At 44.0% G+C, this 64,209-nt stretch overlaps 2 protein-coding genes across 27 annotated transcripts in view; one reads left to right on the plus strand and one right to left on the minus strand.

Annotated features, from left to right (window-relative positions):
- acaa1 (acetyl-CoA acyltransferase 1) overlaps positions 1-16,658 on the minus strand; it is a 35,448-nt gene extending 18,790 nt beyond the window's left edge. For 24 of the 25 annotated variants that reach the window (XR_008132369.1, XR_008132362.1, XR_008132372.1 and 21 more), the window contains exons 1-6: positions 11,279-11,732; positions 1,679-1,772; positions 1,520-1,577; positions 1,354-1,433; positions 1,157-1,199; positions 621-719 (exon numbers count right to left, since the gene is read on the minus strand). Coding sequence is in view for 2 of the 25 variants with exons in the window: in XM_052516234.1 (XP_052372194.1) it covers positions 621-719; positions 1,157-1,199; positions 1,354-1,433; positions 1,520-1,577; positions 1,679-1,772; positions 11,279-11,455 (551 nt within the window). In the remaining 23 variants the exon portion in view is untranslated. Of the gene's footprint in view, positions 1-620; positions 720-1,156; positions 1,200-1,353; positions 1,434-1,519; positions 1,578-1,678; positions 1,773-11,278; positions 11,733-16,516 lie in introns of those variants that run through there. The other variant, XM_052516236.1, reaches the window with a different exon arrangement.
- Positions 16,659-22,755: 6,097 nt separating this feature from the next.
- Positions 22,756-52,973, plus strand: cry-dash (cryptochrome DASH). 2 transcript variants are annotated; one of them, XM_052516237.1, is made up of 13 exons: positions 22,756-22,930; positions 28,022-28,194; positions 34,151-34,244; positions 36,516-36,646; positions 36,877-37,120; positions 39,775-39,848; positions 40,694-40,783; positions 41,284-41,363; positions 41,446-41,505; positions 41,703-41,860; positions 45,862-45,981; positions 51,070-51,246; positions 52,456-52,973. In XM_052516237.1, exons 1-13 carry the CDS (start codon positions 22,868-22,870, stop codon positions 52,561-52,563), a joined length of 1,572 nt encoding a protein of 523 aa, XP_052372197.1. In that variant the 5' UTR covers positions 22,756-22,867; the 3' UTR covers positions 52,564-52,973. The 2 variants fall into 2 exon arrangements, with proteins under 2 accessions (XP_052372197.1, XP_052372199.1); XM_052516239.1 differs by lacking the exon at positions 28,022-28,194 and having other exon boundaries at positions 22,806-22,930.
- Positions 52,974-64,209: the final 11,236 nt, after the last annotated feature.

Here is a 64,209-nt window from a genome sequence, read left to right on the forward strand (position 1 = left end):
TGTGTTCAGAGGAACAGGAACACATTCTATATTCTAACTGCTGCTACTGTAATGTGTTCAGAGGAACAGGAACACATTCTATATTCTAACTGCTGCTACTGTAATGTGTTCAGAGGAACAGGAACACATTCTATATTCTAACTGCTGCTACTGTACTGTGTTCAGAGGAACTGTATAATCAGCCTTTGTCAACGACATTGTCGCTAGATTTGTAGATGCAAATCATATAGCCTAGCCACTATTCACATAGCATCATATAGCCTAGCCATTATTCACATAGCATCATATAGCCTATCCATTATTCACATAGCATCATATAGCCTAGCCATTATTCACATAGCATCATATAGCCTAGCCATTATTCACATAGCATCATATAGCCTAGCCATTATTCACATAGCATCATATAGCCTAGCCATTATTCACATAGCATCATATAGCCTAGCCATTATTCACATAGCATCATATAGCCTAGCCATTATTCACATAGCATCATATAGCCTATCCATTATTCACATAGCATCATATAGCCTAGCCATTATTCACATAGCATCATATAGCCTAGCCATAATTCATATAGCCTTGCCATAATTCATATAAATGGTTATGCACAACCTTACCCCATAGGTATGACACAGTCTCTAGCCTTCTCGTAGTCCATAAGTCTGGAGCTCACATCGCCTGGTTCCCCAGCGTCACGCAGAGACATGCTCTCCACTCTGGAGACAAGACAAAATAACTGTAGCCATTTAGGAACAGTCCAGACTGTTTCGGCAGGTTATAGGTTCAACTTCTATTCTGTTCAGGAACCTGGACTGTGTCGGCAGGTTATACAGTGGGGAGAACAAGTATTTGATACAGTGCCGCTTTTGCAGGTTTTCCCACTTACAAAGCACGTAGAGGTCTGTAATTTTTATCATAGGTACACTTCAACTGTGAGAGACGGAATCTAAAATCGAGAAAATCCCATTGTATGATTTTTAAGTAATTGCTTGTAAGTAGGAAAACCTGCAAAATTGGCAGTGTATCAAATACTTGTTCTCCCCACTGTAGGTTCAACTTCTATACTGTTCAGGAACCTGGACTTTATCTTAAGAGTGAAATAGGATCCATTCTTATTAAGGCATACAAGGTTAAAACAGGAGACTATACTAACCCACAGGCCAGACCCATATCATATGACCCACTCCTGATGGCTCCTGGGACATAGAGAGAACACATGTTAACTAAATCAACTCTATCATGGTTGTGTGATAGTTCCTAAAAATGGAGATTGTAGCCACAAAATGGGCTAAAGAGTTAATCTAGTTCCATATTCCTACACACTAACACTGTAATATGTGGGATTATTACCCGCGACGTTGAACAGAGCCTGTAGTCCAGAGGAACACATCCTGTTGACGGTGTAGACGGGAACAGTCTCTGGGAACTCACTAGGAAAGACATACATTCCTGGTTAAAACCATTCAGTGCCATTCTATTTACCTGTGAGTCATATCTAACAGTAAGGCAAACTCACCTGAGGAAGTGAGCCACTCTGGCCATGAGAGCACCTGCCCCAGGCTGTAGAACATTACCTAGAGGTCAGAAAAATATTACTGCTAAAGTATACATTAAACATGACTTACAAACCCTTATCATAGGTCTTCTATGAGGTAGGTAGCCATTGATTACTCACACACACAGATGTCCCCTAGTCTCTCAGGTGACAGTCCCACATCTACCAGGACCGCTGTCATCACACAACTCAACAGCTCGTCTGGAGTGGTGTCCTGACAGACAGACAGACAGACAGACAGACAGACAGACAGAACATTGGTCATTCCACCTCACAAAGGAGAAGAGGATTTGACACCCACCATCTCAGATTGTTCTCAAATAGTTTCGGTAGTTAGAAACAGATACGATTTGCATTTCTGAAACATTATTTTGTTGAAAGATTACACTTTGAGAAATTAAGCTAATTGATTGCACCCAAATTGTTTATAGGATTCATATAATATTCAATAACTATAGTAGCTAAAGTCTGATTTGGACTCAATTCCTGACAATGATTAAAACATGGCCACAAGCCACCAATGGACCCTCCAAACCCACATTAACCCCAATAGCCAGTACACAGTGTCAGTTCTCCATGTTTGACCAGTACTATAAAGGACGTGGAGCATTGTTTGTTCAACATACTGTTTGTATTCTCAGTGAATTTGGTGGTGTTTTTTCCCCACTGTTCAGATAAATGAGTCATTGAAGTGGTTAGGTTTATGTCCCATCACCTTGTGCTGGGGACAATAAAAGATCACAACACAATGCCACAGATGTCAAGTTTAGAGGGGAAATTGGCATGCTGACCAGATCTGTTGCCAGAGAATTGTAATGTTAATTTCTCTAGCATGAGCCGCATCCAACGTAGAATTTGGCAGTACGCTCAACCGGCCTCACAACCACAGTCCACGTGTATGGCGTTGTGTGGGCGAGCGGTTTACGGATGTCAACAGAGTGCCTCATGGTGGCGACGGCGTTATGGTATGGGTAGGTATAAACAAACACAATTGCATTTTAACAATGGCAATTTGAATGCACAGAGATCCAGTGACGAGATCCTGAGGCCCCTTTGCCGTTATATTCATCACCTCATGTTTCAGCATGATAATACAAGGCCCCATGTCACAAGGATCTGGACACAATATCTGGAAGCTGAAAACGTCCCAGTTCTCCCATGGCCTGCCACCCATTTATTTATTTTTTAACCTTTAGGCAAGTCAAAACAAAATCTTATTTTCAATGACGGCCTAGGAACAGTGGGTTAACTGCCTTGTCCAGGGGCAGATCAACAGACCTTGTCAGCTCGGGGGTTTGAACTTGCAACCTTCCGGTTACTAGTCCAACGCTCTAACCACTAGGCTACCCTGCCGCCCCGTCCTCTGAGCATGTTTGGGATGCTCTGGATCGACGTGTATGACAGCGTGTTCCAGTTCACAGCCATTGAAGAGGAGGACAACATGCCACAATCATCAGCCTGATCATGAAAAGGAGATGTGACACGGCGCATGAGGCAAATGGTGGTCACACCAGATACTGTTTTCTGATCAAAGCCTCTACTTTTTTTTTGTATTCCCAGTCATGTGAAATCCATAGATTAGTGCCTACTTCAATTTACTTCTCCTTATATGAACTGTACCTCAGTAAAATGGTTGAAATTGTTACATGTTGCGTTTATATTTGTGTTCAGTATAATATGGCTACAATGTTGTTTGGTTTATTATTTGAACAATCGCTGAGATTATTCAGTGCCTTCTTCATATGTCACACCTGCCAAGTGGATATGTTATCTTGGCAAAGGACACATGCTCACTAACAGGGATGTAAACAAATTTGTGCACAACATTTGAGGGAAATAAGCTTCTTGTGTGTGTCTATAACATTTCTGGGATCTTTCATCTCATGAAACATGGGACCAACACTTTACATGTTATATTTTGTATTTTTCTTTTGAAGTAATAACTAGTGATTCCAGATTGCTGGTAAAAACAGTTGATGGATTGTGCTTTTTCTCTGTGACCAAAACATTTTTAAGCTGATATGGGAGTGAAAACATTGAAGCGGCATATCAAACTGGAACAACGTTGTAAATTACACTGGCAAGTATAAGAACATTTGCCAGGGCATATTATTTCATTATAAATCTGATTATTTCACATGGAGATGTGTGAAGCGAAAAGGCTAGCTAGTTTGCAGTGTTAATACAAATAGCTAGCAAGGGAAGACGAGGCAAAAAGAGAAACTCCTATTTTGCTTCCACCACAAATGAGAAGACAATAAGAAAACCTCTGTCACCCCCTTGTGAATGTTGCTATATGGGAGTCTGGACCAGCAAGGTATCGCGCCACCAAAAGGTGTATTTCTAAAAATAAAATCTGACTCCACCTAGCGCACGCCCATAGATCTACGCATGTGAAGTTTGCAGCGGCTCTAAACATATTTGGTGTGCAAGAGAAGCAGAGATGAGAGACATTTTTTACAGATGTCAACACACCCATAGATCTACGCATGTGAAGTTTGCAGCGGCTCTAAACATATTTGCAAGAGAAGCAGAGATGAGAGACATTTTTTACAGATGTCAACACGCCCATAGATCTGCAAGAGAACAGAGATGAGGGCAGATGTAGAATGTGAAGTTTGCAGCGGCTCTAAACATATTTGCAAGAGAAGCAGAGATGAGGGACATTTTTTCCAGATGTCAACACACCCATAGATCTACGCATGTGAAGTTTGCAGCGGCTCTAAACATATTTGCAAGAGAAGCAGAGATGAGGGACATTTTTTCCAGATGTCAACACACCCATAGATCTACGCATGTGAAGTTTGCAGCGGCTCTAAACATATTTGCAAGAGAAGCAGAGATGAGGGACATTTTTTACAGATGTCAACACACCCATAGATCTACGCATGTGAAGTTTGCAGCGGCTCTAAACATATTTGCAAGAGAAGCAGAGATGAGGGACATTTTTTCCAGATGTCAACACACCCATAGATCTACGCATGTGAAGTTCGTAGCGGCTCTAAACATATTTGCAAGAGAAGCAGAGATGAGGGACATTTTTTCCAGATGTCAACACACCCATAGATCTACGCATGTGAAGTTTGCAGCGGCTCTAAACATATTTGCAAGAGAAGCAGAGATGAGGGACATTTTTTCCAGATGTCAACACACCCATAGATCTACGCATGTGAAGTTCGTAGCGGCTCTAAACATATTTGCAAGAGAAGCAGAGATGAGGGACTCTAAACATATTTGCAAGAGAAGCAGAGATGAGGGACATTTTTTCCAGATGTCAACACACCCATAGATCTACGCATGTGAAGTTCGTAGCGGCTCTAAACATATTTGCAAGAGAAGCAGAGATGAGGGACATTTTTTCCAGATGTCAACACACCCATAGATCTACGCATGTGAAGTTCGTAGCGGCTCTAAACATATTTGCAAGAGAAGCAGAGATGAGGGACATTTTTTCCAGATGTCAACACACCCATAAATCTACGCATGTGAAGTTTGCAGCGGCTCTAAACATATTTGCAAGAGAAGCAGAGATGAGGGACATTTTTTACAGATGTCAACACGCCCATAGATCTACGCATGTGAAGTTCGTAGCGGCTCTAAACATATTTGCAAGAGAAGCAGAGATGAGGGACATTTTTTCCAGATGTCAACACACCCATAGATCTACGCATGTGAAGTTTGCAGCGGCTCTAAACATATTTGCAAGAGAAGCAGAGATGAGGGACATTTTTTACAGATTTATCAGATGTCAACACGCCTAAACATATTTGCAAGAGATCTAGGGACATTTTTTCCAGATGTCAACACACCCATAGATCTACGCATGTGAAGTTTGCAGCGGCTCTAAACATATTTGCAAGAGAAGCAGAGATGAGGGACATTTTTTCCAGATGTCAACTAGATTGAAGCATTCATTCTATCGATTCATGACATTTAACAAGTGACCGAAGAAAAGCTGCATGCATCTAATTATAGACAAGTTGACTAACAAATAGTCGGCCAAAATGTCAGAAATTATAAGCAGAAACAAAAGGCCTGTCAAAACCTCCCTCCAGTCCCTTGACTTCTTGGCACTGACGGAAACATGGATCACCACAGATAACACTGCTACTCCTACTGCTCTCTCCTCGTCCGCCCACGTGTTCTCGCACACCCCGAGAGCTTCTGGTCAGCGGGGTGGTGGCACCGGGATCCTCATCTCTCCCAAGTGGTCTTTCTCTCTTTCTCCCCTTACCCATCTGTCTATTGCCTCCTTTGAATTCCATGCTGTCACAGTTACCAGCCCTTTCAAGCTTAACATCCTTATCATTTATCGCCCTCCAGGTTCCCTCGGAGAGTTCATCAATGAGCTTGATGCCTTGATAAGCTCCTTTCCTGAGGACGGCTCACCTCTCACAGTTCTGGGCGACTTTAACCTCCCCACGTCTACCTTTGACTCATTCCTCTCTGCCTCCTTCTTTCCACTCCTCTCCTCTTTTGACCTCACCCTCTCACCTTCCCCCTACTCACAAGGCAGGCAATACGCTTGACCTCATCTTTACTAGATGCTGTTCTTCCACTAACCTCATTGCAACTCCCCTCCAAGTCTCCGACCACTACCTTGTATCCTTTTCCCTCTCGCTCTCATCCAACACTTCCCACACTGCCCCTACTCGGATGGTATCGCGCCGTCCCAACCTTCGCTCTCTCTCCCCCGCTACTCTCTCCTCTTCCATCCTATCATCTCTTCCCTCTGCTCAAACTTTCTCCAACCTATCTCCTGATTCTGCCTCCTCAACCCTCCTCTCCTCCCTTACTGCATCCTTTGACTCTCTATGTCCCCTATCCTCCAGGCCGGCTCGGTCCTCCCCTCCCGCTCCGTGGCTCGACGACTCATTGCGAGCTCACAGAACAGGGCTCCGGGCAGCCGAGCGGAAATGGAGGAAAACTCGCCTCCCTGCGGACCTGGCATCCTTTCACTCCCTCCTCTCTACATTTTCCTCCTCTGTCTCTGCTGCTAAAGCCACTTTCTACCATTCTAAATTCCAAGCATCTGCCTCTAACCCTAGGAAGCTCTTTGCCACCTTCTCCTCCCTCCTGAATCCTCCCCCCTCCTCCCTCTCTGCAGATGACTTCGTCAACCATTTTGAAAAGAAGGTCGATGACATCCGATCCTCGTTTGCTAAGTCAAACGACACCGCTGGTTCTGCTCACACTGCCCTACCCTATGCTCTGACCTCTTTCTCCCCTCTCTCTCCAGATGAAATCTCGCGTCTTGTGACGGCCGGCCGCCCAACAACCTGCCCGCTTGACCCTATCCCCTCCTCTCTTCTCCAGACCATTTCCGGAGACCTTCTCCCTTACCTCACCTCGCTCATCAACTCATCCCTGACCGCTGGCTACGTCCCTCCCGTCTTCAAGAGAGCGAGAGTTGCACCCCTTCTGAAAAAAAACCTACACTCGATCCCTCCGATGTCAACAACTACAGACCAGTATCCCTTCTCTCTTTTCTCTCCAAAACTCTTGAGCGTGCCGTCCTTGGCCAGCTCTACCGCTATCTCTCTCAGAATGACCTTCTTGATCCAAATCAGTCAGGTTTCAAGACTAGTCATTCAACTGAGACTGCTCTTCTCTGTATCACGGAGGCGCTCCGCACTGCTAAAGCTAACTCTCTCTCCTCTGCTCTCATCCTTCTAGACCTATCGGCTGCCTTCGATACTGTGAACCATCAGATCCTCCTCTCCACCCTCTCCGAGTTGGGCATCTCCGGCGCGGCCCACGCTTGGATTGCGTCCTACCTGACAGGTCGCTCCTACCAGGTGGCGTGGCGAGAATCTGTCTCCTCACCACGCGCTCTCACCACTGGTGTCCCCAGGGCTCTGTTCTAGGCCCTCTCTTATTCTCGCTATACACCAAGTCACTTGGCTCTGTCATAACCTCACATGGTCTCTCCTATCATTGCTATGCAGACGACACACAATTAATCTTCTCCTTTCCCCCTTCTGATGACCAGGTGGCGAATCGCATCTCTGCATGTCTGGCAGACATATCAGTGTGGATGACGGATCACCACCTCAAGCTGAACCTCAGCAAGACGGAGCTCCTCTTCCTCCCGGGAAGGACTGCCCGTTCCATGATCTCGCCATCACGGTTGACAACTCCATTGTGTCCTCCTCCCAGAGCGCTAAGAACCTTGGCGTGATCCTGGACAACACCCTGACGTTCTCAACTAACATCCAAGGCGGTGTCCCGTTCCTGTAGGTTCATGCTCTACAACATCCGCAGAGTACGACCCTGCCTCACACAGGAAGCGGCGCAGGTCCTAATCCAGGCACTTGTCATCTCCCGTCTTGACTACTGCAACTCGCTGTTGGCTGGGCTCCCTGCCTGTGCCATTAAACCCCTACAACTCATCCAGAACGCCGCAGCCCGTCTGGTGTTCAACCTTCCCAAGTTCTCTCACGTCACCCCGCTCCTCCGCTCTCTCCACTGGCTTCCAGTTGAAGCTCGCATCCGCTACAAGACCATGGTGCTCGCCTACGGAGCTGTGAGGGGAACGGCACCTCAGTACCTCCAGGCCCTGATCAGGCCCTACACCCAAACAAGGGCACTGCGTTCATCCACCTCTGGCCTGCTCGCCTCCCTACCACTGAGGAAGTACAGTTCCCGCTCAGCCCAGTCAAAACTGTTCGCTGCTCTGGCCCCCAATGGTGGAACAAACTCCCTCACGACGCCAGGACAGCGGAGTCAATCACCACCTTCCGGAGACACCTGAAACCCCACCTCTTCAAGGAATACCTAGGATAGGGTAAGTAAGGGTAAGTAATCCTTCTCACCCCCTTCTCCCCCAACAAGATTTAGATGCAAGTGGCTGTTCCACTAGTTGTCATAGGTGTTTGCACCAATTTGTAAGTCGCTCTGGATAAGAGCGTCTGCTAAATGACTTAAATGTAAATGTAAAACAAATGTTCCACCGTCTCTGACTGTACAGCACATTTTCTATATTAGCGGGTTATGGTCGGGTCTGGACCTCTGATTTTCACTTTATCACATATAGTCAGCGGTTGCAGATGAGTTATTAGAAATTGCAGGCGGGTGAACAAACAGCTGACCCGCACATCACTAGTTGCTATATTCCAAATTATATTGGTGACAAGTTGCAGTGGTTGGAGAATAGTTGCAGTGGTTGGAGACTAGTTGCAGTGGTCGGAGACTAGTTGCAGTGGTCGGAGACTAGTTGCAGTGGTCGGAGACTAGTTGCAGTGGTCGGAGACTAGTTGCAGTGGTCGGAGACTAGTTGCAGTGGTCGGAGACTAGTTGCAGTGGTCGGAGACTAGTTGCAGTGGTCGGAGACTAGTTGCAGTGGTCGGAGACTAGTTGCAGTGGTCGGAGACTAGTTGCAGTGGATGGAGACTAGTGCAGTGGTGGAGACTAGTTGCAGTGGTCGGAGACTAGTTGCAGTGGTCGGAGACTAGTTGCAGTGGTCGGAGACTAGTTGCAGTGGTCGGAGACTAGTTGCAGTGGTCGGAGACTAGTTGCAGTGGTCGGAGACTAGTTGCAGTGGTCGGAGACTAGTTGCAGTGGTCGGAGACTAGTTGCAGTGGTCGGAGACTAGTTGCAGTGGTCGGAGACTAGTTGCAGTGGTCGGAGACTAGTTGCAGTGGTCGGAGACTAGTTGCAGTGGTCGGAGACTAGTTGCAGTGGTTGGAGACTAGTTGCAGTGGTTGGTGCCTTAATGGTGCAGCTTGTTGTACATAACATATGTCTTTTCTGTTTAGCCATGCATGAATTTCAACTTTGTCAATGTTTTCATCATCTGTAATTATGAAGTGCTTTGAAACGCAGGTCATGACATCATCATCCCAGACACCCTAGACACACTCTAATTCAAATACCGCCCCAACAGATCGACAGATGATGCAATCTCAATCACACTCCACACTGACATCTCCCACCTGGACAAAAGGGGAAGTAAGGATGTGAGAATGATGTTCTACAGCTCTGCGTTCAACAACATAGTGCCCTCCAATCTCATCACCAAGCTTAGGACACTGGGTCTGTACACCACCCTCCACAACTGAATCCTGGACTTCCTAATGGGCTGACCCCAGGTGGTGAGGGTAGCCAAAAACACCTATGCCACGCTGACCCTCAACACAATGACCCCTCGGGGGTGTGTGCTTAGTCCCCTCCTGTACTCCCTGTTCATCTACAACTGCATGGCCACGCATGACCAATACCTTCATTATACTCCCCCTCGATAACCACCAAGCCTCGGTGTGAAATAGAACACTCCCCCTCGATAACCACCAAGCCTCGGTGTGAAATAGAACACTCCCCCTCGATAACCACCAAGCCTCGGTGTGAAATAGAACACTCCCCCTCGATAACCACCAAGCCTCGGTGTGAAATAGAACACTCCCCCTCGATAACCACCAAGCCTCGGTGCGAAATAGAACACTCCCCCTCGATAACCACCAAGCCTCGGTGTGAAATAGAACATTCCCCCTCGATAACCACCAAGCCTCGGTGTGAAATGGAACACTCCCCCTCGATAACCACCAAGCCTCGGTGTGAAATAGAACACTCCCCCTCGATAACCACCAAGCCTCGGTGTGAAATGGAACACTCCCCCTCGATAACCACCAAGCCTCGGTGTGAAATAGAACACTCCCCCTCGATAACCACCAAGCCTCGGTGCGAAATAGAACACTCCCCATCGATAACCACCAAGCCTCGGTGCAAAATAGAACACTCCCCCTCGATAACCACCAAGCCTCGGTGTGAAATAGAACACTCCCCCTCGATAACCACCAAGCCTCGGTGTGAAATAGAACACTCCCCCTCGATAACCACCAAGCCTCGGTGTGAAATAGAACACTCCCCCTCGATAACCACCAAGCCTCGGTGCGAAATAGAACACTCCCCCTCGATAACTACCAAGCCTCGGTGTGAAATGGAACACTCCCCCTCGATAACCACCAAGCCTCGGTGCGAAATAGAACACTCCCCCTCGATAACTACCAAGCCTCGGTGTGAAATGGAACACTCCCCCTCGATAACCACCAAACGGTCAAGTGCAGTCTTTTCCCATGATCTAAGGGCACTCTCTCATTGAATTGTATCTTTTAGATTAGAATAATTGTCATTTACATTTTTAAGGTTAACCACATTACAATGATTGAGATACAATTATATATATATACAATTTATATACATATATATTTATTAATGTTTATTTTTTTTAAAGGAGTTTGGAAATACTCCTTTGACAACAATTTTCATATCTGGCGACCCCTCCCCAGGTTTTGGTACCGCTGTTATAAGGTATTGTGTGTCGGTGGATGAGATTTCTTTATTTTTTTCATCCATTTTGAATTCAGGCTTTAACACAACAACATGTGAAATAAGACAGGAGTGTGAATACTTTCTGAAGGTACTGTATGTGTAATGTCATGGAATTGAGTCATGATCAAGGGCTAATGCCGCGTTCATAACAACTGGGAACTCGGGAAAACACGAGGTCAAACGTCTGTGATCTTCAGCTCGGAAAGTCGGAGCAAAAGAAAGAGAAACGCGTTCCGGAGTTGGATCAAATCAAATGTATTTATTTAGCCCTTCTTACATCAGCTGGTATATCAAAGCAAGTAGTCAAGCAATGCAGGTGTAGAAGCACCATTCAAAGTTTCCCAGTCTGAGCTTTTTCCCAGTTGTTTTGAACGCGACGTTAGTCCTCCTTACCTTGAAAGATCCTTTTTTCGCCTTGCCGATAGCAGTCCTCAGCCCGTGGACCACCACTATATCATCTGGACTGGCGGATAAAGCACTACATTTTGCCCCGGAGACAATAGGATCGCTGTGGGTTTTGAACGTGTTCGGTGGCGATAAATGACCAAAAACTACCTTTACTCTGTTCATTGCGGTGGTAAAATAAGTAAGTAAACTGATACTTGAAGCTAAACTATCCACAGATATGCAACCACAATCAAGCCCGTGCAATGCACAAACACTGTCTATTTATTAGCCAGCGTCTACGCAGGAATGGTGAAAGTGTTGGTGTATTGTGCGGCCAGAGTTCGCCTCTTGCAACAATGGGAGCGTTCGACATTTCAGACGAATTTAAAGGCAAGTCGAGGCTGAGTGATCTACAAGTCACCTCGCATCATAAATAACTTGTCAATGTTAGTTGTAGATCAGTCAGTCATTTACAATAGTCCTATGATACATCGCGGTGTTGATGCTCTCGAACACGGCCAACGTCTCCAGCCATTGGACTTTGGTTTCCACTAGTTATTACAGCCACAAAGTCAAAATGGGCTATAACGTAAAATAAAAACTTGCTTTTTGGTCTTAATTTGAGGTTAGGATTAGGCATAAGGTTAGCAGTGTGGTTAAATTTAGGTATAAAGTTAAACGTTCAAATGCATTTTAAAAATAGGGGGTGTTAGGACTTTGTGGTTGTGGTAACTAGTGACGACCCTGAACTTTGGCATATTTCCTTGTTACGATAAGCTACGGAAAATGTGGAGGGACGAAATAGATGGGTCTGGTACCGTTTGCATTATACTTTTGGGAAGGACTGGAGTGCTCAGTAAACGTAATAAATAGCGTCAGTCCCAAATGTAAATGCGCATTTCCAGCATATGAAATAAATAAGTGGCGGCAGGTGGTGAGAGCGTTGGACCAATAACAGAAAAGTTGCCGGATCTAAACCCCGAACTGTCGTTCTGCCCCAGTAGGCCGTAATTGTAAATAAGAATTTGTTCTTAACTGAATTGCCTAGTTAAATAAAAGGTAAAAAAATAAAATTAAAATAAAAAACATCTCAACTTTAATTCAAACGTTTGTCTCGTGTCTCTGACATGTATCCACCGGGGGGCAGCAGATAGCAGTTCGTGGAGCCAGTCCTCAAAGTGTCATTATTTTTTGATGCTCACGTTCTTTCAGACATCAGAACCAGTGGTCTGAGGGGACTCTATTACTGTTCTGCTAGCAGCAGGATATTATGCTGTCAGCATGATTGGTTAATTGTTTCTTATCAAAATAAGAGTCCCCCTTGCAAAGACATGCATGCTAAACTTGGGGAATATCGATGTTTTAGCACTAGTGCAGTACAACTGTTTTTCACGTTGTGAATGCCCAGAAAATTGTTAGACTCAAGCCACAGACACAAACAGGCTCCCGAACTGCTTCTGTCCCCAAGACATAAGACTGCTAAATAGCTTATCCTAACTAGGAAAGTCAACCAATTCTTCTTTAGAATGACAATCTACCCCGTCCAATTGTGCACCACCCTATGGGACTCTCAATCACGGCCAGTTGTGATACAGCCTGGAATCAAACCAGGGTCTGTAGTGACACCTTTAGCACTGAGATGCAGTGGCTTCGACCACTCAGGAGAAGCAGTTGACTACAATGCTTCCCTCAGGCCCATGTTGACTACAATGCTTCCCTCAGGCCCATGTTGACTACAATGCTTCCCACAGGCCCAAGTTGACTACAATGCTTCCCTCAGGCCCAAGTTGACTACAATGCTTCCCACAGGCCCATGTTGACTACAATGCTTCCCTCAGGCCCATGTTGACTACAATGCTTCTCTCAGGCCCATGTTGACTACAATGCTTCCCACAGGCCCATGTTGACTACAATGCTTCTCTCAGGCCCATGTTGACTACAATGCTTCTCTCAGGCCCAAGTTGACTACAATGCTTCCCACAGGCCCATGTTGACTACAATGCTTCTCTCAGGCCCATGTTGACTACAATGCTTCCCACAGGCCCATGTTGACGACAATGCTTCCCACAGGCCCATGTTGACTACAATGCTTCTCTCAGGCCCATGTTGACTACAATGCTTCCCACAGGCCCATGTTGACTACAATGCTTCCCACAGGCCCATGTTGACTACAATGCTTCTCTCAGGCCCATGTTGACTACAATGCTTCCCTCAGGCCCATGTTGACTACAATGCTTCCCACAGGCCCATGTTGACTACAATGCTTCCCACAGGCCCATGTTGACTACAATGCTTCCCACAGGCCCAAGTTGACTACAATGCTTCCCTCAGGCCCAAGTTGACTACAATGCTTCCCACAGGCCCATGTTGACTACAATGCTTCCCACAGGCCCAAGTTGACTACAATGCTTCCCTCAGGCCCAAGTTGACTACAATGCTTCCCACAGGCCCATGTTGACTACAATGCTTCCCACAGGCCCAAGTTGACTACAATGCTTCCCTCAGGCCCAAGTTGACTACAATGCTTCCCACAGGCCCAAGTTGACTACAATGCTTCCCTCAGGCCCAAGTTGACTACAATGCTTCCCACAGGCCCATGTTGACTACAATGCTTCCCACAGGCCCAAGTTGACTACAATGCTTCCCTCAGGCCCAAGTTGACTACAATGCTTCCCACAGGCCCATGTTGACTACAATTCTTCCCTCAGGCCCATGTTGACTACAATGCTTCCCACAGGCCCAAGTTGACTACAATGCTTCCCACAGGCCCATGTTGACTACAATGCTTCCCACAGGCCCAAGTTGACTACAATGCTTCCCTCAGGCCCAAGTTGACTACAATGCTTCCCACAGGCCCATGTTGACTACAATGCTTCCCACAGGCCCAAGTTGACTACAATGCTTCCCACAGGCCCAAGTTGACTACAATGCTTCTCTCAGGCCCATGTTGACTACAATGCTTCCCACAGGCCCATGTTGACTACAATGCTTCCCTCAGGCCCAGGTTGACTACAATGCTTCCCTCAGGCCCATGTTGACTACAATGCTTCTCTCAGGCCCATGTTGACTACAATGCTTCCCTCAGGCCCAGGTTGACTACAATGCTTCTCTCAGGCCCATGTTGACTACAATGCTTCTCACAGGCCCATGTTGACTACAATGCTTCTCTCAGGCCCATGTTGACTACAATGCTTCCCACAGGCCCATGTTGACGACAATGCTTCCCACAGGCCCATGTTGACTACAATGCTTCTCTCAGGCCCATGTTGACTACAATGCTTCTCTCAGGCCCAAGTTGACTACAATGCTTCCCACAGGCCCATGTTGACTACAATGCTTCTCTCAGGCCCATGTTGACTACAATGCTTCCCACAGGCCCAAGTTGACTACAATGCTTCCCACAGGCCCAAGTTGACTACAATGCTTCTCTCAGGCCCATGTTGACTACAATGCTTCCCACAGGCCCATGTTGACTACAATGCTTCCCTCAGGCCCAGGTTGACTACAATGCTTCCCTCAGGCCCATGTTGACTACAATGCTTCTCTCAGGCCCATGTTGACTACAATGCTTCCCTCAGGCCCAGGTTACAATGCTTCCCTCACAATGCTTCCCTCAGGCCCATGTTGACTACAATGCTTCTCACAGGCCCATGTTGACTACAATGCTTCTCTCAGGCCCATGTTGACTACAATGCTTCCCACAGGCCCATGTTGACTACAATGCTTCCCACAGGCCCATGTTGACTACAATGCTTCTCTCAGGCCCATGTTGACTACAATGCTTCTCTCAGGCCCATGTTGACTACAATGCTTCTCACAGGCCCATGTTGACTACAATGCTTCTCTCAGGCCCATGTTGACTACAATGCTTCCCACAGGCCCATGTTGACTACAATGCTTCCCACAGGCCCATGTTGACTACAATGCTTCTCTCAGGCCCATGTTGACTACAATGCTTCCCACAGGCCCAAGTTGACTACAATGCTTCCCACAGGCCCAAGTTGACTACAATGCTTCCCACAGGCCCATGTTGACTACAATGCTTCTCTCAGGCCCATGTTGACTACAATGCTTCCCACAGGCCCATGTTGACTACAATGCTTCCCACAGGCCCATGTTGACTACAATGCTTCCCTCAGGCCCAGGTTGACTACAATGCTTCCCTCAGGCCCATGTTGACTACAATGCTTCTCTCAGGCCCATGTTGACTACAATGCTTCCCTCAGGCCCAGGTTGACTACAATGCTTCTCTCAGGCCCATGTTGACTACAATGCTTCCCACAGGCCCATGTTGACTACAATGCTTCCCTCAGGCCCATGTTGACTACAATGCTTCCCTCAGGCCCATGTTGACTACAATGCTTCCCACAGGCCCATGTTGACTACAATGCTTCCCACAGGCCCAAGTTGACTACAATGCTTCTCAGGCCCATGTTGACTACAATGCTTCCCTCAGGCCCATGTTGACTACAATGCTTCCCACAGGCCCATGTTGACTACAATGCTTCCCACAGGCCCATATTGACTACAATGCTTCCCTCAGGCCCAAGTTGACTACAATGCTTCTCTCAGGCCCATGTTGACTTCAATGCTTCCCACAGGCCCAAGTTGACTACAATGCTTCTCTCAGGCCCATGTTGACTACAATGCTTCCCTCAGGCCCATGTTGACTACAATGCTTCCCACAGGCCCATATTGACTACAATGCTTCCCTCAGGCCCAAGTTGACTACAATGCTTCTCAGTTTCTGTAGTGGAGGACCTGTTGGGCTGTTTATTCTTAGCACTATGTGTTCTCTCCCAGGTGCTTGTAAGAGCACAGATGAGACTGTTAGGATTCCAGTTGAGGTCGTTTAATGCTGCACAGGGCCATACAACCTAACAGCATGGCTGTGACTTCACTAATAGATGATCAGAGGAGTGCAACTACACAGGACTATCCAGCAGCACCATCATCCTCACACAACTGCATGAACTTGAATGTATATAGCTACATCCACGAGGCTCATTGCTAACACAAAACCCACATAATCTATACAGTAAACATCCAGACAACCACAGCTCATATAAGACTAGACACTGGTGGACATTATACAATACACTGAAATGCTAAATGTCTGAAATGAGATGATATAAACAGCAGGGTTAGCAAGCTTACAGATGCTAGCTTGCTGTAAAAACACTATGTAGCATAACAAAGACAAGTGTGTCCACAACACATGACGAGTAAGAAATATGAACTCACATTTCTGACAGACGCACACTGGCATTGGCTAAAACAAAGAATGCTAACTAAAAAAAGGTAATCACAGGGGATGGCTGGAACGTATTACTTTGCTTGTGTACTTTCTCTAGTTACTTCCATTTCCTCAGTTAGAGATCGCCTGGTCTGCTCTGCTCGACATCACCGGTAGGTGGAGCTACGGTGGGTGGAGCTACAGTCCCCTATGAATAACTAATATTTACTCTCAATAGTCTTTCGTACAACAGGGATGCTGGTCCATGTTGACTCCAACGCTTCCTACAGTTGTGTCAAGTTGGCTGGATGTCCTTTGGGTGGTGGACCATTCTTGATACACAGGGGAAACTGTTGAGTGTGGAAAAACCCAGCAGGGTTGCAGTTCTTGACACAAACCTGTGCACCTGGCACCTTCTACTATACCCTGTTCAAAGGCACTTAACTGTTTTGTCTTGCCCATTCACCCTCTGAATGGCTCATATACCCAATCCATGTCTCAATTGTCTCAAAGCTTACAAATGATTCCATAACCTGTCTCCTCCCCTCATCTACACTGATAGAAGTGGGTTTAAGAAGTGACATCAATAAGCAATCATAGCTTTCACCTGGATTCACCTGGTCAGTCTGTCATGAAAAGAGCGGGTGTCCTTAATGTTTTTTACACTCAGTATAAACATTCAAAAGGCATCACACCAAAGGACTGAGAAACTGACCTCTTATGGCAATGAAGTGCAATATTTTGCTAAATATTTATATAATGCTTCCAGTGTATTCAGGTCATATGATCCAGCCATGTCTTCTGTACTTCCTCATTCCAGGAGATCCCTCCCCAGTGCTGTGGTGCCCAAATACTGGATCAATGATTAATAACACAACTGTGCTTTTAGGGACAAACTGTAATTAATCAGAACTATTTGGTAATATCATGAATAGACTCTGGGACTATTATTTATTGAAATACATTTCTGTGTAATTACTATGAAGTAGGTGAAGGGAATTAAATGACATTTTTCATTAATTTCAAAGGTCAAAGTTCAACAACCTTAACCTGGGACAGCCACACCATTGAACAACGTTTGGTTCAAAATTGCAAGAATCCAAAATGATACACTGCATGAATCTACTCATTATCCAAGTTAAAAACAACGCTTTTAGTATTATATCACAATTTTAGCCAATTTAAGTTAAATAATATTTGTGTTTGCCCTCATGGACACGGAAAGTCAGGTCAACTACCCAATATACATATCGTATTGCACTTTTATATGAAATGCCAATGATACCTGTTAGATTCCCATGCTGTAGAGATTGTACTGATCCAGACAGTGGCTTGTGACAAGGAGCAGTATGTATGTATGTAATGACTGACTGGGCGTTTGATTGGAGCTTATTCGTATAGGATGACAAAGCCTCAAAACAAAGCCTCCTGTTGATCTTTTTGTACATGTATAATGTAGTTAGGCCTAATAAATCAAATGTCTAAGACCATGGTGTGTCTATCTTTGTTACATGTTGTTTGTTAGTATTAACAATAAGCCCTTTTCTATTTCCTTTTTGGCTCCTACAGAACTCTTAACTTTTTCAAAACTCATTATTTTTTTATCATTTGAAAATACATTTAAACATCTAATTAAAATCTACTAGACCTACATTATTAGCAAACAATTACCTAAACGTGTGTTAGTTAATTACAGTGTTACAAAAGCAACAGTTTTGTAACAGCTTAACTTCAGCCTGTGTGTTATAAAACCCGTCAGCCCAGAGATGTGTGGAGCTAGCAGCAATAGTAGACTTTGCGGTTCACCTTCAAAATAAAAGTCGCACATTGAAACTGATCCAAACGGATACAACGAGTGGAAATGTGCCATATTTGGACTAGATAATGACAAACAAAGTTGGAATGTTATAAAACTGCTATATGTTATATAATACAATAATGAATACATTTTACAACAGTTAAATCCCACTGTAGGTGAATCCAGGTGAAAGCTATGATCCCTTATTGATGTCTCTTGTTCAATCCACTTCAATCAGTGTCGATGAAGGGGAGGAAAGAGGTTAAAGAAGGATTTGTAAGACTTGAGACAAATGAGACATGGATTGGGTATGTGTGCCATTCAGAGGGTGAATGTGCAAGACAAAATATTTTAGTGCCTTTGAACGAGATATGGCAGTAGGTGCCAAGTGCACCGGTTTGGGCAAAGAACTGCAACACTGCTGGGGTTTTCACACTCAACAGTTTCCCCATGTGTATCAAGAATGGTCCAAACACCCAAAGGACGTCCAGCCAACTGCTTTTTTTGGTATTATTATGATTTGTTCTCCTTTATTTAACCAGGTAGGCTAGTTGAGAACACCTTTATTTAACCAGGTGGCCAGTTGAGAACACCTTTATTTAACCAGGTAGGCTAGTTGAGAACACCTTTATTTAACCAGGTAGGCTAGTTGAGAACACCTTTATTTAACCAGGTAGGCCAGTTGCGAACACCTTTATTTAACCAGGTGGCCAGTTGAGAACACCTTTATTTAACCAGGTGGCCAGTTGAGAACACCTTTATTTAACCAGGTAGGCCAGTTGAGAACACCTTTATTTAACCAGGTAGGCTAGTTGAGAACACCTTTATTTAACCAGGTAGGCCAGTTGAGAACACCTTTATTTAACCAGGTAGGCTAGTTGAGAACACCTTTATTTAACCAGGTAGGCCAGTTGAGAACACCTTTATTTAACCAGGTAGGCCAGTTGAGAACACCTTTATTTAACCAGGTAGGCCAGTTGAGAACACCTTTATTTAACCAGGTAGGCCAGTTGAGAACACCTTTATTTAACCAGGTAGGCCAGTTGAGAACACCTTTATTTAACCAGGTAGGCCAGTTGAGAACACCTTTATTTAACCAGGTAGGCTAGTTGAGAACACCTTTATTTAACCAGGTAGGCCAGTTGAGAACACCTTTATTTAACCAGGTAGGCCAGTTGAGAACACCTTTATTTAACCAGGTAGGCTAGTTGAGAACACCTTTATTTAACCAGGTAGGCCAGTTGAGAACACCTTTATTTAACCAGGTAGGCCAGTTGAGAACACCTTTATTTAACCAGGTAGGCCAGTTGAGAACACCTTTATTTAACCAGGTAGGCCAGTTGAGAACACCTTTATTTAACCAGGTGGCTAGTTGAGAACACCTTTATTTAACCAGGTAGGCTAGTTGAGAACACCTTTATTTAACCAGGTAGGCCAGTTGAGAACACCTTTATTTAACCAGGTAGGCCAGTTGAGAACACCTTTATTTAACCAGGTGGCCAGTTGAGAACACCTTTATTTAACCAGGTAGGCTAGTTGAGAACACCTTTATTTAACCAGGTAGGCCAGTTGAGAACACCTTTATTTAACCAGGTGGCCAGTTGAGAACACCTTTATTTAACCAGGTAGGCTAGTTGAGAACACCTTTATTTAACCAGGTAGGCTAGTTGAGAACACCTTTATTTAACCAGGTAGGCCAGTTGAGAACACCTTTATTTAACCAGGTAGGCCAGTTGAGAACACCTTTATTTAACCAGGTAGGCCAGTTGAGAACACCTTTATTTAACCAGGTAGGCCAGTTGAGAACACCTTTATTTAACCAGGTAGGCTAGTTGAGAACACCTTTATTTAACCAGGTAGGCAAGTTGAGAACACCTTTATTTAACCAGGTAGGCTAGTTGAGAACACCTTTATTTAACCAGGTAGGCCAGTTGAGAACACCTTTATTTAACCAGGTAGGCCAGTTGAGAACACCTTTATTTAACCAGGTAGGCAAGTTGAGAACACCTTTATTTAACCAGGTAGGCCAGTTGAGAACACCTTTATTTAACCAGGTAGGCCAGTTGAGAACACCTTTATTTAACCAGGTAGGCCAGTTGAGAACACCTTTATTTAACCAGGTAGGCAAGTTGAGAACACCTTTATTTAACCAGGTAGGCTAGTTGAGAACACCTTTATTTAACCAGGTAGGCCAGTTGAGAACACCTTTATTTAACCAGGTAGGCTAGTTGAGAACACCTTTATTTAACCAGGTAGGCTAGTTGAGAACACCTTTATTTAACCAGGTAGGCTAGTTGAGAACACCTTTATTTAACCAGGTAGGCTAGTTGAGAACACCTTTATTTAACCAGGTAGGCTAGTTGAGAACACCTTTATTTAACCAGGTAGGCTAGTTGAGAACACCTTTATTTAACCAGGTAGGCTAGTTGAGAACACCTTTATTTAACCAGGTAGGCCAGTTGAGAACACCTTTATTTAACCAGGTAGGCCAGTTGAGAACACCTTTATTTAACCAGGTAGGCAAGTTGAGAACACCTTTATTTAACCAGGTAGGCTAGTTGAGAACACCTTTATTTAACCAGGTAGGCCAGTTGAGAACACCTTTATTTAACCAGGTAGGCCAGTTGAGAACACCTTTATTTAACCAGGTAGGGCAGTTGAGAACACCTTTATTTAACCAGGTGGCTAGTTGAGAACACCTTTATTTAACCAGGTAGGCCAGTTGAGAACACCTTTATTTAACCAGGTAGGCCAGTTGAGAACACCTTTATTTAACCAGGTAGGCCAGTTGAGAACACCTTTATTTAACCAGGTAGGCCAGTTGAGAACACCTTTATTTAACCAGGTGGCTAGTTGAGAACACCTTTATTTAACCAGGTAGGCAAGTTGAGAACACGTTCTCATTAACAACTGCGACCTGGCCAAGATAAAGCATAGCAGTGTGACACAAACAACAACACAGAGTTACACATGGAGTAAACAAGCGTACAGTCAATAACACAAAATAAAATTAAAATATTACACAATCTGCCTACTGCTACATTCAGTTTAATATCTAAATATTACTGTGCATGTAAATGGACACAGTGACACCTACAGATTACAATTCCAAAGAGTCTACAGAAATATTAGTGTCATAGAGGACTCTGACTGTGGGGAAATCCCCTTCCCAGTCAGTCTATTGTGTGTATTGGACATTCATATTGGGCTCTACAGCCTTACCCTGTGTCATGCGCGCGCCATCCAGAGGTATCAGCCTACTTACTCAGTGACACTACACAACTGTGTAGAGTTTACTTAAGAACCTTGACACTAATGTTTCAAATCAAATCAAATGTTATTTGTCACATACACATGGTTAGCATATGTTAATGGTCCTCATACACATGGTTAGCAGATGTTAATGGTCCTCATACACATGGTTAGTAGATGTTAATGGTCCTCATACACATGGTTAGCAGATGTTAATGGTCCTCATACACATGGTTAGCAGATGTTAATGGTCCTCATACACATGGTTAGCAGATGTTAATGGTCCTCATACACATGGTTAGCAGATGGTAATGGTCCTCATACACATGGTTAGCAGATGGTAATGGTCCTCATACACATGGTTAGCAGATGTTAATGGTCACATACACATGGTTAGCAGATGTTAATGGTCCTCATACACATGGTTAGCAGATGTTAATGCGAGTGTAGCGAAATGCTTGTGCTTCTAGTTCCGACAATGCAGTAGTAACCAACAAGTAATCTAACTAACAATTCCTAAACTACTGTCTTATACACAGTGTAAGGGGATAAAGAATATGTACATAAGGATATATGAATGAGTGATGGTACAGAGCAGCATAGGCAAGATACAGTAGATGGTATCGAGTACAGTATAATACATATGAGATGAGTATGTAGACAAAGTAAACAAAGTGGCATAGTTAAAGTGGCTAGTGATACATGTATTACATAAGGATGCAGTCGATGATGTAAAGTGCAGTATATACATATGCATATGAGATGAATAATGTAGGGTAAGTAACATTATATAAGGTAGCATAATATTTGTGTAAACTCTTTTGAATTGTAATCTGTGGGTGTCATTGAGTAGGCTGATACCCCATTTCATTGGTGTCCACTCCACAGCTAAGGCTGTACAGTCCAATATGAATCTCCAACACAAACAGTGTGTGTATTTCCCCAATTCAACTATGCAGTCTAATACAGCCAGTGGGATGTAAAATGTTTTTTTTTTTTTTGCTGTTTGTTAAATTGATTAAATATAGTATTTATTATTATTATTTTTTAAAGTTGTATAATAACATTCCAACTTGGTTTAAATGTGGCATTATTCCACTATTTGTATTAATTTGGATCAGTTTCAATGGGGGGGTTATTTTGAAGGCAAACCACACGTTCCGCTGTTGTGCCTCATCCTTATTGTGGCTAGCTTCACACAAGTCAAGCCCAGCTGTGTCTGCTGGCAGGCAGCACCGGCTACATAACCACGCCGGGAGAGTAGTGCACTCAACACATCTACTATCGCAGACCTGTTTAGCTGTAGAATATGTCCACCTCACGGACAGTCATATGTTTGCTGAGAAATGACTTGCGTCTTCACGACAATGAGGTAAGTTGATTCTAAATGAGATCAGAAATGTGTCTAGTAGTCTTGGAACAAAACTATTCCAAAATGTGTACCGCTGACTTGTTCGATGTGATACAATGTTGCGCTTTCTCTTCACTAATGTAAAGTAGATTTGGTTATATCGTGCATTCTCTGATCATTTTATTTATTCTCATCTGACACCAATAAACAGAAAACAAATGCTCAAATCTTCTTGTGGTATAATGGCGGTCCGCAAACAAACATTATGCCGGTCATACACTACACGATTTCGCCACGTTTTTTGCCATCCCAGACGAATAGACATGATCGAGGTGAAATCCTGTTTCCTTGGGCTGGAAATAGTTGCCTGGGTCCCCAAACTGCTTGTTCCGGTCTAACCTAACGTAACGTAGAGGCAGTAAAATACATGTCTGAAACTAGGGCTGAGGTCCAAACACTTAAGACACACCCTCGCCTTGTGCCCTTGGGGGAATCCCCGTCACCACCTTGGGGGGTGGTCCAAATGATTAAAACCGAGCAAGGGAAGTTTGCAACATATACCCCTCAGACCTCGTTTTTGGTCGGTTTTGCGAGTGTACAATTATGTTCACTCCGGGGCCTGAAACTCCCCAGAATTTAATTCCAATGATTCAACGTCGCGAAAAGTTAAAAACATCAATGGAGAAGTGAATTTAAGTGTCAGTAAAAACTAATGTAAATAAGTTAGAAATTGGGCGGCATATGATGGCTTGTAACACATTTTCCTCCTTCAGAAGCTCCAGCGAGGCAGGCTGTTATTTATCTAATTCATTTTCTATTTTCCTCCTTCAGAAGCTCCAGCGAGGCAGGCTGTTATTTATCTAATTCATTTTCTAGCTATCATACAGTAGGCGTATATTAATCATTATAAATGTAATGTAAGTAGACATGCACTCATAATAGACTGTAGAGCATATAAAGCACTCACAAGCTACCGGTGGCTGAAAACACAATCACCGTGGGATAAATCAGTCAAGAATTTCCAGGCAGTGGCTGTCCATTTAAAAACAATCCTTCCTCCCTCGCCTCTCACCTCTCGCCCCTCGCCTCTCGCCCCTCGCCCCTCGCCCCTCGCCTCTCGCCCCTCGCCCCTCGCCTCTCGCCCCTCACCTCTCGCCTCGCCCCTCGCCCCTCGCCTCTCGCCCCTCGCCTCTCGCCTCTCGCCCCTCGCCTCTCGCCTCTCGCCCCTCACCTCTCGCCCCTCGCCTCTCGCCCCTCGCCTCTCGCCCCTCGCCCCTCGCCTCTCGCCTCTCGCCCCTCGCCTCTCGCCCCTCGCCCCTCGCCTCTCGCCCCTCGCCTCTCGCCCCTCGCCCCTCGCCTCTCGCCCCTCGCCTCTCGCCCCTCGCCTCTCTCCCCTCGCCTCTCGCCCCTCGCCTCTCGCCCCTCGCCTCTCGCCCCTCGCCTCTCGCCCCTCACCTCTCTCCCCTCGCCTCTCGCCCCTCGCCTCTCGCCCCTCGCCTCTCGCCCCTCACCTCTCGCCCCTCGCCTCTCGCCCTGCAACGGTACACTCGTCAGACGTCATCAGAAGTGTCAACTTAATTTGAGGGCTGGGGGGATAGGGTGTGTCTTCAGGGGATAGGATGTGTCTTTTTTTGTGGGTGTTTGGACTGCACATAGATCACCCTACTACACACTGGTCTTGAAGAAGAAGAAATGTCATGGGAGGTTCTCTTCAATTCGGTAAACATGGAGGAGTTGTTCGGATGGAGTTTCACAGAGTTTCTAAACCCAGAGGCTTAACAATTTGAGTCTTCTGGGAAAGCTTGCCAAACAGGCCAGGGTTGGAGAAGTGAGAAATTATTTTTTAGTTAATTTTCTTAATCTAAAGGCACAACCTAGATTCTAATATTTTAAGTAGTTGAACATGTTATTACTCCAACCTTGTGAAAGTGACAAACTGACACATTTTTATTTTCATCAAAAACAACTTTTATATTGAAGTCGTGCCTTTTGATTTGACAGACAGTTTGGCACGAGACCACGGTTCAGTGACATGTTTCTGTGCATGAGCTTCGCTAGCCAACGTCGCCATGAGACAACGCCTACAAGTGTGATCAGGGATTTCTATTGGAGAAGCAGTTTTAGCCTATCTTCATAGTATACGGTCTTAGGTGTAAAGTCCAAAAGCGGAAGTCCTGTCACAGGCCCTCTTTCCTATTGGTCAGTTCTATCTGGGATCTCTAACATTTCAAATGGGGTAGGGACGTCCCAAGGATACAGGATAGCACGGACCATTTCCCCTGAAAACCGGAACATCTGGTTATTATTAGGGTATAATGAGAACCAACTGTGCAGCACGAGCAGTGATGACATCATCACAACACATTTAAGTGTGTACCCTCAGGCCACTACTGTACTACCACATATCGACAACAAGAAATCTATGTGTACGTGTGTGTATAGTGCGTGTGTTATCGTGTGTGTGGATGTGTCTGTGCCTTTGTTTGTGTTACATCACAATCCCTGCGGATCCGTAAGGTATATATATGTTTTAAAATCTGATTCAGTTACTTGATGTGGAATAGAGTTCCATGTAGTCATGGCTCTATGTAGTACTGTGTGCCTCCCATTGTCTGTTCTGGACTTGGGGACTGTGAAGAGACCTCTGGTGGCATGGGGTATGCATGGGTGTCTGAGCTGTGTGCCAGTAGCTCGGTGCGTTCATCATGTCTCACAAATACAAGTAGTGATGAAGTCAATCTCTCCTCCACTTTGAGCCAGGAGAGATTGACATGCGTAATATGAATGTTAGCTCTGTGTACATCCAAGGACCCGTTGTGCTGCCCTGTTCTGAGACAATTGCAATTTTCCCATGTCCCTCTTTCACCTCACCACATGACTAAACAGTAATCCAGGTGTGACAACTAGGGCCTGTAGGACCTGCCTTGTTGATAGTGCTGTTAAGAAGGCAGAGCAGTGCTTTTATAGACATACTGCTCCCCATCCTAGCTACTGTAGTATCAATATGTTTTGACCAATGCAGTTTACAATCCAGGGTTACTCCAAGCAGTTTAGTCACCTCAATTTCCACATTATTCATTACAATATTTAGTAGGGGTTAATGGTATAATGAATCATATGTCCCAAATACAATGCTTTTAGTTGTTTTAATATGTAGGACTAACTTATTCCTTGCCACCCATTCGGAAAATAACTGCAGTTCTTTGTTAAGTGTTGAAGTCATTTCAGTCTCTAGTAGCTGACGTGTATAGTGCTGAGTCCTCTGCACACATCGACACACTGGCCTTACTCAAAGAACGTCGTTAGTAAAGATTGAAAAAAGTAAGGGGCCTAAACAGCTTCCCTGGGGAATTCCTGATCCTACCTGGATTATTTTTGAGATGCTTCTATTAAAGAACCCTCTGTGTTCTGTTAGACAGGTAACTCTTTATCCACAATATAGCAGGGCGTGTAAAGCCATAAAACATATGTTTTTCCAGCCGTAGACTATGATCCATAATGTCAAAAGCCACAATGAAGTCTAACAAAACTGCCCCTACAATCTTTTTATCATCAATTTCTCTCAGCCAATCATCAGTCATTTGTGTGAGTGATGTGCTTGTTAAGTGTCCTTCCCTATAATCGCGCTGAAAGTCTGTCAATTTGTTTACAGTAAAATATCATTGTACCTGGTCAAACAATTTTTTCCAAAAGTTTACTTGGTAACAAGCAGATTGGTCGGCTATTTGAGCCAGTAAAGGGGGCTTTACTATTCTTAGGAAGGGGAATGACTTTAGCTTCCCTCCAGGCCTGAGGGGGCACATTTTCTCGTAGGTTTCGATTGAAGATATGGCAAATAGGAGATGCAATATCGTCCTCTATTATCCTTAGTGATTTTCCATCCAAGTTGTCAGACCCCGGTGTCTTGTCATTGTTGATAGACAACATTAATTTGTTCACCTCTTCCACACGTACTTTATGAAACAATCATTAAAGTCAAAATATCGTTGGGTGATGAATCTGATCTGATGAGTTTACATGTTTGTGCTCCAACAGTACTTTATGAAACAATCATTAAAGTAGTTGTCGTTGGGTGATGAATCTGATCTGATGAGTTTACATGTTTGTGCTCCAATAGCTTTTTACTATCATTCTTTATATCATTTATTTTTGTTTCATAGTATAGTTTATTTTTATATATTTACATTGCTGGTTAGCTAGCCAGCTAAGGATAATTAAGTGAGCATGAGGGTAGGGCTGCTTGCTTGGTGAAGTTTACTTGTGATTATTTACTTTTTAAAATACGCTGTCATTGGCTGTGGCAAGCTACTCACCGTCAAACCACCATGCCCACTCACTCGTCGTGATTCACTCGTCGTGATTTAAAGGCTGAATGATGTTCAATGAGCAGCTCGTAGAGCGCCCTCTATCTGTGGAATAAATACTGACACAAATGTTCTATTGTAACCCCTGTGTTATCCAGCTGTTTCACTGGGCCCTTTATTGTAACCCCTGTGTTATCCAGCTGTTTCACTGGGCCCTCTATGGTAACCCCTGTGTTATTCAGCTGTTTCACTGGGCCCTCTATTGTAACCCCTGTGTTATTCAGCTGTTTCACTGGGCCCTCTATTGTAACCCCTGTGTTATCCAGCTGTTTCACTGGGCCCTCTATTGTAACCCCTGTGTTATCCAGGTGTTTCACTGGGCCCTCTACTCTATTGTAACCCCTGTGTTATCCAGGTGTTTCACTGGGCCCTCTATTGTAACCCCTGTGTTATCCAGGTGTTTCACTGGGCCCTCTACTCTATTGTAACCCCTGTGTTATCCAGGTGTTTCACTGGGCCCTCTACTCTATTGTAACCCCTGTGTTATCCAGATGTTTCACTGGGCCCTCTATTGTAACCCCTGTGTTATCCAGGTGTTTCACTGGGCCCTCTACTCTATTGTAACCCCTGTGTTATCCAGCTGTTTCACTGGGCCCTCTATTGTAACCCCTGTGTTATCCAGGTGTTTCACTGGGCCCTCTATTGTAACCCCTGTGTTATCCAGGTGTTTCACTGGGCCCTCTATTGTAACCCCTGTGTTATCCAGGTGTTTCACTGGGCCCTCTATTGTAACCCCTGTGTTATCCAGGTGTTTCACTGGGCCCAGAGGAATGCTGAACACATCGTTCCCCTGTACTGTTTCGACCCTGGTCATTACCTGGGGACAGCCAACTACAACCTGCCCCGTACCGGCCCCTTCCGCCTGCGCTTCCTACTGGACAGCATACAGGACCTCAGGACCAGTTTGATACAGAGAGGCAGGTGAGAGGAGCTGAGCTGAGCCACAACCATACCGCACCACATCATACCACACCATACCATAACCATAATGTACCACATCGTAACCATAATGTACCACACCATAACCATAATGTACCACATCGTAACCATAATGTACCACACCATAACCATAATGTACCACATCATAACCATAATGTTCCACACCATAACCATAATGTACCACACCATAACCATAATGTACCATACCATAACCATACCACACCATACCATAACCATAATGTACCACACTGTAAACATAATGTGCCACACCATAACCACAATGTACCGCACAATAATGCACCATGCAAGTATGTACCACATTATTATGTACCATGTCATAATGTACCATACAGTAACGCGGCATGCCATAATGTGCCGCACCATAACCGCAAATAATGCACCATACCATAATTTACCACACCATAACCACAATGTACCATTTCTAAATGTACCATACCATAATTTACCACACCATCATGTACCTCACCATAGTGTTCCACACCATAATGTACCACACCATAACCATAATTAGCATACCGTACCATAGTTATAATGTACTATACCACACCATAACCATATCGTACCATATTGTCGCAACGTTGTATTGGTTAATGTGACAACTGCTGGTCATCGAATGATTAACGGTTCATAACTACGTGATTAAATTAATCAGGTAATTATTAACTCATTAACCTGGGGCACCATGGGAAAGTTCGGATTTATTGAGTTTCTATTTCCGAAATTAACTCAAAGAATATCAAAATATAGATTTTACAACAGCCACTATTTAAGCAATTTCCCCCTTCAGTCTCATTCTGAACGTCGCATAATCGAGGAAACTGCACAAACCCAAGTCCCACCAATGAGTCCGTACCACATCAATTGAGTTGATTATTTATTTACTAGCAAGCTAAAATGATAATATTTGATACAGTCTAGGCTATTGATTAGAACTTAGTACAATGAAACAGGTCCCTAGTGGACCAACACAATGCGACACGTGTTACACAACATGGGGATCTAACTTCTTATGGTATAGGGGACGGTTGCGTCCCACTTGGCCAAAAGCCAGGGAAAATGCAGCGCTGCAAATTCATATAAAATTATATGAAAATCTAACTTTCATTAAATCACACATGTACGATACTAAATTAAAGCTACACTAGTTGTGAATCCAGCCAACATGTCAGATTTTAAAAAGGCTTTTCGGCGAAAGCATAAGAAGCTATTATCTGATGATAGCACAACAGTAAACAAAGAGTAGCATATTTCAACCCTGCAGACGCTACACGAAACACAGAAATAAAATATAAAACATGCCTTACCTTTGACAAGCTTCTTTTGTTGGCACTCCAATATGTCCCATAAACATCACAATTGGTCCTTTTGTTCGATTAATTCCGCCTATATATGTCCATTTATTTGGCGCGTTTGATCCAGAAAAAAATAGCTTCTAAATTGCGCAACGTCACTACAAAATATCTCAAAAGTTGCCTGTAAACTTTGCCAAAATATTTCAAACTACTTTTGTAATACAACTTTAGGTATTTTTAAACGTTAATAATCAATCAAATTGAAGACTGGTCAATCTGTTTTCAATAGAGGACGAGAGGAAACTAACGCTACTTTTCAAGTCTTGCGTAACTCTCAACAGTGTTACCCATTTCCTAGATAGCCGTACTTCTTCATTGCACAAAGGAATAACCCCAACCAAATTCCAAAGATTGGTGACATCCAGTGGAAGCGGTAGGAACTGAAAACAAGTGCCTAAGAAATATTGTTTCCCAATGAGAACCACTGAACAGACAGATACCTAAAAACAAAACAAATTCTGAACAGTTAGTCCTCTGGGTTTTGCCTGCTACATAAGTTCTGTTATACAGACATGATTCAAACAGTTTTAGAAACGTCTAGTGTTTTCTATCCAAATCTACTAATAATAAGCATATCTTATATTCTTGGCATGAGTAGCAAGAAGTTGAAATTGAGTACGCTATTTATCCCAAACTGTAACGGCGTTCGTTCGTTGAAAGAGAGTCGGACCGAAATGCAGCGTGGTGGTTACTCATGTCTTTAATGAAACAAATGACGATACATGAAATAACTTAATAAATACAAAAAAACACAAACGGAACGTGTGAACCTATTACAGCCTATCTGGTGAACACTACACAGAGACAGGAACAATCACCCACGAAATACACAATGAAACCCCGGCTACCTAAATACAGTTCCCAATCAGAGACAACGAGAATCACCTGACTCTGATTGAGAACTGCCTCAGGCAGCCAACCTATGCTACACCCCTACTCAGCCGCAATCCCAATGCCTACAAAACCCCAATACGAAACACAACATTTAAACCCATGTCACAACCTGGCCTGACCAAATATATAACGAAAACTCAAAACACAATGACCAAGGCGTGACACAAACTGAAAATGCTGCCGACTATACCTTAAGAAGTTAAGAGAGAGGGAGAGAAATATACATTTGGGTGCATTTGTCAGCTATGCTTGTTTTAACCCTAACCTTGCCCCAAACTGCTGCTCTTATTGGTCAGAATATAATGATGTAATTACGTGTCGAAGGTATCCGATGGGGTCTGCGTGGACCGTTTCGGCTTCTCAGAGGATGCACTTCTCTGGTTATAGGGTGTAACTCTCTGGTTGTCCTCACAATGTCAGTGTCCTTTGTCTTAGTGGTCTGTTTCTTCGTCATTGTTCTGAAAAGGGACTTCTGAGGACAGCCAGCCCTGTCGCTCAGGGCTCACAGTGTAGAAATGAAAGCAGTGTAGACACACAATTCTATGGAGAGTGGTGACTGGGTGGTCCCGCTTGAATTCACCCTCGTAGACGCAGCTACTCATCGGTAGCATAGCTAGAAGGTTAATTTGTCTTCAACCTTGTGTTGCGTTTTGGGTTTGTTGACTACTCAGACCTTGGCTGCAGTTCGGTTCACTTAGTCTATGTAACTTCTTAACTCACATTTTTTATACCCTCGGGTCAGAAGTGGGCTTTCCGCCTTTCTCTGGGCTTACCAAGGTACGAGGCAAGGTTTGGATTTTACTCAGATCCAACCTGACCCAAGCAGGCCTGTCATGGCAATATTGTACCACACCATAAGGTGGCGGCAGTGTAGCCTAGCGGTTAGAGTGTTGGACGAGTAACCGGAAGGTTGCAAGTTCAAACCCCTGAGCTGACAAGGTACAGATCTGTCATTCTGCCCCTGAACAGGCAGTTAACCCACTGTTCCTAGGCCATCATTGAAAATAAGAATTTGTTCTTAACTGACTTGCCTGGTTAAATAAAGGTAAAATAAATAAAAAACATTTAAAAAACATACCACACCATAACCATACGCGGAACAAGGAAGAGCTTAGTTTTGTTTGTTTGGAAAACGTGTTCTTTAAAAGTAGATTGGAAAGTTCTTGGTAGCTACCTTGCTTCTTATGTTGGATCCCGTAATACAGTTGGCACCAGTTGCTGAGACTACTTGTATCTTTCCAGTGATCCTGCCAACCAAGTGACGGATCTGAGGAGCTATTTGGCGTCGCAACTAGCCTAGCCGCTAGCTAGCTGGACATTGAGCTAGCGAGGTGTTCTTGAACGCAGCCCGCGACATGGTTAGCCATTATGGCTGGGACCTTGGATTGGCCCGGGTTTGTGGCTGTCTAGATCCCTGCTGTTTGTTGTTTTCAATTCTCCACGTGACCTGCCCTGTCTGGAACTGCCAGGAGTATAAGCCTAACATACGTTGCTATAGCTACCATGACAAAGACCAAAGCCGGCAGGAGTACTGTTGAGGACAGTGCCAGTGGTGTCTCTCTATCACATGTGAAGGATCTTTTTAAACAAACAAAAAGAGACCTATAAGTTGTGACAACAAGAAAAGTTTAAAGTGTTTTGTCCAAATACTGGTGGATTCACACTTATAAAAGAATGAACAACCTGACCAGAGGGGTCCAGGACCTGAAGAACAGTGTACAGTTCTCCCAGAGTCAGCTCGGTGAGTTGAAACAGGAGAACAGCAGTTCTCCCAGTCAGCTCAACGAGTTGAAACTGGAGAACGACAAGATGACAGCAATCTGGAAGTCATTGAGAGAGAGGACATCAGTTCTGTGTGTGAATCCCTGATAACAATGACAGATCAGACTCGAGGGACAATCAAGGCAAAATGACATGCTTGTGGATCTCCACATGAGACCTGCGTGGAGTCTGAGGACAAAGTGGGGGGAAATGATCTCTGAGAAATTGAAGATGGACCACAGGAAGATTGAGGTGAAGCGCGCCCACAGGACTGGAAAACCCTGGAAAGAGCCAAGAACTTGAGAGGAACATATCTTCTTCAACGAGGACTATCCTGAAGCTGTGCCCCAGAAGAGGAAAGAACTCATCCCAGACATGAAAGCTGCCAGAGCGTGTGGGGACATTGCTTATAACCGCTACGACAGACTCCTTGTCCACCCTCCCTCCCAGAAGCCTGGAAGGGATGAGAGAGCTAAGCCTATGAGTTCATAGCCTCAACCCCGCAGTACACACACGACAACTGATTAATGGACTGCTGAATGTATATTGTTTTCTCTTGCTTTGTCTGCTCTTTTCCATGTTGTCCTTAATATACTACATCAAAACCGTAATGTGCCACCACATCATAATCACAATGTACCATAACCATAATGGACCATTCATAACCTTTATGTACCACGTTAGTCATAATGTACCACACCATAGCCATGATGTACCATGACCTTTATATACCACACCTTAGTCATACTGTACATTTACCTCTATGTACCATATCATGCCCATAATGTGCCATACCATCTCTGTAATGTACCACATCATAACCAGAATGCGCCATACCATAACATTAATGTACCATGGCCTGACTGTACCACATCATAACCTTTGTGTACCACACCATAACCATGATGTACCACATCATACCCATAATGTACCACAGCCTTAATTTATCACACCATAACCATTATGTACCACTCCATAACCATAATGTACCACATCATAACCATGATGTACCATATCCTTACTTTATCACACCATAACCGTAATGTTCCACACCATAACCATGATGGAACCACATCATAACCACAATGTACTGTACCATAACCTTAATGTACCATAATCATAATGTACCACACCATAACCATAATGTGCCACAACTTTGAGGTCAGTCAGTCATACTTTGCATGGCTGATGCTCCTAACCTATAGCAGGTAGTATAGCCCTCCTAACCTATAGCAGGTAGTATAGCCCTCCTAACCTATAGCAGGTAGTATAGCCCTCCTAACCTATAGCAGGTAGTATAGCCCTCCTAACCTATAGCAGGTAGTATAGCCCTCCTAACCTATAGCAGGTAGTATAGCCCTCCTAACCTATAGCAGGTAGTATAGCCCTCCTAACCTATAGCAGGTAGTATAGCCCTCCTAACCTATAGCAGGTAGTATAGCCCTCCTAACCTATAGCAGGTAGTATAGCCCTCCTAACCTATAGCAGGTAGTATAGCCCTCCTAACCTATAGCAGGTAGCCCCTGTCTTAATCTCTCCAGCTCTGTATTATATGTATAGTGATAATAACAATGGCTGGTTCAGGACACACCTGGGCTTCTCCAGGTTTTCTTGGAGTGGTCTGCCAGAGATACGGCTTGCCGATTCAGTGCCTTTTTATATCCCTGTTGAAGACACATTTTTTATAAAGATTATTTTAATGTATGGTTTCAAATGACCATTTATTTCATTTATTTAATTTGTCTTGAAAGCGCTATACTACACTATTGCCTTAGTTACTATTGTTTACATTAACAGAGCCGTCATCCCATTCTGTTTCTACGAGAGAGAGAGATGACTCATCCACTACCCAGGATGCAGCTTGCTCTCAGACAGTGTTAACTGGGGCTGCTGTGTGTTTTTTCTTCCAGCACCCTGGTGGTGAGACGGGGCAGGCCACAGGAGGTGGTTGGTGACCTCATTAAGCAGCTCGGTTCTGTTAGCGCTGTGGCCTTCCATGAAGAGGTTAGTAACTACACAACATATTAACTCTTATTTATCACCCCTATAGCAACATCACCTTTGATCATCAGATGTTTTCACTCACGAGACTCCCAGTTACACAACAAATGTTCCTTTTGTTCCATAAAATATCTATGTTTGTTTGTCGCGTTATGTTCAGAAATCCTCAGGAAAGAGAGGTCACGACAACGCAGACGAAAATCCCAAATAATATCCATAATGTCCACAGAAACATGTCAAACATTTTTTTATAATCGATCCTCAGGTTGTTTTTAAAATATATATTCGATAATATATCAACCGGGAGTGTAGGTTTTTCAATAGGACAGGTAGAAACAATGTCCGCTTTACTCTGTTGCGCAAAACTCACTCTGAGAGCCCCCGCCTATCCACTTACGCAATGTGATCTTTGTCGCTCATTTTTCAAAATAAAAGCCTGAAACTTGTCTCATCGCGCACCAGTGACTCCAGTGGCGGGCTGGGCGCAGTGCGTGCTAACCAAGGTTGCCAGGTGCACAGTGTTTCCTCCGACACATTAGTGCGGCTGGCTTCTGGGTTGGATGCGCGCTGTGTTAAGAAGCAGTGCGGTTTGGTTGGGTTGTGTATCGGAGGAAGCATGACTTTCAACCTTCGTCTCTCCCGAGACCGTACTGGAGGTGTAGCGATGAGACAAGATAGTAGTTACTACAACAATTGGATACCACGAAATTGGGGAGAAAAAGGGGTAAAATTACACAAAAAAAATAAAAAAAATAACATCCAATAGTCAAAGGTTAATGGAATACAAATGGTAGAGACGGAAATAGTCCTATAATTAGTCCTATAATTCCTACAATAACTACAACCTAAAACTTCTTACCTGGGAATATTGAAGACTCATGTTAAAAGGAACCACCAGCTTTCATGTGTTCTGAGCAAGGAACATAAACGTTAGCTTTCTTACATAGCACATATTGCACTTTTACTTCTCCAACACTTTGTTTTTGCATTATTTCAACCAAATTAAACACGTTTCATTATTTACTTGAGGCTAAATTGATTTTATTCATGTATTATATTAAGTTAAAATAAGTGTTCATTCAGTATTGTTGTAATTGTTATTATTACAAATATATTTATTTTTAAATCGGTATCGGCGTTGAAAAACCATAATCTACTCTGAAGAATTTATTTGGACTGCAATCTGAGGTGCAGTTAATTGCTCATTTCTGAGGCTGGTAACTCTAATGCACTTATCCTCTGCAGCAGAGGTAAACCTGGGTCTTCCTTTCCTGTGGCGGTCCTCATGACAGCCAGTTTTATCGTAGCACTTGATGGTTTTTGCAAATGCACTTGAAATATTCCGTATTGACTGACCTTCATGTCTTAAAGTAATGATGGACTGTTGTTTCTCTTATTTGAGCTGTTTTTGCCATAATATGGACTTGGTCTTTTACCAAATAGGGCTATCTTCTGTATACCAACCCTACCTTGTCACAACACAACTGATTGGCTCAAACGCATTAACAACAAAATAAATTCCACAAATCAACTTTAAGAAAGCACACCTGTTAATTGCAATGTATTCCAAGTAACTATCTCATTAAGCTGGATGAGAGAATGCCAAGAGTTTGCAAAGATGTCATCAAGGCAAATGGTGGCTATTTGAAGAATCTCAAATATAAAATATATTTAGAATTGCTTGAATGAGTAGGTGTCCAATCCTTTATCTCGCATCTCTATCATTCTATATCTCTAAAATTCTATATCATTCTATATCTATCATTCTCTATCGGCCTATATCTAGGTATATATCTATATATCTCTACACCTTAGTAGTCCAGGTCTCTCCTTAAAATGGGTATTTTTGTCTCGATGAGAAAAACCTGGTTAAATTAAATCAGAGAGTATAGACTTATACATGGGTTGATAGTTTACCAACAAATCTGACTGATGCGCAACTGTGGGGCAAACAGACAAGGTTGTCTTAAATTGTTGACAAGATGTGAACTAAATTTAGTCTCCAACACATTTGCAGAATGAGTACTTATTGTCTCTCATTCATCATTAAGGTTGTTGGTTTGCTCGCTAGAGAATTTTAGCCATATTAGTATAGATCTTAGTCAAAACGCCTCAAAACAAGTCATGGTATCAAGAACAAGATGGAACTAGCTTTAAACGAGTCACTTATGATTCCTCACATTGCAGTTGCTTGTCATTGTTGCTAGAGACCATTCAGAATCACACTCCTTCCGTCCCCATCAATGTGTTGTGCTTTCTTATCCACTCCTGTAGGTGGTGCCAGAGGACCAGCAGGTGGAGAGAGGAGTGAGGGATATTTGTTCTCAGATGAAGGTTAAAGTTCACACCTGCTGGGGGTCGACACTATACCACCGAGACGACCTCCCTTTCAACCACCTATCCAGGTGAGAGAAGACCACAGGGGTCAAGATCAAGTTCATTTGATTTTATTCATGTGACAGAGAAAGTAGTCCTCTGAGATTGGGCTGCTCAGTGCAGGCTCACTGCCTGGATAATCACTACAATATGAAGTCAGGCTCGCCTGTGATAGGTTGCCTGACATGTAACTCTGCTCTATTCTCTCCTGTGATAGGTTGCATGACATGTAACCCTGCTCTATCCTCTCCTGTGATAGGCTGCCTGACGTATACACCCAGTTCAGGAAGGCAGTGGAAACCCAGGGCAGGGTGAGGCCGGTCTTGCCCACCCTAGACCAGCTGAAGCCTCTCCCCCCTGGGTCAGGTCTGGATGAAGGCCTCATCCCCTCCCCAGAAGACCTGGAGCAGACAGATACTGTGAGGGACCCTCGCTCTGCCTTCCCCTGCAGCGGGGGAGAGACTCAGGCCCTGGCCAGACTACAGCACTACTTCTGGGACACGGTGAGTACATTTTAGTCATGTATCCAGAACAACTTACAGTTAGCGCATTCATCTTCAGATGGCGAGGTGAGATGACCACTTCTCTGTCACAGCAAGTAGTACACTTTCCTCAATAAAGCTGCTACATTCTCATAATGTAGGTTAGGGTCCAGTAGTGTTCTGTTTATAATGTAGGTTAAGGTCCAGTAGTGTTCTGTTTATAATGTAGGTTAAGGTCTGGTATTGTTCTGTTATAATGTCGGTTAGGGTCCGGTATTGTTCTGTTATAATGTAGGTTAGGGTCCGGTAATGTTCTGTTATAATGTCGGTTAAGGTCCGGTATTGTTCTGTTATAATGTAGGTTAAGGTCCAGTAGTGTTCTGTTATAATGTCGGTTAGGGTCCGGTATTGTTCTCTGAGGTACATAAAGTCTAAATACACATCATGTACCTTCAGAGGTAGATGATCTCACCTCGTACTGTTCACTGCCTTAAGGTACATGTGCGGATAAACTAGTACAATGGTACTATATTTGAATATAAAGGTACACTCATTGGGGTGGAGGGCGGTGACTGAGTGGGGGCGTGGCTTTCACTTAGTTATTTTTGGCCACCCGTGAGTGAAAGTGTTGTACCCATCTTTTAAGTGGTCTATGGTTATGCTAATTAAAGTTTGCAGAGCAGAGCCCCAGCTGCTTTAGTGGAGCGGGTAGTTAGCTGTTAAGTGGAGCGGGTAGTTAGCTGTTAAGTGGAGCAGATAGTTAGCTGTTAAGTGGAGCGGGTAGTTAGCTGTTAAGTGGAGCAGATAGTTAGCTGTTAAGTGGAGCGGGTAGTTAGCTGTTAAGTGGAGTGGGTAGTTAGCTGTTAAGTGGAGCGGATAGTTAGCTGTTAAGTGGAGCAGGTAGTTAGTTGTTAAGTGGAGCAGGTAGTTAGTTGTTAAGTGGAGCAGAGCCCTGGCTGCTTTAGTGTGGTGGATGTCACTGCATGATCTACAGCCTTGGATAGGAACATGTTACTCGTGTTAAAGTAGTAGTGGTACATTCATCATGAAAACCTTTCATTTGGTCCAATGATAATATAGCAGACATACAGTACCAGTCAAAAGTTTGGACACACCTACTCATACCGGGGTTTATTTTTTACTATTTTCTGCATTGTAGAATAATAGTGAAGACATCAACACTAGGAAATAATACGTATGGAATCATGTAGTAACCAAAAAAGTGTTAAACAAAACAAAATATATTTGAGATTCTTCAAAGTAGCCACCTTTGCCTTGATGACAGCTTTGTACACTCTTGGCATTCACTCAACCGGCTTCATGAGGTAGTCACCTGGAATGCATTTAAATTAGCATGTGTGCCTTGTTAAAAGTTAATTTGTAGAATTTATTTTCCTTAATGCTTTGAGCCTATCAGTTGTGTTGTGATAGATAGGGGGGTATACAGAAGATAGCCCTTTTGGTAAAAGACCAAATCCATATTATAGCACAAACAGCTCAAATAAGCAAAGAGAAATGACAGACCATCATTACTTTGACTCACCTTCATGTCTTAATCTGAACATGTCAAGAACTATGAAACTCAGCACTCTTCAAGTGCTGTCCCAAAAACCATCAAGCACTATAATGGAACTGTCTCTCATGAGGACCGCCACAGGAATGGAGGACCCAGAGTTCTCTGCTGCAGAGGATAAGTTCATTAGGGTTACCAGAAATTGCAACCCAAATAAATGCTTCACAGAGTTCAAGTAACAGACACATCTCAACATCAACTGTTTGGAGGAGAATGCATGCCTAACCCTAATCATGCCTTCATGGTTGAATTGCTGCAAAGAAACCACTACTAAAGGACACCGATAATAAGAAGAGACTTGCTTGGGCCAAGAAACACGAGCAATGGACATTAGACTGGTGGAAATCTGTCCTTTGGTCTGATGAGTCCAAATTTGATATTTTTTGGTTCCAACCTCCTTGTCTTTGTGAGACGCAGAGTAGGTGAACGGATGATCTCCGCATGTGTAATTCCCACTGTGAAGCATGGAGGAGGAGGTGTGATGCTGTGGGGGTGCTTTGCTGATGACACTGTTAGTGATTTATTTAGAATTCAAGGCACACTTAACCAGCATGCCACAGCATTCTGCAGCGATATGCCATCCCATCTGGTTTGCGCTTAGTGGGTCTATCATTTGTTTTCAACTGAACAATGACCCAACACACATCCAGGCTGTGTAAGGGCTATTTGACTAAGAAGGAGAGTGATGGAGTGCTGCATCAGATGACCTGGCCTCCACAATCACCTGACCTCAACCAAATTTGAGATGGAGTTGGACCGCAGAGTGACTGAAAAGCAGCCAACATGTGCTCAGCATATGTGGGAACTCCTTCAAGGCTGTTTGGAAAAGCATTCCTCATGAAGCTGGTTGAGAGTATGTCAAGAGTTTGCAAAGCTGTCATCAAGGCAAAGGGTGGCTACTTTGAAGAATATAAAATATATTTTAATTTGTTTAACACTTGTGTGTTATTTCATAGTTCTGATGTCTTCACTAATATTCTACAATGTAGAAAATACTAAAATAAAGAAACCCTTGAATGAGTTGGTGTCCAAACTTTTGACTAGTATTGTATGTGTTTGTTGTGTAGGATATTGTGATACAGCTGGTATGTGTCTCATGCAGGATACTGTGGCTACCTACAAGGAGACTCGTAACGGCCTGATAGGACTGGACTATTCCACAAAATTTTCCCCATGGTAAGTACCAGCATAGCCACGGGAAGTACGGGTGTTGAGGGTACTGCAGCACCCCCTGAACAATCAGAATAAAGTAAAAGTAGTTCACTGAGCCTTTACTAGTATTAGCAAACCGATATAGATGTCTGTAGCGCAGGCAACAATGTTTTCAGCGTCTTCACTTTAGCAAAAACTTAGTTGTATGATTAAAAACAGTAGCTTGTAAGATTCAATCATTGGAATTGTAAGAGTTGTTGCCCTGCGATTGTCATTCTAATGTAATCCAGAAAGAACAAAACCCTGTCCTGAAACATTTACATGGTTCATAGCTATGGGCCAAGACACAAAACATCCACATCAAACTAAATATTATATTGTGATACAGCTGGTATGTGTCTCATGCAGGATACTGTGGCTACCTACAAGGCTATGGGCCAAGACACAAAACATCCACATCAAACTAAATATTATATTGTGATACAGCTGGTATGTGTCTCATGCAGGATACTGTGGCTACCTACAAGGCTATGGGCCAAGACACAAAACATCCACATCAAACTAAATATTATATTGTGATACAGCTGGTATGTGTCTCATGCAGGATACTGTGGCTACCTACAAGGCTATGGGCCAAGACACAAAACATCCACATCAAACTAAATAATATTCTTGATCAAATAACATGGAAAACAACACCATTTTTTGGGGAATATTGGCGCTTGCAACACCAGGGTTGTGGGTTCAATTCCCACAGGGGACCAGTATGAAAATGTATGCACTCACTATAAAATGTATTTGCAGACCGATATGGATGTCTTCAGCGCTGGCAAAAAACTATAGACTGTATCTATAACTGTATTCTACAGGTTGGCTATAGGCTGTATCTCCCCCAGGTATATCTACCAACAGATCAAGAAGTATGAGAGTGAACGAACAGCCAATCAGAGCACATACTGGTGAGTTCCGTCCTGCTATCTCGTATCCTGTTGTTTTCAGGAACATGATGAGATCAGTCACTAAATCCATGTTTATCTCCTGTTATGCACAATACCAGTCAAAGGTTTTAGAACACCTACTCATTCCAGGGTTTTTATTTCTACTATTTTCTACATAGTAGAGCTGTCATCAAGGCAAAGGACTTTGAAGAATCTAAAATGTAAAATATATTTTTATTAAACTATTTTTTGTCTTACTATATGATTCCGTTTGTGTTATTTAATAGTTTTGATGTCTTCACTATTCTACAATGTAGAATATAGTCACAATAAAGAAAAACCCTGGAATGAGTAGGTCCACATGTTTAACTTGTACTATAGCTGTGATGAGCCAGGGTGGCTGGGTAGGAGATGCACCTTTTAGTGTACTTAGTTCAGGTAACTGAATAGACTGTGAACTGAATAGTGATGAAGTGATGGGGTTTTATTAAGCAAGACTGACGGTACATGTCTTCCAACAGGGTAGTATTTGAGCTGCTCTGGAGAGACTATTTCAAGTTTGTAGGAGCCAAATACGGAGACAGACTGTTTGACATCAAAGGTAAAGTTGGAAAGCCAGTTGTATATGTTGTCATCTGAAGCTTATTGCACATTATCTCATGGTGGTTATGTGTTTTCATCAGGCCTTCAGGACAAATCCATCCCTTGGAAGAAGGACATGAATCTGTTCAATGCATGGAAAGGTTAGGGAGAAATCATTACAAATCTAGTCTTTACAATACCACTCTGATCTCCGAGGTGACTACACAGAGCTGTATAAGGCAAGTATAGGGAACTGAACGTCTGTGGGATGCACTGTGGTAAATATACCGTAACAATGTTCAAACTATCATCTCTCATACTACTGAGTTGTTGTAACTCCTCTTTCTCGTTGTTCTAGAGGGTCGTACCGGGGTGCCGTTCGTTGATGCCAACATGCGAGAGCTGGCGCTGACGGGGTTCATGTCTAACAGGGGTCGTCAAAACGTAGCCAGCTTCCTCACCAAGGACCTGGGACTAGACTGGAGGATGGGGGCCGAGTGGTTCCACTACCTTTTGGTGAGGCTCCTGGCCAGGGTTAAGGTTAGGGTTGGTACCTGGGACTAGACTGCAGGATGGGGGTCGAGTGGTTCCACTACCTTTTGGTGAGGCTCCTGGCCAGGGTTAAGGTTAGGGTTGGGACCTGGGTTAGGACCTGGGACTAGACTGGAGGATGGGGGTTGAGTGGTTCCACTACCTTTTGGTGAGGCTCCTGGCCAGGGTTAAGGTTAGGGTTGGGACCTGGGTTAGGACCTGGGACTAGACTGGAGGATGGGGGTCGAGTGGTTCCACTACTTACTGGTGAGGCTGGTGCCCAAGACTAAATCAACCCCTAGCCCCTGCCTTTGACCCCTAGCCTCCCTCTGCACTTAGATCTGAAAGGATAGGACAGATGTATCCAAGATGGTGGGAACTAGACCCAGTCTGTGATAGGACAGATGTATCCAAGATGGTGGGAACTAGACCCAGTCTGTGATAGGACAGATCTATCCAAGATGGTGGGAACTAGACCCAGCCTGTGATAGGACAGATGTATCCAAGATGGTGGGAACTAGACCCAGCCTGTGATAGGACAGATGTATCCAAGATGGTGGGAACTAGACCCAGCCTGTGATAGGACAGATGTATCCAAGATGGTGGGAACTAGACCCAGCCTGTGATAGGACAGATGTATCCAAGATGGTGGGAACTAGACCCAGCCTGTGATAGGACAGATGATCCAAGGTGGTGGGAACTAGACCCAGCCTGTGATAGGACAGATGTATCCAAGATGGTGGGAACTAGACCCAGTCTGTGATAGGACAGATGATCCAAGATGGTGGGAACTAGACCCAGCCTGTGATAGGACAGATGATCCAAGATGGTGGGAACTAGACCCAGTCTGTGATAGGACAGATGTATCCAAGATGGTGGGAACTAGACCCAGCCTGTGATAGGACAGATGATCCAAGATGGTGGGAACTAGACCCAGCCTGTGATAGGACAGATGTATCCAAGATGGTGGGAACTAGACCCAGCCTGTGATAGGACAGATGTATCCAAGATGGTGGGAACTAGACCCAGCCTGTGATAGGACAGATGTATCCAAGATGGTGGGAACTAGACCCAGTCTGTGATAGGACAGATGTATCCAAGATGGTGGGAACTAGACCCAGTCTGTGATAGGACAGATGTATCCAAGATGGTGGGAACTAGACCCAGCCTGTGATAGGACAGATGTATCCAAGATGGTGGGAACTAGACCCAGCCTGTGATAGGACAGATGATCCAAGATGGTGGGAACTAGACCCAGTCTGTGATAGGACAGATGTATCCAAGATGGTGGGAACTAGACCCAGCCTGTGATAGGACAGATGTATCCAAGATGGTGGGAACTAGACCCAGCCTGTGATAGGACAGATGTATCCAAGATGGTGGGAACTAGACCCAGCCTGTGATAGGACAGATGTATCCAAGATGGTGGGAACTAGACCCAGCCTGTGATAGGACAGATGTATCCAAGATGGTGGGAACTAGACCCAGCCTGTGATAGGACAGATGTATCCAAGATGGTGGGAACTAGACCCAGCCTGTGATAGGACAGATGATCCAAGATGGTGGGAACTAGACCCAGCCTGTGATAGGACAGATGTATCCAAGATGGTGGGAACTAGACCCAGCCTGTGATAGGACAGATGTATCCAAGATGGTGGGAACTAGACCCAGCCTGTGATAGGACAGATGATCCAAGATGGTGGGAACTAGACCCAGCCTGTGATAGGACAGATGTATCCAAGATGGTGGGAACTAGACCCAGCCTGTGATAGGACAGATGATCCAAGATGGTGGGAACTAGACCCAGCCTGTGATAGGACAGATGTATCCAAGATGGTGGGAACTAGACCCAGTCTGTGATAGGACAGATGTATCCAAGATGGTGGGAACTAGACCCAGTCTGTGATAGGACAGATGATCCAAGATGGTGGGAACTAGACCCAGCCTGTGATAGGACAGATGATCCAAGATGGTGGGAACTAGACCCAGTCTGTGATAGGACAGATGTATCCAAGATGGTGGGAACTAGACCCAGCCTGTGATAGGACAGATGATCCAAGATGGTGGGAACTAGACCCAGTCTGTGATAGGACAGATGTATCCAAGATGGTGGGAACTAGACCCAGCCTGTGATAGGACAGATGTATCCAAGATGGTGGGAACTAGACCCAGCCTGTGATAGGACAGATGTATCCAAGATGGTGGGAACTAGACCCAGCCTGTGATAGGACAGATGTATCCAAGATGGTGGGAACTAGACCCAGTCTGTGATAGGACAGATGTATCCAAGATGGTGGGAACTAGACCCAGCCTGTGATAGGACAGATGTATCCAAGATGGTGGGAACTAGACCCAGTCTGTGATAGGACAGATGTATCCAAGATGGTGGGAACTAGACCCAGCCTGTGATAGGACAGATGTATCCAAGATGGTGGGAACTAGACCCAGCCTGTGATAGGACAGATGTATCCAAGATGGTGGGAACTAGACCCAGCCTGTGATAGGACAGATGATCCAAGATGGTGGGAACTAGACCCAGTCTGTGATAGGACAGATGTATCCAAGATGGTGGGAACTAGACCCAGCCTGTGATAGGACAGATGTATCCAAGATGGTGGGAACTAGACCCAGCCTGTGATAGGACAGATGTATCCAAGATGGTGGGAACTAGACCCAGCCTGTGATAGGACAGATGTATCCAAGATGGTGGGAACTAGACCCAGTCTGTGATAGGACAGATGTATCCAAGATGGTGGGAACTAGACCCAGCCTGTGATAGGACAGATGTATCCAAGATGGTGGGAACTAGACCCAGCCTGTGATAGGACAGATGTATCCAAGATGGTGGGAACTAGACCCAGCCTGTGATAGGACAGATGTATCCAAGATGGTGGGAACTAGACCCAGCCTGTTATAGGACAGATGATCCAAGATGGTGGGAACTAGACCCAGCCTGTGATAGGACAGATGATCCAAGATGGTGGGAACTAGACCCAGTCTGTGATAGGACAGATGTATCCAAGATGGTGGGAACTAGACCCAGCCTGTGATAGGACAGATGTATCCAAGATGGTGGGAACTAGACCCAGCCTGTTATAGGACAGATGATCCAAGATGGTGGGAACTAGACCCAGCCTGTGATAGGACAGATGATCCAAGGTGGTGGGAACTAGACCCAGCCTGTGATAGGAGAGATGTATCCAAGATGGTGGGAACTAGACCCAGCCTGTGATAGGACAGATGTATCCAAGATGGTGGGAACTAGACCCAGCCTGTGATAGGACAGATGATCCAAGATGGTGGGAACTAGACCCAGCCTGTGATAGGACAGATGTATCCAAGATGGTGGGAACTAGACCCAGCCTGTGATAGGACAGATGATCCAAGATGGTGGGAACTAGACCCAGCCTGTGATAGGACAGATGTATCCAAGATGGTGGGAACTAGACCCAGCCTGTGATAGGACAGATGATCCAAGATGGTGGGAACTAGACCCAGCCTGTGATAGGACAGATGATCCAAGATGGTGGGAACTAGACCCAGCCTGTGATAGGACAGATGTATCCAAGATGGTGGGAACTAGACCCAGCCTGTGATAGGACAGATGTATCCAAGATGGTGGGAACTAGACCCAGCCTGTGATAGGACAGATGTATCCAAGATGGTGGGAACTAGACCCAGCCTGTGATAGGACAGATGTATCCAAGATGGTGGGAACTAGACCCAGCCTGTGACAGGACAGATGTATCCAAGATGGTGGGAACTAGACCCAGCCTGTGATAGGACAGATGTTCCAAGGTGGTGGGAACTAGACCCAGCCTGTGATAGGGCAACATGGAACTAAAATCCTAAGGCTTTTATTTAGATGAATGTATGACTGTGGGTATACCTATTGAATGGTTTGAGGTCACACCAGGCTGGTTAGGAGACCAGTAGTGGACAGTAACCGGAGGTCTGACCAATCAGTTCCATCTCTCTACTTCCAGGTGGACCATGACGTGAGCAGTAACTATGGTAACTGGCTATACAGCGCGGGGATAGGAAATGACCCGAGAGAAAACAGGAAGTTCAACATGATCAAACAAGGACTCGACTACGACAACAACGTATGTTTCAGTCTGACCAATAAACACTGTTGGGGTTAACATAAAGGGAGGAGGATTCTATAGCAATATACCATACAATTAGCCAGAAAGTTTCTGCTATGGCAACTTTGAGAAACTGTTTGTAATAACTAGTGATTGTCCCCTTGAAGAGGATAGGAGACAATGTTAGACACTGGTTTGTAATAAGCGATTGTCTCTTGTGGTAGAAATTCTTTCTTAAGCTAATAATGAGGAGAGGCATACTCAATAATCAATCAAGGTATTATAATAAGGAGGAGGGCGGACCACCCACGCAGGTGAAATGAAGTGAGAGCCTCCTGTACAAAGAGTATGTAAGCCTTATATACTCTAGCTATCTTAAGCAAACACATGATCTTATGCACGTGTGTGTACAGGAGGAGAGACGAAACTGTGTTACGGGGTACAGACTATAATGAAAATGTTGTCTCAGTCTGTCACAGCTGAGTGAGGACAATAGGTGCCAAGGTGACAGGAAGTCACTCCAGACATACTTCCTCTAACAGTAGCTCAACGGTTCCCCCAAGATGGGCAAGCAAGCACCTTTCACTGTCGGCCCAAATAATGTACAGTCGTGGCCAAAAGTCTTGAATGACACAAATATTAATTTTCACAAAGTCTGCTGCCTCAGTTTGTATGATGGCAATCCCCCAAAAACATTTCCACTGAATTTCAGCCCTGCCACAAAAGGACCAGCTGACATCATGTCAGTGATTCTCTCGTTAACACAGGTGTGAGTGTTGACGAGGACAAGGCTGGGGAGAACTCTGTCATGCTGATTGACTTCAAATACCAGACTGGAAGCTTTAAAAGGAGGGTGGTGCTTGGAATCATTGTTCTTCCTCTATCAACCATGGTTACATGTAAGGAAACACGTGCCGTCATCATTGCTTTGCACAAAAAGGGCGAAAACAGGCAAGGATTTTGCTGCCAGTAAGATTGCACCTAAATCAACCATTTATCGGATCATCAAGAACTTCAAGGAGAGCGGTTCAATTGTTCTGAAGAAGACTTCAGGGCGCCCAAGAAAGTCCAGCAAGTAGGACCGTCTCCTAAAGTTGATTCAGCTGCGGGATCGGGGCACCACCAGTACAGAGCTTGCTCAGGAATGGCAGCAGGCAGGCATGAGTGCATCTGCACGCACAGTGAGGCGAAGACTTTTGGAGGATTGCCTGGTGTCAAGAAGGGCAGCAAAGAAGCCACTTCTCTCCAGGAAAAACATCAGGGACAGACTGATATTCTGTAAAATGTACAGGGATTGGACTGCTGAGGACTGGGGTAAAGTCATTTTCTCTGATGAATCCCCTTTCCGATTGTTTGGGGCATCCGGAAAAAAGCTTGTCCGGAGAAGACAAGGTGAGCGCTACCATCAGTCCTGTCATGCCAACAGTAAAGCATCCTGAGACCATTCATATGTGGGTTGCTTCTCAGCCAAGGGAGTGGGCTCACTCACAATTTTGCCTAAGAACACAGCCATGAATAAATAATGGTACCAAACACATCCCCCGAGAGCAACTTCTCCCAAACACCCAGGAACAGTTTGGTGAACAATGCCTTTCAGTATGACAATGATCCCAAACACACCGCCCGGGCAACAAAGGAGTGGCTTTGTAAGAAGCATTTCAAGGTCCTAGAGTGGCCTAGCCAGTCTCCAGATCTCAACCCCATAGAAAATCTTTGGAGGGAGTTGAAAGTCCATGTTGCCCAGCAACAGCCCCAAAACATCACTGCTCTAGAGGAGATCTGCATGGAGGAATGGGCCAAAATACCAGCAACAGTGTGTGAAAACCTTGTGAAGACTTACAGAAAACGTTTGACCTCTGTCATTGCCAACAGAGGGTATATAACAAAGTATTGAGATAAACTTTTGTTATTGACCAAATACTTATTTTCCACCATAATTTGCAAATAAATTCATTAAAAGTCCTACAACGTGATTTTCTGGATTTTTTTCTAATTTTGTCTGTCATAGTTGAAGTGTACCTACGATGAAAATTACAGGCCTCTCTCATATTTTTAAGTAGGAGAACTTGCACAATTGGTGGCTGACTAAATACTTTTTTGCCCCACTGTATATCCACAGTAAAACTAGTCTTATATCGACATAACCTGAAAAGGCCGCTCAGCAAGGAAGAAGCCACTGCTCCAAAACCGCCATCAAAAAGCCAGACTACGGTTTGCAACTGCACATGTGGACAAATATTGTACTTTTTGGAGAAATGTCCTCTGGTCTGATGAAACAAAAATAGAACTGTTTGGCCATAATGACCATCGTTATGTTTGGAGGAAAAAGGGGGAGGCTTGCAAGCTGAAGAACACCATCCCAACCGTGAAGCACGGGGGTGGCAGCATCATGTTGTGGGGTTGCTTTGCTGCAGGAGGGACTGGTGCACTTCACAAAATAGATGGCGACATGAGGGAGGAAAATGATGTGGATATATTGAAGCAATATCCCAAGACATCAATCAGGAAGTTAAAGCTTGGTCGCAAATGGGTCTTCCAAATGAACAATGACCCCAAGCATACTTCCATTGTTGTGGCAAATTTGCTTAAGGACAACAAAGTCAAGGTATTGGAGTGGCCATCACAAAGCCCTGACCTCAATCCTATAGAAAATGTGTGGGCAGAACTGAAAAAGCGTGTGTGAGCAAGGAGGCCTACAAACTTGACATAGTTACACCACCTCTGGCCAAAATTCACCCAACTTATTGTAGGAAGCTTGTGGAAGGCTACCTGAAACGTTTGACCCAAGTTAAACAATTTAAAGTTAATGCTACCAAATACTAATTGAGTGTATGTAACCTTCTGACACACTGGGAATGTGATGAAAGAAATAAAAGCTGAAATAAATCATAAATTATCATGACTTTTATTCTGACATTTCACATTCTTAAAATATAGTGGTGATCCTTCCTGACCTGAGACGGGGAACTTTTACTAGGATTAAATGTCAGAAATTGTGAAACCTGAGTTTAAATGTATTTAGGTGTAGGTAAACCTCTGACTTCAACTGTATGTTCTACACACACACAACATGAACCTTTCACCCAGAAACAGGCTCCAAACATAACAGCTCTATCACTGGTGTGCAGAATATAACACTGTCTCCAGTTAAGTGAAGAGGAACCGGTTAGTTTCTGTCAGCTCTTGGGTAAGCGACCAGGGCGGCAGGGTAGCCTAGTGGTTAGCGCTTTGGACTAAAGGTTGCAAGTTCAATTCCCCGAGCTGACAAGGTACAAATATGTCGTTCTGCCCCTGAACAGGTAGTTAACCCACTGTTCCCAGGCCGTCATTGTAAATAAGAATTTGTTCTTAACTGACTTGCCTAGTTAAATAAAGGTTAAAAAAAAAATCATGGGGTCCTGCTACACAAACAGAACAGTTAGAACAGGCCTCTTATTAATACACACACAGAACAGTTAGAACAGGCCTCTTATTAATACACACACAGAACAGTTAGAACAGGCCTCTTATTAATACACACACAGAACAGTTAGAACAGGCCTCTTATTAATACACACACAGAACAGTTAGAACAGGCCTCTTATTAATACACACACAGAACAGTTAGAACAGGCCTCTTATTAATACACACACAGAACAGTTAGAACAGGCCTCTTATTAATACACACACAGAACAGTTAGAACAGGCCTCTTATTAATACACACACAGAACAGTTAGAACAGGCCTCTTATTAATACTCACACAGAACAGTTAGAACAGGCCTCTTATTAATACACACACAGAACAGTTAGAACAGGCCTCTTATTAATACACACACAGAACAGTTAGAACAGGCCTCTTATTAATACACACACAGAACAGTTAGAACAGGCCTCTTATTAATACACACACAGAACAGTTAGAACAGGCCTCTTATTAATACACACACAGAACAGTTAGAACAGGCCTCTTATTAATACACACACAGAACAGTTAGAACAGGCCTCTTATTAATACACACACAGAACAGTTAGAACAGGCCTCTTATTAATACACACACAGAACAGTTAGAACAGGCCTCTTATTAATACACACACACACTGTTCTATCTGGATATGCGTTAGTTTCTTTAACAATCTCAAGACCGATGCCTAGTTTTAAAGAAGATATTTCCGTTCACAAGCATTAATAAGATTTAACTTCAAAATGCCCTCACACTCTCCTCTTCAAGGACACTATGTTAAACACTAGGTTTGTAATAACTAGTGATTGTCTCTCCTCTTCAAGGACACTATGTTAAACACTAGGTTTGTAATAACTAGTGATTGTCTCTCCTCTTCAAGGACACTATGTTAAACACTAGGTTTGTAATAACTAGTGATTGTCTCTCCTCTTCAAGGACACTATGTTAAACACTAGGTTTGTAATAACTAGTGATTGTCTCTCCTCTTCAAGGACACTATGTTAAACACTAGGTTTGTAATAACTAGTGATTGTCTCTCCTCTTCAAGGACACTATGTTAGACATTAGGTTTGTAATAACTAGTGATTGTCTCTTCTCTTCAAGGACACTATGTTAAACACTAGGTTTGTAATAACTAGTGATTGTCTCTTCTCTTCAAGGACACTATGTTAGACACTAGGTTTGTAATAACTAGTGATTGTCTCTCCTCTTCAAGGACACTATGTTAGACATTAGGTTTGTAATAACTAGTGATTGTCTCTCCTCTTCAAGGACACTATGTTAGACACTAGGTTTGTAATAACTAGTGATTGTCTCTTCTCTTCAAGGACACTATGTTAGACACTAGGTTTGTAATAACTAGTGATTGTCTCTCCTCTTCAAGGACACTATGTTAGACACTAGGTTTGTAATAACTAGTGATTGTCTCTCCTCTTCAAGGACACTATGTTAGACACTAGGTTTGTAATAACTAGTGATTGTCTCTTCTCTTCAAGGACACTATGTTAGACACTAGGTTTGTAATAACTAGTGATTGTCTCTCCTCTTCAAGGACACTATGTTAGACACTAGGTTTGTAATAACTAGTGATTGTCTCTCCTCTTCAAGGACACTATGTTAGACATTAGGTTTGTAATAACTAGTGATTGTCTCTCCTCTTCAGGGGGACTATGTTAGACACTGGATCCCAGAGCTCAAGGGGATCAGAGGGGGGGAGGTCCACGCACCATGGACCCTTAGCTCCGCCTCCCTGTCTCACGCACGGGTGTCCCTCAACGACACATACCCTTCCCCCATTGTCATGGCGCCAGAATGGAGTCGCCACACCAACAAGAAGCCGGTGGGTGTTGTTACAGATGTGAATTTCATAGAAAAAGGAAGTGGTGTATGTAGATCTACATTTCTAGAATGGCTCTACCGGTTATGATCAGATATTTAGTGGTGTATGTAGATCTACATTTCTAGAATGGCTCTACCGGTTATGATCAGATATTTAGTGGTGTATGTAGATCTACATTTCTAGAATGGCTCTACCGGTTATGATCAGATATTTAGTGGTGTATGTAGATCTACATTTCTAGAATGGCTCTACCGGTTATGATCAGATATTTAGTGGTGTATGTAGATCTACGTTTCTAGAATGGCTCTACCGGTTATGATCAGATATTTAGTGGTGTATGTAGATCTACATTTCTAGAATGGCTCTACCGGTTATGATCAGATATTTAGTGGTGTATGTAGATCTACATTTCTAGAATGGCTCTACCGGTTATGATCAGATATTTAGTGGTGTATGTAGATCTACATTTTTAGAATGGCTCTACCGGTTATGATCAGATATTTAGTGGTGTATGTAGATCTACATTTCTAGAATGGCTCTACCGGTTATGATCAGATATTTAGTGGTGTATGTAGATCTACATTTCTAGAATGGCTCTACCGGTTATGATCAGATATTTAGTGGTGTATGTAGATCTACATTTTTAGAATGGCTCTACCGGTTATGATCAGATATTTTGTGGTGTATGTAGATCTACATTTCTAGAATGGCTCTACCAGTTATGATTCATGTACAATCGGGTGAGAAGGGCCTTGGTCAGGGAGGTGACCAAGAACCCGATGGTCTCTCTGACAGAGCTCCAGAGTTCCTCTGTGGAGATGGGAGAGCCTTACTTAAAAAATAAATAAAAAATCTTCCCAATTTTTGTTTTTAGTAAATTGGCAAATTGTCTAAAGACCAGTTTTTACTTTGTAATCATGGGGTATTGTGTGTAGCTTGATGAGGAAAACAATTAATTTAATACATTTGAGAATGCCCTCTATATAACATTCAAAGGACCCAAATGGTCATAAGAATAATTTAAGAATTTAATTGATTAATTAATTTGTTTTTGTGCTAACAACCTGTCCCAAAAATGTCACTTCACGGTCGTTGTCTCCTGAGACATCTGTTATGTAAACCTGTCTTTATAAAAAAGGTACTTCAAAACTGTTCTCTCGTGACACATCAATTTCAAGGTTTTGGTTCTAAATGTAAAGTCTTCTGCAGACTGGTGCTGGGCCCTCGGCCAGAGGAAAGACTGGTCCATCCCACACCCCTAAACAACACAAGGACAGAGGAATAGACTTCTACTTCTCCAAGAGCAAGAACTTCTGATGGAGCAGACTGACTGAAAAGACTGAAAGAACTGGTTGGCTTCCGCAAGGAAATGGTTTGACCCCTCCCCGCTTTATACGGGTGGATGGTTTGACCCATCCCCGCTTTATACGGGTGGATGGTTTGACCCATCCCCGCTTTATACGGGTGGATGGTTTGACCCACCCCCGCTTTATACGGGTGGATGGTTTGACCCATCCCCGCTTTATACGGGTGGATGGTTTGACCCATCCCCGCTTTGTATGGGTGGATGGTTTGACCCATCCCCGCTTTATACGGGTGGATGGTTTGACCCATCCCCGCTTTATACGGGTGGATGGTTTGACCCATCCCCGCTTTATACGGGTGGATGGTTTGACCCACCCCCGCTTTATACGGGTGGATGGTTTGACCCATCCCCGCTTTGTACGGGTGGATGGTTTGACCCACCCCGCTTTGTACGGGTGGATGGTTTGACCCACCCCCGCTTTATACGGGTGGATGGTTTGACCCATCCCCGCTTTATACGGGTGGATGGTTTGACCCATCCCCGCTTTGTATGGGTGGATGGTTTGACCCACCCCGCTTTATACGGGTGGATGGTTTGACCCATCCCCGCTTTATACGGGTGGATGGTTTGACCCATCCCCGCTTTATACGGGTGGATGGTTTGACCCACCCCGCTTTATACGGGTGGATGGTTTGACCCATCCCGCTTTGTATGGGTGGATGGTTTGACCCACCCCGCTTTGTATGGGTGGATGGTTTGACCCACCCCCGCTTTATACGGGTGGATGGTTTGACCCATCCCCGCTTTATACGGGTGGATGGTTTGACCCATCCCCGCTTTATACGGGTGGATGGTTTGACCCATCCCCGCTTTATACGGGTGGATGGTTTGACCCATCCCCGCTTTGTACGGGTGGATGGTTTGACCCACCCCCGCTTTATACGGGTGGATGGTTTGACCCATCCCCGCTTTATACGGGTGGATGGTTTGACCCATCCCCGCTTTATACGGGTGGATGGTTTGACCCATCCCCGCTTTATACGGGTGGATGGTTTGACCCATCCCCGCTTTGTATGGGTGGATGGTTTGACCCATCCCCGCTTTATACGGGTGGATGGTTTGACCCATCCCCGCTTTATACGGGTGGATGGTTTGACCCATCCCCGCTTTATACGGGTGGATGGTTTGACCCATCCCCGCTTTGTATGGGTGGATGGTTTGACCCATCCCCGCTTTATACGGGTGGATGGTTTGACCCATCCCCGCTTTATACGGGTGGATGGTTTGACCCACCCCCGCTTTATACGGGTGGATGGTTTGACCCATCCCCGCTTTATATGGGTGGATGGTTTGACCCACCCCGCTTTGTATGGGTGGATGGTTTGACCCACCCCCGCTTTGTATGGGTGGATGGTTTGACCCATCCCCGCTTTGTATGGGTGGATGGTTTGACCCATCCCCGCTTTATACGGGTGGATGGTTTGACCCATCCCCGCTTTGTATGGGTGGATGGTTTGACCCATCCCCGCTTTGTATGGGTGGATGGTTTGACCCATCCCCGCTTTATACGGGTGGATGGTTTGACCCATCCCCGCTTTATACGGGTGGATGGTTTGACCCATCCCCGCTTTATACGGGTGGATGGTTTGACCCACCCCCGCTTTATACGGGTGGATGGTTTGACCCATCCCCGCTTTGTATGGGTGGATGGTTTGACCCATCCCCGCTTTGTATGGGTGGATGGTTTGACCCATCCCCGCTTTATACGGGTGGATGGTTTGACCCATCCCCGCTTTATACGGGTGGATGGTTTGACCCATCCCCGCTTTATACGGGTGGATGGTTTGACCCATCCCCGCTTTATACGGGTGGATGGTTTGACCCATCCCCGCTTTATACGGGTGGATGGTTTGACCCACCCCCGCTTTATACGGGTGGATGGTTTGACCCATCCCCGCTTTATACGGGTGGATGGTTTGACCCATCCCCGCTTTATACGGGTGGATGGTTTGACCCATCCCCGCTTTATACGGGTGGATGGTTTGACCCATCCCCGCTTTGTATGGGTGGATGGTTTGACCCATCCCCGCTTTATACGGGTGGATGGTTTGACCCATCCCCGCTTTATACGGGTGGATGGTTTGACCCATCCCCGCTTTATACGGGTGGATGGTTTGACCCATCCCCGCTTTATACGGGTGGATGGTTTGACCCACCCCCGCTTTGTATGGGTGGATGGTTTGACCCATCCCCGCTTTATACGGGTGGATGGTTTGACCCATCCCCGCTTTGTATGGGTGGATGGTTTGACCCATCCCCGCTTTATACGGGTGGATGGTTTGACCCATCCCCGCTTTATACGGGTGGATGGTTTGACCCATCCCCGCTTTATACGGGTGGATGGTTTGACCCACCCCCGCTTTATACGGGTGGATGGGTGTGTGACATATGGTTTTCAGAAGGTACTGCTGAGTGGGTGGGGTGATACAGACAACTCTTTAGTTTCTGTTTTATATTGCCACTGTTTTTATGTTTCATATGTTTCATATGTTTTATTCTATTGACTTGTTACATCACAGAACCATTTGAGGTAGTACCTGTTTTGGTTGTTTTTTACTCTCTACAAAAAGCAGCCATATCTTTATAATAGTTCATAATAAACATGTTTATGCTGGTCGTAATGTTTCCTATTTCTATTTATTATGGATCCCCATTAGTTCCTGCCAAGGCAGCAGCTACTCTTCCTGGGGTTTATTATGGATCCCCATTAGTTCCTGCCAAGGCAGCAGCTACTCTTCCTGGGGTTTATTATGGATCCCCATTAGTTCCTGTCAAGGCAGCAGCTACTCTTCCTGGGGTTTATTATGGATCCCCATTAGTTCCTGCCAAGGCAGCAGCTACTCTTCCTGGGGTTTATTATGGATCCCCATTAGTTCCTGCCAAGGCAGCAGCTACTCTTCCTGGGGTTTATTATGGATCCCCATTAGTTCCTGTCAAGGCAGCAGCTACTCTTCCTGGGGTTTATTATGGATCCCCATTAGTTCCTGACAAGGCAGCAGCTACTCTTCCTTGGATTTATAATGGATTCCCATTAGTTCCTGACAAGGCAGCAGCTATTCTTCCTGGGGTTTATTATGGATCCCCATTAGTTCCTGACAAGGCAGCAGCTATTCTTCCTGGGGTTTATTATGGATCCCCATTAGTTCCTGACAAGGCAGCAGCTACTCTTCCTGGGGTTTATTATGGATCCCCATTAGTTCCTGACAAGGCAGCAGCTACTCTTCCTGGGGTTTATAATGGATCCCCATTAGTTCCTGCCAAGGCAGCAGCTACTCTTCCTGGGGTTTATTATGGATCCCCATTAGTTCCTGTCAAGGCAGCAGCTACTCTTCCTGGGGTTTATTATGGATCCCCATCAGTTCCTGCCAAGGCAGCAGCTACTCTTCCTGGTATTCATAACACACTGTGAGCCCTCAGGCCCCAACTCCACTGCCACATATCTACAACACAACATCCATGAGGTTTACATCTAATTGTTGTATAAGATGAATGAGTGAGTATGATACTGTTTACACAATTTTACAATGTGATTTTGGGCTGTTTAATGAAGGAAACTCCAATTCCCTTTTGAGTTTAATTAAATCAGAGGGCCGCACCTGAGCCCAGTTAGGGTTGGGCATCCTGGGACAGCCCCTTTTCTGCAACTCCTGAATAAAACCCCAACTTTGAGAAATTGTCAACCAGACCATGTTCTCCTCCATTACGAGGGGACAAAGGTTGTAGAACATTGCTGAATATTTTAACCACATGGTTAAACTCTTAGACTATCGATACCGACGGAATAAGAACAAGTCTTTGATATTAATTACTAGTCTGCAGCTCGGAATTCGGTATCATTGAACGCGAAGAACGACAACCGCCGAAACATCCATTCGAATGAATGAATGTCACTCTGAACAACAGAGAGCGAGAGGGAGAGAGACGGACAATTCTACAAAAGAAACAAACTTTTCAACAGCGATCAAGACGACACACTGAGCGTAAATTATATATATTGATTGCAATTGTTCTCGAATTATTGAGCGTTCATGTGCAAAGGATTAGCATTTCAATTGTTATAATGATCAACTCTGTAGTGACTTCTCAGCTGACCCCCACTCCCTGTTTTGTCCACCAAGCCGCCATGCCGGTTTAGCCCACTAGGGGCACATTCCCTTATCATTTCTTGTAACCATATTGACTTTGTTTGTTTGTTTATGCATTTCTGTGAATTACTTAGTTAGTAATAAATAAATGATTTAAGACAATTGATGTATGGATGACTCATAGTGAAGACTGGGTTCGTGCAGATAACCAACAATTTACGACGTTTGGAATGAGACTAACGTGAGGTAAAGTAAATAATCCATTAATGAGAAGACTATGGATCCGATATAAAAAATATCTGAAAAGTTATTTTAGGAAATGATAATTATGTAATTGAATATTTTCCTTGGTGTTCCGACTTCCTAGTTAATTACAGTTACATGATTAATTAGTTTGATTGCGTAATACTAATTACAGAGAATCTTCAATTTAATAATAGATGCGATAAAATGCAAATTAATTACTTAAAAATCATACATTGTGATTTTCTGGATTTTTGTTTTAGATTCCGTCTCACAGTTGACGTGTACCTATGATATAAATTACAGACCTCTACATGCTTTGTGAGTGGGAAAACCTGCAAAATCGGCAGTGTTTCAAATACTTGTTTTCCCCACTGTATGTTTGTTTTCATGGTGTAGTTTCAAATTATTTTTATTCAGATTTGTCACACGATTTCTCAATTTGCAGTACATTTGCCAATCATTTGTGCAACCAGACCTATTTGCCTTTCCTTTTGCCTCATCCCACTCACCCATACAATTTTTCAATTCCTCATCAATCCACGGGGATTTAACAGTTTAGTCATGTTCTTAATGGGTGCTTATTAGCAACTGGAATAAGAAATTTCATAAATGTGTCAAGTGCAGCGTCTGGTTGCTCCTCATTACACACCACAGACCAGCAGCGTCTGGTTGCTCCTCATTACACACCACAGACCAGCAGCGTCTGGTTGCTCCTCATTACACACCACAGACCAGCAGCGTCTGGTTGCTCCTCATTACTCACCACAGACCAGCAGCGTCTGGTTGCTCCTCATTACACACCACAGACCAGCAGCGTCTGGTTGCTCCTCATTACACACCACAGACCAGCAGCGTCTGGTTGATCCTCATTACACACCACAGACCAGCAGCGTCTGGTTGCTCCTCATTACACACCACAGACCATCAGCGTCTGGTTGCTCCTCATTACACACCACAGACCAGCAAATATTCTTTACCTCATCAACATAGGAATCACTACAAAACTTATTGTATGACCTCTGATACACTATATTAGGCCCAGCCTTTGGAACTTAGATATGGCTACTATATTGTGATCACTACATCCGATTGATCTGGATATTGCTTTCAAGCTAATTTCTGCAGCATTATTAAAGTTGTGATCAATGCATGTTGATGATTTCACTCCTATGCTGTTTGTAACTACCCTGGTCGGTTGACTGATAACGTGAACCAGGTTGCACTGGTTACCGTTTGAAGCTTTTTCTTTTAACATTTTATTAGAATTTTACCCCTTTTTCTCCCCAATTTCATGGTATCCAATTGTTTAGTAGCTACTATCTTGTCTCATCGCTACAACTCCCGTACGGGCTCGGGAGAGACGAAGGTTGAAAGTCATGCGTCCTCCGATACACAACCCAACCAAGCCACAGGAGTCGCTGGTGCGCGATGAGACAAGGATATCCCTACCGGCCAAGCCCTCCCTAACCCGGACGACGCTAGGCCAATTGTGCGTCGCCCCACTGACCTCCTGGTCGCGGCAGGTTACGACAGAGCCTGGGTGCAAACCCAGAGTCTCTGGTGGCACAGCTGGCGCTGCAGTACAGCGCCCTTAACCACTGCGCCACCCGAGACGCTGAAGCTTTTTCTTGAGTGGGCAGCTTGATGAAAGCCAGTCAATATTTAAATCACCCAGAAAATATACCTCTGTTTATCACACACACTATCAAGCATTTCACACATTTTCCAGATACTGACTGTTAGCACTTGGTGGTCTATAGCATCTTCCCACAAGAATGGGCTTTAGGTGAGGCAGATGAACCTGCAGCCATATTACTTCAACAGTATTTAACACGAGAACCTCCTAAGTTTTACATAAATGTGGTTCTGAATATAAACAGCAACACCTCCACCATTGGCATTTCTGTCTTTTCTCAGTTCTAACAGTGGACTTCCTCCTAGGGCACACCGCCTCAGTGCTAACAGTGGACTTCCTCCTAGGGCACACCGCCTCAGTGCTAACAGTGGACTTCCTCCTAGGGCACACCGCCTCAGTGCTAACAGTGGACTTCCTCCTAGGGCACACCGCCTCAGTGCTAACAGTGGACTTCCTCCTAGGGCACACCGCCTCAGTTCTAACAGTGGACTTCCTACTAGGGCACACCGCCTCAGTGCTAACAGTGGACTTCCTACTAGGGCACACCGCCTCAGTTCTAACAGTGGACTTCCTACTAGGGCACACCGCCTCAGTTTTAACAGTGGACTTCCTCCTAGGGCACACCGCCTCAGTTTTAACAGTGGACTTCCTACTAGGGCACACCGCCTCAGTTTAACAGTGGACTTCCTACTAGGGCACACCGCCTCAGTTTTAACAGTGGACTTCCTACTAGGGCACACCGCCTCAGTTTAACAGTGGACTTCCTACTAGGGCACACCGCCTCAGTTCTAACAGCATAAATCTGGTTCATAGGCACATGATTGCTACATACAATAGCTGTAGGATCAGCAGAAGCATTCAGGACAGTTAGAGAGACAACTTAGGTTACTTACATTGTGTCTACCAACACCCCTGGTACATTTCCTGAAGCATTATGATGACTCAGCAACACAATGGTAGAGATTAAATTAGTTAGGCTTGAGTCATTGATAAGTCATTGTCTCAACACAGCCGACACATGATTTGGGTGGATCCCATCCTCCTTATAAAAAGTGTTCTGTTTCCAAAAGGTATCAAAATTGTCAACAAAAGTTACACCCATTGAGCTGCAATAATCACATAGCCAGTTGTGAAGAGAAAGAATCATGCTAAAGCATTCAATGCCACGATTCAGAGATGGCACAGGGCCAGATATGATGGGTCTTTTATTAGTGTCTAGCAGAGAGTCAATCAGCTCTGTGAAATCCAGGTTCAACTGTTCTGCCCTTCATAATGTCATTAAAACCCACATGGACTACGATAGAATCAATGTCCATGTCCTGGTGTAGTACATTCAGGAGCAGCTTAGTAATGTCATTACAACTCACATGGACTACGATAGAATCATTGTCCATGTCCTGGTGTAGTACATTCAGGAGCAGCTTAGTAATGTCATTAAAACCCACATGGACTACGATAGAATCATTGTCCATGTCCTGGTGCAGTACATTCAGGAGCAGCTTAGTAATGTCATTAAAACCCACATGGACTACGATAGAATCAATGTCATGCTGTAGTACATTCAGGAGCAGCTTAGTAATGTCATTAAAACCCACATGGACTACGATAGAATCAATGTCCTGCTGTAGTACATTCAGGAGCAGCTTAGTAATGTCATTAAAACCCACATGGACTACGATAGAATCAATGTCCTGCTGTAGTACATTCAGGAGCAGCTTAGTAATGTCATTAAAACCCACATGGACTACGATAGAATCATTGTCCATGTCCTGGTGTAGTACATTCAGGAGCAGCTTAGTAATGTAATTTACTGGTACTTCGGGATAGAACATTGTTTTTGCACCAGGAACAGTCACATTTCTTACCATGGAGCTGCCCAAAATCAAGGACGAGGAAATCTACCCACTCCCATGCTTCACAGGTTTCAGAGAACCCTATAAGGACGGGAGAGAGGCAGGATAACTTGAGCTGGGGGGAAATAGTGACTGCTCTTGAATCTGAAAGTGTGGCAAGTGAAGATTGTGATAATGAAGAAAGGAACAAAACGAGCAAAAGTTGTAGTAGAAGACGAGGACCGGCCCAATAATGCATTTCTTATTGGACTGTGTTTTTTGGACAAGGAGATATATTTGGGAAATCCATTTGTAATATCGAGGACTGTGAAGAAAGCAGTGAGAAAGGTGGATTCAATCAAGGTGACTAGAAGCGGCCATGTTTTGGTTAAGCTGGAGACTCGTTGGATAAACAGTACCAGTCAAAATCCTGGACACACTAATTTGAGAGTTTTTCTTTATTTTTACTATTTTCTAAATTTTTGAATAATACTGAAGACATCAAAACTATGAAATAACACATTTGGAATCATGTAGTAACCAAACAAGTGTTAAACAAATCAACATATATTTTACATGTTAGATTCTTCAATGTAGACGCCCTTTGCCTTGATGACAGCTTTGCACACTCTTGACATTCTCTCAACCAGCTTCATCTGGAATGATTTTCCAACAGTCTTGTAGGAGTTCCCACATATGCTGAGCACTTGTTCGCTACTTTTCCTTAACTCTGCGGTCCAACTCATCCCAAACCATCTCAATTGGGTTGAGGTCAGGTGATTGTGGAGGCCAGGTCATCTGATGCAGCACTAAATCACTCTCCTTAGTCAAATAGCCCTTACACAGCCTGGAGGTGTGTTTTGGGTTATTGTCCTGTTAAAAAACAAATGATAGTCCCACTAAGCGCAAACCAGATGGGATGGTATATCGCTGCAGAATGCTGTGGTAGCCATGCTGATTAAGTGTGCCTTGAATTTGAAATAAATCACAGACAGTGTCACCAGAAAAGCAGCATAACACCTCCTCCTCCATGCTTCACGGTGGGAACCACACATGCGGAGATCATCCGTTCACCTACTCTGCGTCTCACAAAGACACAGAGGTTGGAACAGAACATCTCAAATTTGGACTCATCAGACCAAAGGACAGATTTCCACCTGTCCAATGTCCATTGCTTGTGTTCCTTGGCCCAGGCAAGTCTCTTCTTCTTATTGGTGTCCTTTAGCAGTGGTTTCTTTGCAGCAATTCGACCATGAAGGCCTGATTCCGACAGTCTCCTCTGAACAGTTGATGTTGAGATGTGTCTGTTACTTGAACTCTGTGAAGCATTTATTTGGGCTGCAATCTGAGGTGCAGTTAACTCTAATGAACTTATCCTCTGCAGCAGAGGTAACTCTGGGTCTTCCTTTCCTGTGTTGGTCCTCATGAGAGACAGTTAACTCTAATGAACCAATCCTCTGCAGCAGAGGTAACTCTGGGTCTTCCTTTCCTGTGGGGCGGTCCTCATGAGAGACAGTTAACTCTAATTAACTTATCCTCTGCAGCATGATGAGCATGAGGATGTCCTCATGAGAGACAGGTTCATCATAGCACTTGATGGTTTTTGGGACTGCACTTGAAGAAATGTTCAAATTTCTTAAAATGTTCCACATTGACTGATCTGGCACACCTCATGAAGCTGGTTGAGAGAATGCTAAGCTCCTCCCTCCTCTCCTGTGTCACTCGCTCCCTCCCCCTCCTGCTAGAGCGGCACCCCTCTCTCCCTCCTCTCACGCTTTATCAGCTCTGGATAATAAAGTAGCTTAAACGATGACTTTCTGCTGCTTACCTCACTCGGATTGAACAATCCGACCAGGCCTATATGGAACGGGTCTACTTGTCCTCGGTTCCATTCAGAACAGATCTCTCTATATCTATTTAGGCGTATTAGGTCCGGGTGGGAAAGCCCCAGGTCCATTTCAGAATGGGTCCAGGGCCTCTACTCTGATATCACCTACTATTGAAATGACCTTAAGCAAGTTATATGCAAAACAAAACATTACTTAAAAAAAAACTTTTGTTTACAAGCTGTACTTCTAGTTTATGGTTGATGCTGCTTGTTGGCCATTAGCCAATCTGTGTTTCTCAAGGAGTTCAAAACGTGAATGCATCCCAACTGGTATTTATGACTTCACAACTGGTAATTACCACCACCCCACTTGAAAACACCTTCCAAATTACTCACAAAAAAGAACTTACAAATTACTCACTAACACACCTTACAAATTACTCGCTAACAAACCTTACAAATGACTCACGAATAAACCTTACAAATTACTCACAAAAAAGGCCTAACATATTACTCACTAACAAGCCTTACAATTTACTCACTAACAAACCTTACAAATTACTCACTTACAAACCTTACAAATTACTCACTGACAAACCTTACAAAATGCTCACTAAAAATACCTTACAAAACAAAAGTTATATATAATCTACACATCACTGTGTATGGAGAATTATCTACACATCACTATGTATGGAGAATTATCCACACATCATATATTGTCACGTTCTGACCTTTATTTCCTGTGTTTTTGTATTTAGTTAGTATGGTCAGGGCGTGAGTTGGATGGGCAGTCTGTTTGTTTTTCTATGATTTGGGTATTTCTATGTTTCGGCCTAGTATGGTTCTCAATCAGAGGCAGGTGTCATTAGTTGTCTCTGATTGAGAATCATACTTAGGTAGCCTGGGTTTCACTGTGTGTTGGTGGGTGATTGTTCCTGTCTCTGTCTTTGCACCAGATAGGACTGTTTTGAGTTTTCACATTTCTTGTTTTTTTTGTAGTCAGTTGTTCATGTGTACCTTAACGTATTAAAAAGAACCATGGACAATTACCACGCCGCGTATTGGTCCTCTGATCCGTTTCGCCTCTCCTCTTCTTCCGAAGAGGAGGAAATTCATTACATATATGGAGAATTATCTACACATTATGTATGGAGAATTATCCACACATCACTATGTATGGAGAATTATCTACACATTATGTATGGAGAATTATCTACACATTATGTATGGAGAATTATCTACACATCATGTATGGAGAATTATCTACACATCATGTATGGAGAATTATCTACACATCACTATGTATGGAGAATTATCTACACATCACTATGTATGGAGAATTATCTACACATCACTATGTATGGAGAATTATCTACACATCATGTATGGAGAATTATCACACACATGTATGGAGAATTATCTACATATGTATGGAGAATTATCTACACATTATGTATGGAGAATTATCTACACATCATGTATGGAGAATTATCTACACATCATGTATGGAGAATTATCTACACATCATGTATGGAGAATTATCTACACATCACTATGTATGGAGAATTATCTACACATTATGTATGGAGAATTATCTACACATCACTATGTATGGAGAATTATCTACACATCATGTATGGAGAATTATCTACACATCATGTATGGAGAATTATCTACACATTATGTATGGAGAATTATCTACATCATCACTATGTATGGAGAATTATCTACACATCACTATGTATGGAGAATTATCTACACATCACTATGTATGGAGAATTATCTACACATCATGTATGGAGAATTATCTACACATCACTATGTATGGAGAATTATCTACACATCATGTATGGAGAATTATCATGTATGGAGAATTATCTACACATTATGTATGGAGAATTATCTACACATCATGTATGGAGAATTATCCACACATCACTATGTATGGAGAATTATCTACACATCAT

This window comes from Oncorhynchus keta, unplaced genomic scaffold, assembly GCF_023373465.1.
Source record: "Oncorhynchus keta strain PuntledgeMale-10-30-2019 unplaced genomic scaffold, Oket_V2 Un_scaffold_4195_pilon_pilon, whole genome shotgun sequence".
Taxonomy (NCBI): Eukaryota; Metazoa; Chordata; class Actinopteri; order Salmoniformes; family Salmonidae; genus Oncorhynchus; species Oncorhynchus keta.

What these genes read in the sequence shown, in the direction of transcription:
- cry-dash (XM_052516237.1), top strand. Translation starts at nt 22,868, where the DNA reads ATGTCCACCTCACGGACAGTCATATGTTTGCTGAGAAATGACTTGCGT. An exon ending in AGTTTGATACAGAGAGGCAG is followed by an intron (nt 28,195 to 34,150) that starts GTGAGAGGAGCT and finishes TTTTTCTTCCAG; the next exon opens with CACCCTGGTGGTGAGACGGG. An exon ending in GCCAATCAGAGCACATACTG is followed by an intron (nt 40,784 to 41,283) that starts GTGAGTTCCGTC and finishes GTCTTCCAACAG; the next exon opens with GGTAGTATTTGAGCTGCTCT.